We start from the raw sequence: 69,351 nt of genomic DNA, 5'->3' as shown, positions 1-69,351 counted from the left end.
AGCAATTATTTTTGCCCAGTAAACAGTCGATGCACAACTCACCAAAACGGTTTACTGCATCTATTCAAGTGCAGCCCCTGCACTCTTTCGCGTGCATCATTTCATTTTCAAGAAGCGAACGTGCAATAGCCAGCCGGCCACTTCTTTGTAAACGGTGACTCCAGTGTCCCCGAAGAAGAACATACCTGTCCGAAAATAAACCTGCCCCTCTCAGAAACCATAGCAGTCGCTGGATGCTTGGTCTGACATTAGAACATTTGCGGGAAAATGTTCACAGGGTCAAAGCCTTCTTTGTGGTTTCAAAAATGGATGTGCATCTGGATTATTTATGACCATATAGTTCGTTTCTCCTTCAGGGGCCGCCACAGCGAATCAGTGTGCTTCAGAGAGGTTTGATTGGCATGTTTGTTTTGGCCAAGCTTTTACGTCGGATGCCCTTCCTGACACACCCCTCTGTATTTATCCGGGCTTGGGACCAGCACAATAAGACACTGGCTTGTGTCCCCTTAAGGCTACAGAACAAGCAACTCTATGAGCTTAATAAAGATGAAGATGCTCGATAAAAAGGCAATGACAGCAAGGATAATAAAATATGCATAGCATTTTCGCATGCCTTTTTGATTTCTGAAATGCACATCTCTTTCCATTTGCTCTTCCCATTGAGTCATCATATAAAAACACAAATTATTATTAATAATAAATAATAATAGTTATACTAATAATAAGAAATAGTAATAATAATAGGTATTATTATAATACATAATATTATTAATAATAATAATAGTAATAATAATATTAATAATAATAATAATCGGTATAATAATAATAGTTATTGTTATATTATATAATAATATGAATAATGCTAATAATAATAATAATTATTATTAGTAGTAGTATCAATTAATATAATAATAACAGTAATAATAATAATTATTATTATTATTATTATTACAGATGGACAGTTGTCAATATTTTGATCAAATAAAAATTGTGATTTATTTTTCACAAATATACATAATGTACAAGTGTTTGTTTGACTATGCCGATGCCAAAGTCAATTCAGTGGGCATATTCTTACTGTATTAGAATGAGAAGTTGGCGGAGGGGGTGGTAGTGGTGAAGGAAGGGTTAGGTTTCGTCTCTTTAATTCCCATGTTGATTGGAACCTCAAGTGACAGAGGCAAACCTTGCGCTTTGTGTAATGAGTCCGTGTCTGGCACAAGGTCAGGGGGAGCTCATTAAGACCTAAATGCACACACCGTGACACGGACTTTAATCAAATTACCACCACGTGATGGCACATTTTAGCTAAAAATAACATCAGTCTTCATGTTAGAAGTCCTTAAATGCCACAACATAATCCCCACCTTTGCATGCAGTATTACTATTCCAATTTAAAAAAGTGAAATATTTTGTTATGTTGCATGTGAAACCGGTGCTAGCAGCTGCTTCCATAAAACATTTAATACTGTATGTTCTTTTTTATGTTAAATTGAGTTTGCTTCTCCCCAGAGTCTTGTATATGGTGTCTGAATCCGGCGCGTGCTTGAGTTGCGGCATGCCGCCTGCAATTTGAGCGATCACGTCTGCTTGACAGCAGAGGAGACTGTGAGACAAAGACACAGACTACTACTGCCAACTACACTATTGTTGCTTATCCACTCCACTTGATTCCAACGCACGTTTATTGTTTTCCACAATTTGTCCTGCACAGGTCATTTTGCAGCAGGTGTAACATCCCTTGTTTTGAACACTTGTAATGTCATGAGAGGCTAGCTCTCAGCGGGACAGGACAAGGAGCGCAATGGGCAACAGGTTTGAATACAAAGGTTTTAATAAAGGGTTTCAGGGGGAATTCACAAGTAACAAAGGCAAGAATAGTGTCTCTTCCAATATTTAAATCATAATAAAGTCTCTTCTGAGGTGAAACTGAAGACAGAGTTCTTTTCCATGAGTTTCTAGGCCTCACCCCTCTTGATGTCCTCCTCATGTAGCCTAGCCACCTTTAGCAAGGTCCGAATCCAGCGTCCTGTCATATGGTCCCAACTGGCAATGAGTTCCACGCAGCAATCAGTTTCTCCACAGAGCACAGCAACAGAGCTTGCCTCCCCGGGGCTCACACTCAGAGGCTCTCCGTCTTAAAAGCCTTGCCTGCCAATCAAGCCGTGATCAGCCACAGGTGTGGTGTTTGAATTGCTGCCTTCCACCACATGGGGCCAAAACTCTCTCTGGGTGAAGCCATCTTAAGGGGATGTATTTGCCCTCCAAAAGCCAGCCTCTCGTGACGTCACGCACTGCTTGGGATCTTTTTTAGTTCTAGTTACAGTTGATGAAGCTGTAATCGAGTAATTCAGAAAGCATTTAATTGTCCCACAAATGGGAAATTTGTACATTGGGTAGTAGCAAGTACTGTAGTCATGTTGTCTGCAATTGCAGAATGGATGATTACATGAGCATCTGAGAATTTTTTAATTAAACAACAACAACAATAATAAAAAGAGACTATGGGAATGATGCAAAATTCATTTCAAGAGCATTATCATTTCTGATATGCTGAATGAAACGAGCAAATACTCAAGGAAAACACATTGCAAATCAACCAATTAGGACAAAAAAAAACCATAAAAATGTAGTTATTACACACACACAAAAAAATGCAGTGTGTATATTTTCTTGGTCAATGTCAGGCCGCATAACTTCAGAAAGTTGCTGCTCTCCTGCTGTCTCGTCCTCCTTTGTCATGTTTCTACTTACGACACGAGGAGGCACTAATGAATCATCCAACTGAGAACCGCGGGAATGGTCATCCACTTGCATAATTGTGTGCATGAATGTGAAAGTTTATTCAAGTGTTTGGCTTTGAAACACAAATGCAAATCTTGCGGCCTTTCATCACAGAAAGCTTTTAGTTGTGTGTGTTTTTTCCACTACATAAACATATGATGATTCATGACAAAAGCAAAAACATGAAAGTTATTAGAAGAAATACAAAGTGTTTGAAAAAGACTTTTGGGTGTGTGTGTTTTGTACATTCTCGGTGAATCAAGAGATGCCACAATACATACACACACACACAAACACACACAAACACGTATACACCCATCGGCAGAATGTATTATTTTAAATAACTTTGTGATAATACTCACCAATAATATGAATAGTTTTCCTTTCCTCATGATTGGTAATGACATCCAGCCAGTCAGAATGAAAGTCAACTTGCCGAGTCCATGCGCAAAGTTACTGCTAGCTAGCCTGCATATTGCTCATTAGCTTGCTCGCTCGCTTTCTCTCACAGAAGTATATTGATGCTAACGTTAGCATGAGGCTTGTCAAAGTGCCACTGATATTCAACTCTTTCATTCATGGTATTGTTTCATTGCAAATTAGAATCACGGGAGAACCTTTTCTCTCCACGAAGGCGAATCCTTCGGTCAATTCAACCTGAAGTGTACGATACTCGTCTTTTTTTTTACTCGTCAGGCTTATTTAAAAGGGGGCGTTTACCTGTTTCGACATCAACGGCCATGGATCACCATTATCCAATCAAAATTGCGCTTTCCGCCAACTGCCGTTCAAAACGGAAATAAACAGTGAAAAAGCGAGAATCTGTATTTAGCTTTATCGGCGAGCCAGATGCAATCATCAAAAAAGCCATATATGGCTCGCGAGCCATAGGTTTCCGACCCCTGCTCTAGACTGACAATTTTTCTTAAATTGTGTTGCCAACTGTTTATTTCCTTTCGCATGACAAAGATTCTGCTTTCTGCTTTGCAATACGTCAAGAGAAAGGTGCAACTTTTGGAAGGAAAATACATTGATTAGTCATCAATGGCCAAGGCAGGCCAGTTGGGTGAAACTCCAATACTACTTCATTTAATCCTGTTAACCGTTTTCAATGTAAACAGAATGAGATTATTGCTATATATAAATGTAAATAAAGCCAGTTAAAACACTTCAGGATCAAAATGTTGAGTGTGTGGGAAGAAATTATGTGATACTGAGCATATCTGCTGTCGACCACAGTGGTAAGTGGTTTTCACTTCAAAGACGCCATTTTACTGTTGTGTTTTAAATGAGGAGGGTCGGATGACCCATGGGACTCTATCTGCCCTTGATAGCCATCTATGCCACGTGTACAAAACACCAACTGTGTCAACACCAGTAAAATACAATGCAATACATATTGGTTTATATAGCGCTTTAACAATAGCTAAAGCTCCACTAAAGCGCTTAACAAGGACAGGTATCATATACAGGATATAAAGCAGTCACAAAGTTAATACAAAGCACCAGGGACTGAAACCAAGATCAAGTTGGAATCATGCTCACTCGAATGCCTAAAAGTACAAGTGAGTTTTGATGAAATAAAGTGAAATGAACTTGCACTGACTTTGTGCCTCTATGTCTGCCAAAATGGTGGGATCTTTCCTCACAAGTCATTTTGCCATCACTTGAACAGGATGTAACGCAACTTTGCTTTAAGTAATCATCACTACGCAACACAGGGCGAGACAATCAGTCTTAACAGAAGTGTCATTTTCTTTTCTGATTCGTTTTCAGTGTGGTGACCAACATAATGATGATTTTATTTTGGAATGTAAGAGGAAGCTGGGAGTACCTGGAAAAACATTTGAAATGTTAGCACAGGAAGGCTGAAACTACCATATTTATTCGAGTATAACGCGCACATTTTCTACCAACAAAAGAACTCATAGTTTGGATGCACGTTATAAACTGGGGACAAAAATTCTCATATCAGAATCAGAATCATAATCATCTTTATTGCCAAGTATGTAGAACACACAAGGAATTTGTTTCCGGTAGAACAAGCTGCACTAGTATCGTCGTCAAAAAAAACTGCTAAGTGGCACTATACAGTTCCATTTTGGCTAATGTTGAAAGAGTTCAAAGAGTTCAAAGAGTTCAAAGAGTTAATGGCTTGGGGGAAGAAGCTGTTTAAATGTCTGCTGGATTTGGTGCGCATGGATCGGTAGCGCCTGCCTATATATTTAATGCTTTATTCCTTCCAGAATTTCCATGGCTATTCTCACCCTTCAGTTTCGATTCTTAGAAACGCGCATTCCTTTTTTTTTTTTTTGATTTGATGGGTTGATGCAATACAGCTACATATATCAATATGAATTGCTTGATACATGGATGGACCACTCCTGTACGACTGAGAGCTTACACAGACGTAAGAATTGGACAGATAGTCTGGTTCCTCCCACATTCCAAAAACTTGGCATGTGCATGGCAACCTAATGGAACACTCAAAATTAGGTATGATTGTGGATGGTTGTTCGTCTACGTGTTGACTGTGATTGACAGGTGACCAACTCAGGGTGTGACCTGGCTACCGATTAATTGTCGCTGGGATAGCCTCAAGCACACTTGCAATCGAGAAATTGTAGGGTGTAGTCTGCCTTCCACCCAAAGTTAATTGAAAATCATACTGTACTTGACTGACAGGTTAGCCTTTTTGCTGGTAGTCCGGTGGTCTGAATCTTTCCAACTTGGCCATGTATGTATTTATTGAAAACCTTTGGTGAAACACTTTTCTAGCTTCAATTTCCAGAAAACGCTGGCCCTTTTTTCAGTGTAGAAACGTTTCTCATTATTCTTTTGTTTGGCATTAAACATGAGAAGGTTCGTTGAGACGTTTTGTTATGGTCCAGGTTTCATCATGCTTTGTGGGTCACTAAAGTTGACCGACTGGTATGGCAGGCTAAAAATAACAAATGAGCTCTTTACGTAAGAATAAAAACAACCGAACATATTACAGTCACACCTTTTAAACACTATGTGACGTGAACAACAAATGAAAGACCCGCAATCCTCAAGGTTGTTTTGCTGATTGACGATTATGGCTACGGTGACTCCATATAATGCACTGGCGCTATCTAGTGGACATAAAGAATTCGAATACTGTGGTCCAAACTGCACATCTTCATTTACGGTAGTCGTCAGCCGAAACAAGCATTGAATGAGTCAACCACGACCCTAAACCAGCTGATATTTGCCGTAAAACGCGATACAAGTCACACACAAATTGGTATTTATCCATTTGATATTCAAACAAAAATGCCATTGCCATGTTACTGTTTTGCAATGTTTCTTAAAAATGTCTGTGTGTGTTAAAAGACTGACTGCATGAAGAAAAAAAAAAATCTAAAATTACACCTAACAACATGAGTTGCCAAGCTGTAATAAAAGATCAACGAAGGTAAAAACATTTCGTTTCCAGACCATGATGACTCACAGGTGTGATCTTTTATTTCAACAACCAGTATATACAGTCCAACCCATTCTTTTAAACCTTTCTTTGAGACACCACAATTTCAAACATTTACCAGGGCTATAATTACCTGTTTGTTTAATTACACCACCTGATTAAGTTGTAAGAAAACGTTCCCTCTCAATACATAGTCGATGGACTCCACCTATTGAATCAATGCCCGCTCCTTTTTCTGGTTTATGAATTAAATCATGTATGACGTCAAAGCTTGGCCAAAACAAACATGCATATCATACCTCTGAAGATGGAGGTTACTGATTCGCTGTGGCGACATCTTGAAGGGAAAAGCCGAAAGGAAAAGAAGAAGAAGAAGATGATACATTGGGTGTGACACACGCTCGCCCATTCTAAACTGCTTATCCTTTTTTCAGTTATAGGACAGATTAACCTGTGAATAGTGTGGTTAGTGGTTAGTAGAGATCAAGATCTGTTCCAGCCTCACTTTGTGGAATTTGTATGTTCTCCCCGGGTTTTCTCCGGGTCCTCTGGTTTCCTCCTACATTCCAAAAACCATGCATGGCAAGCTGATTGAACTCTCTAAATATCCCAAAGTAAGAGTGTGGGTGGTTGTTGGTGACTGTGTGAACTGAAGATGACTGAGACAGACTCAAGCTCCACATGTGGGGATAAAGTGGACTGGAAAACGAATGAATGAATGAATGAATGAATGAATGAATGAACGTAGGCATTACAATAGACTGGAATGAAGGGCAAGGTAGTGTCGATTTAGAACTCATAATATCATAATACCGTATCAGGAAGCCAATCGACTTCCTGATCTTACAGAGATGACCCAACGGCAAATGTTTTATATAACCATAATTGTTGTATTAGCTAGATATTCAAAGACAATTCAGTGTATTGGAATTGCATTTGGAAACAGTTCTCCGATAAAAATTCTGATATATATATTTTTTTTGCTTTTCAATCAACTATTCAGTGATGTGTGGTGTGACCAGCAGATAAGACATTTATTTGGTAGAAATGAAAAGTATGACTGAGCTGTCAGCGACCCGCAAAACAGAAGATGTGAATTACAAGTGATTTATCACCCACATCAAAAATGATAGCTGTTTCCATGATCAAATCAAATGTGCTTTATTTGCTTCAGTTGGAAATCAGATTAAATAATCGCTGATTTAAAATTTGTGTAGAATTGATCTTATTTTGAAAAATTGAAAGAGATCAAGGGGATGGTGTACATGCGTGATGTTAATGATGTCCACAAAATACTGGCCCGGCAATATTTTTGTAGATTACATTTGTTGTATTTAATACTCGAGCAATTCAATGTATTGGAATTTCATTTTGAGACATTACTTCCCATAAACATCACGAGAACCTTGGAAAGAAAAACTCAAATTTCGCTACTTTTTCTTTATGAGGCCAAAACGGTAGCACCCAGTTTAAGTATTCTTTTGAGAGACTTAGGTAGGAGCCTATCTCAGCCAAACATTCACTTTTGCGTCCAGTTCTGCAACTAATTAGACATACTTTTACAATTGTGGGCGGGAGGACTCTGTGGAGACTTGACAGGTCACAAGTTTGAGCCGGTTATTGAAAGGCGAAAAGGGACATCCAGTTGACACCATCGCAATGTCTTTGCATACACCCTAAGAATTTGTTGTTGCAGTGCATATTTTCAAGTGCAAACCAACCCGAAGACCAACCCTGCCCTGTGTTTTCTGCAGCGACACAGAAATAGCCGCATCACAATTGGAGCTTTTGCAGCAATCAGTGACCTACAAGGCAAATGAAGGACCTAATCCACTTCACATGCCCTCTGGGGTGTGGAAGTAAATAACTGTATGGGCGATCATAAACAGCCCAAAATGATGGGCCATTGGGGTCTATTCTTAGAACATGTTGCTATTTTCTATCCTTTTCTTTCCTCGGCCCAGTCACAAGGACAGATGACGTGTATGCTGAGAAGGGGAACTGAAGAGGAAAAAGAAAATTCCATGAACCAACAGCTCCACACCTTCCATTTTCTACAGTATTCCGTGGAAAAGATTTTCCTGTTTGCATTTGGTCAAGGCTGTGAATTGCAACTGTAAACCAGACGTACTTATGAAGTTATAGAATTTCTTCTTTTTTTATGGATTGATTTTCTTGACCCATAAAAGCACCACAACCAAAAGCCGACCAGTAACAAATGTAATTGATTATTATTTTTATTTATTAGCCTTTTTTTGTGTATGACAGGAAGTCTTGACCATATTTAAATGTTGAATATCTTTCTATGGTTTCACTTTTCTTGTTGAAGAGGCCACATCTGACTGTGCTGGCTTCAACCCTCCCCTATCCTATCCTAATGAACACAGCAGAAAGAGTCCTGATAACCAATCACATGCTGACACAGACAGATGGTACAATTATAGAGGCATAAAAGAGCGCGCACACTTCTGCAAACCAGTCTCACAGGAGACATTCTTATAGAATGCACTTGTGCACACATATACATTAAGAAACTTGATATATTCGTCTGCAATCGATCTGCCGCCATGTGCCTTTTAATTGTCCTGCTAATATGCTTCACAGGTGAGTATCATCCTCATTGATGTGAATGTTAAGCAGTTTCACGGGGAAAATATCTTTTGCAGAGCTAAAAAACGGGACTGTTTTTGTCTTTGATCTTTTATCCGGTATCTTTTACTTGGTTGACTCATTGGAATAATAATTTGACTTCATTGCACAAGCAGAATTGCACATAAAAGCCAAATTTCTCTTTGAACTAACATTTCAAGACTCGTTGCACTCGTGTAGCTAGTTTAATATATATTTTTTCCACACTGTGAATGTAACATAACTAGAAATGTTTGTGTCATTTAATATGAAGCTTGTGTCTGCTTTTTACATCAATTGTGTTTCTTCAAATGTGTTGTTTTTTTCCGGGGAGATTACATCCAAATCTTCAACAAAAAAAAAAAAAGATATTCTAGCGATATTGACTTGGAGTACAACATTCTTCTGATATGTGACCGTTAATATGTGGTGTAATTTTCATGTTAAATTATGCAGTTTGCGATATTGGTGCTTTAGGTCCAGTGTACCGTTTCACACTCATTCTTTTTCATCCTTATAATGAAACAATACTTATTTTGCCCACTTGCTCTTTAGTACAATTGATTAAGATTATGATAGGCATAATTTTAAAGATACCAAAGTCAAAACGGGCAAAAGTATTTTTTAATGATTGTTTTCAGAGCAATTATTTTTACAAATAAATAGTGAGGCAGATGCAGTCCAAAAATGGTCGCACCAAAACACAGGTAAAACAATTCTCCATGGGCCACTTTTTCAAAATATGTAATCTGCATCAAAATGGTCCGGATTTTTTCCTCTCTCTAACCATGATCGGGTACTGTCTTATTTTCATGCCATTTTGGTCATCTTAATATTGACTTGTATGCACCATTTTCAAGATTATCAAATCCGGGTTATCAAAATGATATTTGGAGCACGTCATAATGTGAGACACGAGCATCTCATGGGATCACTGAGCATTTTAAAATTAATTCAAAAATGTTTCTATGAACCACAAATAGAACTCATCTGCGCCACAACTAATAACAAATATGCAAAAGAAAACACAATGTAAGAAAATATGAAATAAATGTTATAAGGCTGAGGAAAAAAAGTCACATAGTTTGCAGTGAAGATTGAGAAAGAGGTTGAATAAATCATTTTCATTTAAATCTGTTTGCTAAGGTGTTCTTGAAATATTTCTCAATGGCGGGAATCTGGGTATTCCTGTTTTTCAGGTATCAAATTTATCCACATTTTACAATTTAAATCGAAAGTATGATGCAGACTAAAAATAGGATTGGACGATATGATCTCATGATGATACAGAATTCTTGTTTTCCGATTGAACAACCCATTTTCAAAATTTGAGCCAATGCGACTGGGAGAATGAAGTTTAATGCACCACACCAGTCTCAACATGGTATTCTGATTAATTTTGTGTTTCTGCAATATGAATTTAGCATCAATATATTTTTTGTACATCTCGAGTGGTGATCATTTTACCACTGTTGGTAATTTGATAATGACTTCACAGTTGTTTAGGGTTCAGGTAACAACTAATTATGGCTCAGCTTCTGAAAACAGATACACCTTGACTGGTCATTGCCTGAACACCTGTGAGGTAATTTTCTTTTGACAGAAGATGTCAAATGGCCGCCTCTCAGATTGACACAAATGGATGAATTTAGCTGCTTAACAAATGAAATATTATTCAGAACTCCTTTTCTGAATTGAAGAGCCAGCATTAAGCCTGCAAAATTCTGAGATCTACTTCCCCTTGCAGCGAACATCGTGTATTTTCCTCTAATTTAAAATCTGAAAATGATCATTTCACTGTATCCATTCCATCTATCAAGTTTTTTTCTTTTTTTTTAGGTTTTGCTTCCTGTGTTCAGTTTCTGGCGCCACTCAACATGGGAGGTGTCTTTGGTCAGGTTCAATTTGATTCTACATCCCAAATGGCCACTGTCAATATTACAGGTGCCGGATCGTGCAGTACAGTAAACCTTTCCCTCACAGAGTTCCCAGTCATGTATGGCCACTTTTCTGAGCCATGCTCGGTGGCAAACATTGGCTCGAGCGTTTTCACATTCACTGCTGATCCGACATCAAGCGCCAGCATCAATGTGTCGACTCTCTTTGAACAGCGCTCAAACCTGGACGATCTCTCGCTGACTCTACAGACTTGTAGCAACAGTCGTGTATGCACTGTCGTAAGTCGCAGTCAAACAGTTTTGACAAGTCAGGCGAGGTTCACCGGTGAGATCGCAGGCAATGTTTATATTCGCCGCGACATTGCACAGAACAACCCAAGGCTCCTACTTGATCTTGTTCAAATCGGTCAAGTAAATGCATCCTCGACCAGTGTGACAATCTTTGGCTCAGTCAGCTCGGCGACAAGCTGCAATGCGCTTCTTCTTAGTTTAGATGCCTCAGCTTTGACAAATCTGAGCGTGGTCAACGTTGGAACTCCTTTGCAACCTGAGAAATCTCGCCTGGACTTAAATACCTACGATGACAACACGGCCTTTCTCGTCCTCGGCCTAGGTTCAACTTTCATCTGTGCTCAAATCTATTCTGTGCCAGAGAAACGAGTGAGTGCTCAATTTGATATGAATGGGATTCATGGATCTATCGGCTTCCATCAGTCTTCCCCTTTCGATCGGACGGTGTTGAAGATCAACCTGCGTAACTTGCAGAGCAGGGTCGGAACTTTTCATGTCCATAATTTTCCTGTTCCGTCAGGCAGGTCATCTTCTTCCAACGTGTGCTCCAATGACAATTTGGGTGGTCATTGGAATCCATTTGGCATCAACACAAGCGCCCCAACATACCCCACTGGGCCTTCATCAACACATGACCTGTATGAGATTGGAGACCTCAGTTTAAAACATATGTCCCTCGCGAATAAAAATGACGTGGACATGACGTTTGAAGACTTCAATCTCCCTCTCTTTGGACAGAATAGCATTGTCGGTCGGTCTGTTGTGATTCACCAAACAGACGGTGCTAGGTATGTGTGCGCTAGCATCGGCTATCCTGGTGAGGTCATTGTAGCCAGAGCTAGGTTCAGGAGCCCAGTGGTTGGTGACATGTTGTTCACCCAGCTGAAAGACCACCCCCTGTCCGATGTATCAATCTTTGTGGATTTGGCATACGGAAATCCCACAGCAGCCTCAACCGCCAACCACAACTGGCATATCCATATGTATCCCATCAGCTCTGAGAGGGACGATGATGAGACGCGCTGTGGCACAACAGGAGGTCACTGGAACCCTTTTGGCATTGACGTACAAGATATCAGTTATGATCTCCACTGTCGCCCATCCAGTCCAGTAGCCTGTGAAGTCGGAGACCTTGCCAGTAAACACGAACTCCTCAACTTCAGTTCTGCAGTTGGTGGAGTCGAAGCAAAACATTTCTTCACTGATGTCACTTCCTGGTTGCAAGGGTCAGGCTTGATTAATCGTTCCATTGTCATACATCAAGCAGAAAGAGGGGGCCCGCGGATTGCATGTGCGAACATCACGATGGTGCGTGTACCCAAAGCCATGCTCGGATCTTGGTTTGGCCCCGGCGTGTCAACCGGACAAATTGAATTCTACCAGTCTGTCCCAAATGGCCCCACAAATATATCTGTGTCCTTGTCCAACTTGAATGCCATTACTGGTGGCTACCATGTTCACATTTTACCCATCAAACCCAGCAGCACAGAACCATGCTCTGCTGCAAACATCAGGGGACACTACAACCCACTCTCTGTCAACATAACACAGTCCCCCGCACCTGGAAATGGCACCGTTGACCAGTACGAGATAGGTGATATCAGTGGAAAATTTGGATTGTTGACTGGTCGTAATGAAGCACAGGAGTTGTATCTGGACAGCAACTTGCCGTTAACTGGGCCCCACAGCATCGTGGGAAGATCTGTTGTGATTCACCACAACAATGGTTCAAGGTAAGAAGACACGTTGAGATATTCACAATGAACAAAGAATGGAAAATGGCAAAACTGTGCTCCCAAAACAAATAGAATATCACTGTAACTCCTAAGTTTAGGATTTTCATGCATGCAAAAGCATTTACGGTGAAAAAAGGGCGTGTTGAATATTTTCCATTTCATGTAGGACGAATGATTATTTGGATCCAGATACAGTGAGACCTCAACTTACAAACTTTTTGTCTTACAAATGTCAAATTTATGAAAATTAAACCTTATAATAAGCACTATTTTCATAATACACACCCACCACGGCTGGCGGAGTAATCTTCGGCGGAAGCACACGACCGAACAGCACCAGAGGTTAAGTTACCAACAGTCCTTATGCAAGGTGTCTCTCCTTCCATAAGCCATCAACGGCCATCAAAAAGGTAAATAAAACTTTATTTTATAGCACAGTTTATTCCTTTAATTACAGTCGTCATGTAATGTGCCTCGCTTTGCAAACAGCAATTCCCTTTGACCTTCGACCTCCAACGCCATTCCATCAAGCCATAAATGACCATCACAAATGTAAATAAAGTGACTTTATGATACAATGCAGTGTATTTCTTTCATTACAATACAATAGCACATTTATTATACATAGAATAAGGTATATTGTGTGTAGTTTTAAGGCTTATTTAGTTGAAAAGTATATTTTATGGAAACCCGGGAACGGATTATTCCCATTTTAATGGTTTCCTATGGGAATTTTGTTTTGAGATGCACACTTTTCGCCTTACACACTCTGTCTGGCAACCAATTAAGTTCGTAAGTTGAGGTCTCACTGTACAATTTAAGTGGACTTCTACTCTAAATTAACCAATTAATTAATCCATTAATAACTGTATTTGGATCCCAATGCTTTAATTTTAGGCAAACACTAAAAACTATTGAGTACTTTCACTATGTACATGTGTTTCCTTTCTTTCGTTTTTAACAGTGTAATTATGGCTTTTGTTCAACTTGTAATGAGTTAACCACAGAGTCAAACCTGCTTTGAGAGAAATAAATATAACTTGCTTTTTGATATACGTGTATATGTTGTACTTTGTAACAGACCCCTTCCTTGTTTGAATACAATAATTTTCCATTCATTGAGTCACTCAAAATCTGTGTGAAAACACCTCGGCCTTTCCCATTCATTAATTTGCACGGACATATGTATGCCTTTTTCATAGGCTGCGATGTGCTGACATATCTGCTGAAAAAAATGCAGACGGGCAGTGGACCATTGCCAAAGCTGTGTTTAATGGCTCTATAAATGGAACCGTCAGAATGGTAAGCATTGCAATTCTTCAATGTCTACTCCAACAGGTTAGACCTCACTAGCTATGTCCAAAAAAACAACTTCTCAGTGCAAAAATGTGTACAATTCAATCCTCTTTGACAGCCACAATTTAAGTAACCCAACCAGCCACAAAAACATGAGAGTGAATTTGTTATGCCTGTGGTAAAATAGTTTGCATGATGGACGTAAAAAAAAAAGATCAGTAGTTGAACTAAGCATTCATTCACAAGCGGGGCGAAAAAAAAAAAAACTAAATGTCCCGTGACTGTGAACTATGAAGCTCGAAAGGAGAACAGCTGTGTCTGTCAGCTGTCCTGCAGAGGCACCTTGCTGAGCCCCACAGCATCTATGTAAAATCCTAAACAATAAAGTAGGATTGCATGGAAAAAAATGAACCCACTGAGTATGTTGTCAAATGACTGCACAAAATTAAATGTGGATCTATATACACTTTGCAAGGCGATTATACATCTCCAAAAAATGCACTTGGCTGCAGATATTATTTTGTGCTACCACTTGATGAAATAGAGTAAATTCAATGCTCTACCTATCCTCAGGACTGGATATCAGGTGAAGAACGATTGACCACAAACCGGCTTTTAGATGGATGCTTTGGCTTTCTGAAGTGTACAGAGCAGAGAAATGTCTTGTATTCATATTAGACAATTCATGCAAAGCAACTATGGATCTCTGATTGATCTTTTCTAGGTCCAGCAAATGTTTCCTGATGGAAGTAGCAGTGACACCACGGTGGAGGTGAATCTACAATCTGTAAATGTAAGTATTCCATACCTGTACAAATGTATTGCTTGTTTTATTGTCACTTATTTTCAGTACCGTGACTTGGCGCTTGGAAATTAAATGTATTATTATTATTATTATTATTATTATTAGTATTATTAGGTTGAATCTTATGTGATTCTTATAATTTGATAGAATGAGCAGGTTACTGGCGTGAATGGTATTTCAGAATCAGAATCATCTTTATTGCCAAGTATGTAGAACACACAAGGAATTTGTTTCCGGTAGAACACACTGCACTAGTATCAGTGTCAAAAAAACTGCTAAGTGGCACTATACAGTTCCATTTTGGCTACTGTTGAAAGAGTTCAAAGAGTTCAAAGAGTTAATGGCTTGGGGGAAGAAGAATTTCTCAACTTACTTTAAAAAAAATAGTAAAACCTTAGTCGTTCTGAGCTTTAGTGCCCCTCTAAGCATGATTATACATATAGATCTATACGTATACAGATTTATGTATAGATCTCTCTCTCTCTCTCTCTCTCTCTCTCTCTCTCTCTCTCTCTCTCTCTCTCTCTCTCTCTCTCTCTCTCTCTCTCTCTCTCTCTCTCTCTCTCTCTCTCTCTCTCTCTCTCTCTCTCTCTCTCTCTCTCTCTCTCTCTCTCTCTCTCTCTCTCTCTCTCTCTCTCTCTCTCTCTCTCTCTCTCTCTCTCTCTCTCTCTCTCTCTCTCTCTCTCTCTCTCTCTCTCTCTCTCTCTCTCTCTCTCTCTCTCTCTCTCTCTCTCTCTCTCTCTCTCTCTCTCTCTCTCTCTCTCTCTCTCTCTCTCTCTCTCTCTCTCTCTCTCTCTCTCTCTCTCTCTCTCTCTCTCTCTCTCTCTCTCTCTCTCTCTAGATAGAGAGAAAGATCGAGCTATTATAGGCAAATTAATCACCCCAATTGAATACAATGTTCATCTTTTGTGTTGCCTAACAATAGTGAAGGGAAAGCTCAAATAGCAAGTGATGACAAGACTTTTGATAGGAATCAAAAAGATCAGTGACTCACATCAAAGAAGGTGCATATAACGAGTGACGAGTCACATAAAGATTGATGGCTGTTTACATGAACGAGTCAAAGCTCCGTTTCTTTCCTCGGATTCGATATCGGATGAAATAAGGGCTGTTTTAAAAAAAAGCAAAGGGGATCGACACTGAACAAGTGGGTACACCAAATAAAGTTTAGTATATGTAGAGTATATTGAAAACAATATATACCCGGATCCAGATCATTTTAGTTTGCACAGCTGATTGATTAAATAATTATTATTTGAGGTTGTATGTCTTGGTGTATAGATGGAATTTGAGCAGTTTGAGGGAAAGTGGGCTTATATTTTTGGATGGAGAGATGGTCAGCATCAGAGTACTGCACCATGAAGAAAGAATGGATTTGTTAGTGGTTATCAGAAGAGGGCAAGGCATGATGTAGTTTGAAGTAGGAGAGTGGCATTCTAGTATTCTGCATGATTGGAATATTTTTGTACAAATTGCCATTCACAAAGAGAAATACAGTAAAGTCTCGTTATATCGATATCGGATATATCGATAGTCCCGGTTATATCGATACTATTTCTATGCACGTACGGAGAAAATTACATGCAAACAGGGTCGGATATATCGATAGTCCCTGTTATATCGATATTTTTTCGGACTCCCTTGAATGTCGATATAACGAGACTTTACTGTACAACTATAATCGATTGGAAATTTGATTGTTTAAAGACTTGAAAAAGAGCAAGATAACATGCTTGATTTTGCAATACTAGCATAGCCCGTATTACCACAGACAAATTCTTTTGTGTTTTATATACTAGTCAAATAAGGATAAAGATAAGCCATGGTATAAATGACTTGCGGAAAAAGCAGTGGCCTACATACCTGCCTGCCCTTACTGTAAATGAAGAGAACATGCCCTCAGATTAAAGGTCGAAGCCATTTGCATTACTAAAACCCCAGTAAAACAAACACACACTCCTATCATGTGGAGTGTGATTTGTGTGAATCAGGAAAAAAAAGTGTTGAATGTCAAATGCTTGGTTTAACAAGACAAAATGACAGAAATAAAAGAATTGCAGAGAATGTGGCGGCCTATTGTTTTTGTTTGCATGACTAAATCCTCAGTGAAATAAATATGCCCTTATAACTATGTATGAGAGTTATGCTAAAAAATAAAAAAAGTAATTCTTATTTTTCTTTTTGTTTTATTGTCTCCTTGCAGCTCACAGAGGCATCACTGTTCATATCTAATAACCCTATCGGCCCCAATAATAACAACCAGTGTAATTACGGGGGACCGTATAATCCTTTTAACATGACCTCACAGGTAGGAATCAACAGCCTGAAATGTGACGACGAAGCATCACACAAAAACTATGAAACACAAATCTACATTTATCCTCTTTTTAGAGTTCAAGCTGCTCTCTTGACTACCCACTAAGTTGTGTGGTTGGGGAGTTCTCTGCAGACACGGCACAGTCAGCCTGAGGGAGGAACAGCTCTTCACCGACGGTGTCATTCAGCTTTCTGGGGATCACACAGGTGACAATGAACACTTTTATGAGAGGCTCGCCGTGACGAGGCAACGGTATTGTGCAGAACAGAAACAATATAATGAGGCTATTCATCGGGCCTGCAGTCCCACACCCTGGTGCTATTACGTCATGGCTTTGAAACACCTGCCGATAATTAACTCTCATGTAAACCCAGAGTGTACATACAACGAACTAATTGAAAAGCTATCATGGGTCTCAGACAAGTTAAACGAGATGGATTTCATTCCATGTTTGTGTTCATATCGTTTTTACAATCTGTTTATATAAAATGTGCGTTAGAACTGTATCTTTATTCAATGAGATCAGCAAAAGTAGTTACGTACTTAAAAACAATATTTTCAGTGGTCTTCAGATCTTTGGTGCTGAAGGATGGTGAGGACATCATTGCATGCACTGACATAGTCCCAGAGTCTCCCTCTGCAGACCAAACCTTTCCCAGTGTTAGCAACTTCAGTAGGTAAGTATAAAAATATATTTTGAGAGGGTGCATTATTGTCGTGTATTAGATCTGCACATCCTGTATTTGCTACCATTTAAAATGGTACATTTTAAAGTGGTGTAAGATGGGTCGGTTGGATTTGAAGAATTTTTACAAAGGTAAATAAAACACACTCGTTCTTTTAATCATCTAGATACGAGTTCCGCAGTCGTGTTGCTAATGTCCTGAATATGGAATCAGCAAGAGTTACCCTTTTGGGCTCCTCTCCCACATCTGCTGTTGAAGGAAGATGCCAGCAAGTCAACTTCATGGTATCAGGTATGCAATGGCTTGTTACAAAAGAGACTTTCAAACATATAGTAACGTGTGTCCTCCCATTACAAAAAAAATATACAGTAAAGTCTCGTTATATCGATATCGGATATATCGATAGTCCCGGTTATATCGATACTATTTCTATGCACGCACGAAGAAAATTACATGCAAACAGGGTCGGATATATCGATAGTCCCGGTTATATCGATATTTTTTCGGACTCCCTTGAATATCGATATAACGAGACTTTACTGTATTAAAAAAAAACGCAAACTATTTGCATTGTAATCCTCACAAAGATCTATAACATAATACTGGACAGTATAATCAGTCAGGACAGTGTACAGCACTGATATCAAAGTAAAGGCCCGGTGGCCAAATCCGGCCCCCCACATCATTTTTTTTTTCGGCCCACGAAAGCAAATCAAACTTGTGAAATTCCATGATGCTTGCAAACATCCTAACCAAAATTTCATATTTTGGGATGTAAACCACAATAACAGTCATTATTCTTGAGCAGCTTTGAAAACTAGTTATTCATTAATTTGTTGTGCACTCTATATGTAATATGTGAAGGGGATTAAACATTCTAATGGCGTCCCCAAATTCACAACAGCCCTCGAGAGGAAACAATAACTACAATGTGGCCCGTGGCAAAAAAATGACTTTGACACCCCTGGTGCACAGGATGGGTCATTGAATATTGTGTTTTCTGCTAAGGGGAAGTCAGTGCGGATCTTCTGAGCTCCGTCCAAACGAGTGAACTGATGGGCCGCTTCAGAGAGTCAGACGAATGTAACCTCAGTAAGTATGCTTTATATCATAAAGTCGAAGTGTTACTCTGATGTTCAAAGTGAATATACACAATCCTGAATAGTCTGGGTGTCGACAAGTCGAAAAAAAAAAAAAAAACGTTCTCATTGTGACAAAGACGACTTGAATCACTAATGTCGGTCAGAGAGTATTTTATTTTAAGCAATACTTTGCAAAATGGTGGTGGACTCTAAAAGTGCAGGTAGGAGGCAGGAGCAGGGTGTATTTGACAAATTGTATTAAATAAAGTCAGCAGGAACCAAATAGCAAACAACAAAGTCAGCAGAACAGAAAGGTCCAAAGTAGCAAACAAAACCATGAGTTAAACAGGACGAGATGAAACAAACTGACTCAATGGTCATGCTTGGAGTCCTTTTAACTGCCATTGGTTAAAATGGCCAACAACTGAAACGTGACAGGCATGTTTGTAATAATAATAATAATAATAATAATAATAATAATAATAATATTGCTAATCTGGAAAAAAAATATGAAAAACCCTGATCTGATGTTTACAGGAAGTTCCGGTCGACTGCTGGCACCCGGAAGCCTTCTCATTGGTTTTATGTTTTTTGCTGAGCGTCAACTACATGCAGATTAAGTATCATTTATGCCAATGACAGACCAAGCATCGACCTCTGCTTCATCCACATTTGGTGGAACTGAATGTGTTCATAGGAATGAAATGCGGCACAACATAATATCCTCGTCTGACTTCTAAAAAAATGATGAAGATGCTGATTCAACACTCCATTTTCACCCTTACAGTATTTTCTGGTGTTCATTTTAACGGTCCTAGACTTCTGTCTTAATGTATGCACTAAATATTTTGTACAAATTTTATGTACAGTATTCTGAATAAAGCCAGTATTTGTATACAATGTGTCACTGATTTTTACGTACATGGTGCTTCTCAGTGCCTTGACAGGATACTGCAACAATGAGGCTAATGAGGCTAAATACTTTTTTTTTTTTTGCTATGAAACAGGCATCCTTGGCTAACCTGCCTCTATAAGCCATTCTACATTTAGTAGAAACTTAATTGCTAGCAATGAGACAAAAAATGATGTTAAAAACAATTGATTTAAAAGATGCAAGTGCCAAATAGAATCATTCCACTTTGAAATATATCAAATCGTCTTTTATGGGTACTGTATGTGAAGTCAATAATTGTGACATTGTCATGATGCCAAAAGAAATGTTAAATAATTTCATTTTTTTCTGGATTTTGGATGGGAGAAAGGTGCGCATTTCTCCCCATCCAAAACAGTGGTCGGTCGCTAACAAGTTGTGTCCGTAATTTGTAAAATGGCTTCAAATGACTTCTACTGAGCGTATTTTACAAAGATTCCACCACACACTGCTGTATTTTACGTTTTAAGACTCGCACTGAATATTCCGAAAGTCTTGTTTTTGAGTTGGTGACGAGTACTCACCCTACGTCACTGAAGGAATGCCCCTGACCGAGGAAGGACATACCTTGCATCACCTCAATGCATTTTGCGGTACTTTGCTTGGTCTGAAAAGTTCGTGTTGATCCGTGTTGATGATGAAATTAGAAGGAAAACACATAAATAAAGCAATGGTGAATCGTATGTTACACGAGACAACTACAGTAAAGTCTCGTTATATCGATATCGAATATATCGATAGTCCCGGTTATATCGATACTATTTCTATGCACGCACGGAGAAAATTACATGCAAACAGGGTCGGATATATCGATAGTCCCGGTTATATCGATATTTTTTCGGACTCCCTTGAATATCGATATAACGAGACTTTACTGTATTAGATATTCGCTGACAAAAATTCCAAGATGAAGAATCAACCAATTTCCAAAGGAGCTCTGGCGCCATCTTCTGCATTTTCTGATATGCTACACATCAGTCTTAATCACTCAAAATGACCCGGAAGACCTTCTTTAATCAATTGCAAACATTTATACTTAACTCTTCATAACTATTTGAATCATATTCATAACTGGATGCGTAACAAGAAAGCATATTTTCCGAATCTGAAGCCATGATCGAGCAAGGCAAGACGTCTTGGCGTGACATCACGAACTGGGGGCGGGACTTTCTGAAAATACCCAATTCACAGCTCATTTTTGCAGATTTTGGACACTTTAAGTCATTTTTTGGTGTTTTGCATTTGACTAAAAATATCAGCCTGCGTGTTTTGGGTATTATATATGCTATAAAACGTTTTTCTGATGTCAGTTAGGAAACAAAAAAGTGATGTCTGTTGTCCTTTTATACTACTGGGTTGTATATTTCATTCTAATCTAAAAACTTGTGAAATGGAGTGAATGGAATGCTTTGAAAGGCACAGTAGCTATACTGCTTGAAGCATGGTCCCATATGTCACTTCTTGACGCTAAAGAGACGCTTCCAGTGCCCAATTCATCACACACCGGCAAGAGAAGGAGTGATTGCGTAATAGAGAAACATATTTTCTAAATAGCAGAGCCCGTCAAAATGTTTGCCAAGTTCAAAAGAGTTTTCAATAAGTTGTCGGTCTCTGCTACTGCTATCATGAATACCGCACACAAGAACGATCTTATCGTGACGTCAGAATGAATAGTTCCACCTATCATGGAATGAAGCAAAGCAGCCTTGTCAAGAAGATGTTTCCAGGGGCGTCATGCAAATTTATACTAATAGGCTCTTCAACTTGACAACAGCAAATCATCTTATGGTACATGCCTCGAAACCACTTCAAAGACAGCAGACCATCATTCCAATGTCATCATGGCCTCCAAAAGGTTCCAGCCGGTGAGGGAGATAAGGACGAGGGCCTTTCATGGACATGAACAGTATTTTGAAAAAAAAACAGGTGGTGAGGATGATGATGATGATAACTTTGTCACCTCATAAGACATATATATCACACACATTTAACTCATTCACTGCCATTCACTCATATATTTGTGAATTGAAAATATGACGTAGAATGGCATTCCCAAATTCTTTCAGTTTTTCTTTTTTCATGCTTGGATGCCGCTAAAACGCTGGCCAGACATCTGTCAATGTTTTTCCCTTCCACAAGGAGGCAGAATTTCTCATTTTTTTCCCATGTTAGCACTTTGTTCCAGCTTCAACTGCTGTTAACGCTGCATTGAATGCCATTCCAATACTTTTGGAAAGGGTTGGAGCTCCTAAGTAGCCATAAGCAATGTATATTTGATTCAATACATACAAGCTGTTTGGTGAGTATAGTTTTGCTTTTTTGAATGTTGCTGTGCCGATGACCATTTTGTGTTTGGGAGCCTTTTACAGAGCATCTTCCTCTTTATTCTTTATTAAGTTCATAGAGTTGCTTGTTCTGTAGCCACAAGGGGACATAAGCCAGTGTCTTCTTGTGCCAGTCTCAAGCCCGGATAAATACAGAGGGTTGTGTCAGGAAGGGCATCCGACGTAAAAGCTTGGCCAAAACAAACATGCGGATCAAACCTCTGAAGATGGAGGACACTGATTTGCTGTGTCGACCCCTTGAAGGGAAAGGCCGAAAGGAAAAGAAGCATTGAATGTTTATGTGGTCCTAAAGTTCAATATTCTGTTTGTCGTGGAATTCTAGTGACAATGACAAAAAACAGTGAATGGGTTAATCTGGTTTCTTGTGTTGACGTGTGTTTACCATCAAGACCACACGTAAAAGATATATACACAGGTGCTAATGCACAATGCAAAGCTTTTTGGAAAAACGTAATTGCTCAATACGTAATGTACTGGGTGCGGAGATTATTATTATTATTATTATTATTATTATTATTATTATTATTATTATTATTATTATTATTATTATTATTATTATTATTATTATTTTATCTCCTTGCTCTTATGAGCATGTCAAAGAGTCCTTGAACAAAATAACAATCCCAACTTGTCCCCTTTTCTGCGTCGTCAGTACGTGAATTTGAAATCAACGTGAAGCGCTTTAGCGCTGTTATGATTATTGTTAATAGTAATGCAGAGCACATGGCATAATTTACAAAGTATATTCATAATAAATCTTAAAAACAAGGTTTATGAATGAAAAAAAAAAAACAAAAGAAGGCGAGGCAGATCTTTCCGCCGCTACTGGAACAAACAGTAGTCATGTGATAAATGACGTCACGAACGATATGGCTGCCTTCTGTTAGTAAACCAAACCCTTAAAGGTTTGTTCTTGAAATTTGTTTTTCCCTTAAACGCAGGACTCTGGTTCACAAGGCAAAAATACCGGGTGTGTATTCATTATTTTACCTACTGTATGTATTTCATCTGAAAGCTGATCAGGAGTTTGTATGATGGCCCACATCGAGTCATATGGCAGATGCGGTTTGTTTTCGAATGAACGACACGTTTGCTCATCTCCTGTCTTTTATTTCAGCTCATGCGGTTGTTCACTCTGAAAACGTAAAGCGAATTTTAGGTACTCTGTGTTCGGAGTTTGAAACGTCCAGATTGTGTTATTCTGTGGACCACAGTCAATTGAATAATGTTATTGTTGTTGGTGTTGTACTCGTGGCCTTGGAAGTACGTCACATTGCCAAATTCAATTACATTTTCAGAACAGGTAAAGCACCTGAACGTGTTAGTAGTATCGCGCAAGCAAGCAAAACAAGTGAGCAATAATTGAAGATCTGCACGTCAATTGCACGCGTTCCGCGTGCAATTGACGTGCAGATCAACCAATGGTAATGCTCATCGATGAAGTCTCCGAAAACGTGATTGGGTGACATTTGTCAGCTCTTCTGCATTCAACGAGCTTTCGTTATTGGGACTGAGCAGTGACTCGACTTCTTTACATTTGTACATTCACTCCTTTTTTTCTGTCCACAGCCTTAAGGCTGAGACTATTTTTATTGTTATTGCGATCATTGCATAAACAAAATGCTGTTTTTATTGATTGCGTAATTGCTGATGTACATGTGCATGTACGTGTGTTCATTAGGTATAAATAATAATAATAATAATAATAATAATAATAATAATAATAATAATACATTTAATTTACAAGCACCTTTCAGACCATCCAAAAAGACTTTACAATCAAAAAGAACAATAGTTAAGGTATAATCATTCCAGCGTACGCTGTTCAAGGTTATTACAGTGCAGTGAAACAGGCAAACACAAGGTTGAGTGTACAAGCAATAAAGCAAGTTCTTTAAATAGACGAGATGGATCAGTCATCGGGTCGATCGCCGGTTATTTTATTTTCTCGCTAATAACTGATTACCTCCAAAATCGTGATGATTTAAGGATGAGCTACAATCGGCTCCAACTCACCTGTGGCCCTAATGAAAACAAGTTGTATAAAAGATGGTTGGAAGTAATCTCGCAACACTATTATTTCACTCTTTTGCAAGAATATGTTGTGGAAAAGATCATCATAATAAGAAAGCTATTGGTTGAAAATGTTTTAAAAGACATTGAGATACTTTTCGAATCAGCTTTTATTGCCTGTATCGTAGAAAGAAATGCTACATTGTACTGACAAGATAATTCAAATGTATGTTTCTCGCCAAGAAAATAGTAATTGTATCATACCATGTCTCAGACTCCACCATACCATAACCTCGTGAATTATAGTCCCATCGAGTCAAACCAAATTATAAATGCATTGGTTTGTCTTTTGGTCAAAGATGCACCCCACCCCCTAATATTTATGTATATATTTATTATTAGTGGATAGAGTTTGCCCTGCATCATCGTAATTTGGATACCTACATTAGTAGTACAGTACTGTACATACCTCCAAAGTTCAAACCCAATACAATTCATCTTTATCCATATCACGCTCATTGTGGTCACTGGTAAGTGGACTTTATCTTAGTTAACTTTTGTTGAAAAGCTGGCTCCACCCTAGACTGGTCCGCAATCAGTCACATGACATGGATAGTCCAATGAGCATTCACACTCAAATGTCGAACTGAAGTACTAGAAGAAAGCCCACAAAAGGACAAGCATGCAAACTCCCTCAAGAGATGTTTAAATTGCGGGTCGGGTGGATGTCGGGAGAAATAAAATGGCCTATTAAATGAAAACAGAATTATTGTATTGGATCAAATCAGATTGTGGTGGAGATACGCAATAAGTATCAAGTCTGTGTACTTTTACCACTTCGAAGACACCTGTTGCTGAATCAGCATGTTACTCGGGTTAAAGATCAAAATATGATCTGTGAGCTCCACGTTAATAGACAGCCAGTTCGAGTGAGTCAGTCCTCCAGTCGTCTAAAGTCTTCCCAAATGTCTGGTAATGCCACTGCATGAGGTTTTAAATGAGAAAGACTTAATCATTGCGATTATTTTTGCTCGTCGTGTACTTTGCAAGACATCTACAGTTGATTCCTTGTTAATGATTTGTTGCTCTCTTCCAGCTGAATGAAGTAATATATTACTATATTATATTTTTTCTGCCATTATTGTCCATTCAGACAGAAACATGTCTCCGAAGATCACAGGAGAGCTGCTCAGGCAACTCCGCCAGGCGATGAAGAATTGTAAATATGTTTCAGAACCTCTCCAGGCTTACATTATCCCCTCTGGTGATGCCCACCAGGTAAATTATTTGTACTCCTTTTCCAGGTTTTTGTCTCCTTAAGTAGAAACTGGATGTATTAACTCACCGTACGTATGCTTGGGTGATTTTGCCCCCATTTTCTGCTTGTCTGATCTTTTAAAATGAATTATTTCTTCTAACCTTCACTTCTCCTTGTACAAGTCACGATGCGAGTAGGACAAATCGGCAAAGGTGGCACACAGGCTGAGGACCACTTTGCTCTGATTATTAATGATGTGTTCTACTCATGTATTGTTTGTATTGTCTCTGTGTCTTTAAGAGTGAATACATTGCACCATGTGACTGCAGGCGGGAGTTTATCTGTGGGTTCAACGGCTCAGCAGGTACCTGTTCTTGACGGTGTTTTTAATGTACCTTGCGCTTGTACATGCACTTTGTATGTAAAAACCTACAGGGACTCTGCCTTACAATGTTCAAATGCATTGCCTTGCAATTACTGGATATAAAATTAAACCTTCTGACACCATGAGGGTTAGGGTTAGGGTTAGGGTTAGGGTTATGACATGGTTATGATGAACACGTTCTACTGTATTTTAGTGTTGGTTATTTTCTTGGTACTTGGTCTTTGAGAATCACTGCTGTAGTGTCAACATTGAGCCCATGGTTGTAAATTTTCATTCAGAAAATGGGCGTTGTGATGTACAGGTACAGCAATCGTCACAGAGCAGTATGCCGCCATGTGGACCGATGGCCGTTATTTCCTTCAGGCCACCCAGCAGATGGACAACAACTGGACCCTCATGAAAATGGGTAATTTATAACTTTGTTTGCTTGCCAAAGAAAAGTTGCAGATCATTTGGAGGGACAGAAATTATTTATTCGCTATTTTAGGAGAGAAATGATTTGTAACAAGATTTGCGGTGACCAATATGATTCAAGGACTAAATTATTTAATTCATTAACTGCCATTTCCGAATGTATTCGGGAATAGAAAATATGACGTAGAGCGCCATTCCCAAATTTGTTCAGGTTTATCTTTGTCTTGCTGGGGTGCCTATAAAGCGCTGGCCCTACCTCCGGGAATGTTTTCTTCCCTTCCACAAGGGGGCAGCATTTCCATGTTTTTTCCATGTTAGCGCTTTGTTCCAGCTTCAGCTGTTGTTAAATATATAAACCAATATGTATTGTATTTTGGTCAGCCACCCTCATTTCTAGTTCATATAACTCCAGACCCATGTCATTTAGGAATTAAGTCTTTTTTCCGATGAAATAAGACATTCAAAGGTTTCTAACGCTGTATTGAATGTTTCTGTAGTCCTAAAACTCAATATTCTGTGGGTCGTGGAATTAAGAGTGACAATGACAAAAACCCAGGCACTGGAGTGGACAGATTTTTGCACGTCTGGCAGTGAATGAGTTAAAGACTTTGTTTTAATTCAACAACTAATAGCTGTCAGAGTTCGGTGGGTGCCGGACAGAAGTAGACTGACTCTACAAACACATAGTCAGCCAAAAAAAAGCTTGGAAAAAGCAAGGACAAATACAAAGGAAAATAGCTCGTGTCAAAAGGACAACCAAAACAATTCATAAAAAATACATGCTGAGAATAACTGACCAAAACCAAAAGGACTACTCATAGAAAACCGATAGCAAAATAAGTAATGTCAAGAAATTAGCCAAGAAGCAACGGCTTGAGAAAGGCGAATTATCTAGCATTCAGTTGTTGGCCATCGAGTCCCCATCTCATTTTATTGCAATGCATGACAGGTGCGCAGCCGAGCGGTAAATGCCGACCGCTCAGCTGGACCTCAAAACAAAAAACAGACAGATCATGATAATAGTACAATAAGCATTACATTAGAATGCTGTAAACACAATGAATGTTTTTTTTGTTTGTTTGTTTGTTTATTTTCAACTGCCATGCAGGACTGAAAGAGACACCCTCTCAGGAAGACTGGTTGATAAGTGTCCTACCAGAGAACTCGAAAGTGGGGGTCGATGCTCGCATCATTGCGGCAGGTATTTCAGAGTTGGATTTCATTTCAAAATTTCTTGGAGGCGATGCAACCCAGAGCACCGTGAATGCATGTCATCATACCAGCAACATCCATCCATCCATCCATCCATCCATCCATCCATCCATCCATCCATCCATCCATCCATCCATCCATCCATCCATCCATCCATCTTCTCATCTGTTTATCCTCACAAGGGTCACAAAGCGTGCTGGAGCCTATCCCTTCTGGACACCCAATACCGGTTGAAAACCAATCACAGGGCACACACAAACGAACAACCACCCACGCTCAGAATCACATCTAATGACAATTTATAGTTTTTCAGTCACGCATGTTTTTTGGAATGTGGGAGGGAAGATGATGCAACTTCAGTGAAAATGACAAAAACCCTGGCACTGGTGTGGACACATATTTGCACATCGTCTGGCAGTGAATGAGTTAAGAGCGTTACTTCTGGGGCATTTCAGGAAAGCATCGGGTGACTTATTTAAGTGCTGTTCTATGTATGTGGCCATTAACTGTTCCTCCCAAAAGCACCATGCACATTGCTTCTATTGTTGTTGGTATAAGGGCAGTACGCTGTTCGACTGGAAAGCACGTCGGCCTTACAGCACAGTTCGAAAGTTTGCATGTTCTCCCCAATGCATGCGTAGGTTTTTTTCCAGGTACTCCGGTTTCCTCCCACATTCCAAAAACATGCGTGACAGGTTACTGAAACACTATAAATTGTCACTAGATGTGAATGTGAGCGTGGGTGGTTGTTTGTCTCTGTGCGCCCTGCGATTGGCTTTCAACCGGTTCAGGGTATACAGCTGGCATAGGTGGGTTTTCTTCGGATCCTCCGGTTTCCTCCCATATTTCAAAAACATGTATGGTAGGCTGATTGAACATTCCAAATTGTCCCTCGGTGTGAGTGTGAGAGCAGATGGTTGTTTTTTTTCTGGGTGCCCTGTAATTGGCTCGCAACTCGTTCAGAGTGTCCCCCGCCTACTGCCTGAAGACAGCTGGGATAGGCTCCAGCACCCCCCAGGACCTTAGCACTTAGGAAAATGAATCAATGAATGAATGTATACATTAAATGTGTTATTTTTCTTTCTGTCTACGTTCCATGTCAGACCAGTGGAAAGCCATGTCCAAGGCGCTGACCAGTGCGGCGCACTCTCTCATACCAGTGCAGGAAAACCTCATTGATGTGGTGTGGGTTGACCGTCCACAAAGACCCAGCACGCAGCTTCGCACTTTGGGATCGGACTACACGGGTCTTTACAATGAATACACTCTTCTATTACCACTCAAAATTAGTCATTGATTAGCAAAATTGTTTCTCAAAGAAATAAAACCCAAAAAGAATAGTTTGTATGCCAAAGCACTCTCTGTATGAAAAGGCTCAACACTCAAAAAGTGGCCTTGAGAGCCTCGAAAGGCGCTTAAAATGTATTGTATTATTATTATTATTATTGTATTTTATTTATTATAGTACGTATGCTTGTCTGTAACTGTAATATCCTTGAAAGCTTTGAAAGGCGCTTAAAATATTATATTATAATAATATATTATTATTATTATTATTATTATTATTATTATTATTATTATTATCAAAACAAAATAAATACTTACTACAAATTCCAACACTATTATAATCTCAGCCCAAGCACGCAGAGGCATCCGCGAATTTTTTTTAATCAAATAAAGTATAGTTTCCAAAAGAAAATTTGGAATTTGTCATATAACACTACTGAATTATTATTATTATTATTATTATTATTATTATTATTATTATTATTATTATTATTATTATTATTATTATTATTTTTTATTTATTATAGTACTTATGCTTGTCTGTGACTGTAATGTCCTTGAAAGCTTTGAAAGGCGCTTAAAATGTAATGTATTATTATTATTATTATTATTATTATTATTATTATTATTATTATTATTATCAAAACAAAATAAATACTTACTACAAATTCCAACACTATTATAATCTCAGCCCAAGCACGCAGAGGCATCCGCGAATAGTTGATTTTTTTTTTATCAAATAAAGTATAGTTTCCAAAAGGAAATTTGGAATTTGTCATATAACACTACTGAATTATTATTATTATTATTATTATTATTATTATTATTATTATTATTATTATTATTATTATTATTATTGTATTTTATTTATTATAGTACTTATGCTTGTCTGTGACTGTAATGTCCTTGAAAGCTTTGAAAGGTGCTTAAAATATTATATTATAATAATATAATATTATTATTATTATTATCAAAACAAAATAAATACTTACTACAAATTCCAACACTATTATAATCTCAGCCCAAGCACGCAGAGGCATCCGCGAATACTTGATATTTTTTTTTATCAAATAAAGTATAGTTTCCAAAAGGAAATTAGGAATTTGTCATATAACACTACTGTATTCCATTTTTAATTTCACATTATCAGCCATAATTTTGTTGTGTTGTGCTCTTTCTTGGATTTGGATAAATAATAAGTGCAATAAGTGATTCCCGAGAGATGAGATGAAGGCCGTGGGATTAAATCATTGACATTATCTGTTTACTCTTTTAGGTATGTCGTGGCAAGACAAGGTCACAGTGCTCCGAGCAAAGATGACAGAACGAAAAATATCCTGGTTCATTGCCACAGCTCTGGATGAAATAGCATGTAAGTATTAATTTCAGGTAAATTAATCATATGCACCTTTAGGTAAATGGAAAAAAATACAAATATTAGACCGTGACTGAAAATAATCTGCCACAAAAGACAATTGTGATAAACTCTCGCCGATTTCTCACGTGTACAGCAGTGTCACATCTCTTGCATAAGTCAGCTTTGATACATGATCACGATCCAAGGACCCCGGGATGAACGGGCGTACCACTTCGTGTCTATTTGAGTGCCGTGTTGACCGAACATGAAGAGCTCTCGCTTCTGATTGCCTTCTTGCTGAATTTATGTTAATTACATTGATTGTGATTGTCATCAGCTTGTATTCGGACTAAATGGACATTTGGATTGAAGGGGGAATTGCTCAGGCATCTGCGGAGGATCATTGATTTAAAAAAAAAAAACAATACAATGTATAGGTGCATATGCTAGGCATCAGGATCAGAGAAAAAAAACTATATATATTTTTTTTTATTTCAGCAGTTCGAATCCAAAAGTGAAGTTGTATATCACAGACAGTATGCTCACTCATTGCTAGCTAGCTATATGAGTCAGGAAACATATTAGCTATCTAGCTAGCTAGCTATTAGCTATCTACTAGTTGGCTAGCTAGCTTTCTATCTTTTTGAGTTATTCCGGGTTGAGTGAACGCCTTTTGAAAGGCGCTTATAAATGAAATTTATTATTATTATTATTATTATTATTATTATTATTATTATTATTATTATTATTATTATTATTTGCCCATGCTTCATTAACTCATTCACTGCCATTCCCGAAATTTATTCACAAAAAAATCCTGTGACTGTAAAGTGTTCTTGAGAGTTTTGAAAGGCACTTAGAAATTAAATGCATTATTATTATTATTATTATTATTATTATTATTATTATTATTATTTATTGAATGACTTTTACTCTTTGAATTGAACGAGTGACGTAAAGGTACTTTTCAATAATATTTTAATCCACTGAATGAACATCCAGAAAATAGCAAACAAACCTTTCACTTTTTGGATAATTTATCAATAAAAATGCCAATAACTCACGTTTATGGTGGTTTTCCTCTTTTGTCTAGGGCTTTTCAACCTTCGGGGTGCAGATATTGAGTACAACCCTGTCTTCTTTGCGTATGCCATTGTGGGGATCGACACAATACGGTTGGAATACATTGATTTCATTCATTGAATTTCTTGCAAAGGGCAAAAGTTAGGCCATTGTTTTTTCCGAGGTTCATTCAATTGATTTGTTTATGATTACTGTGATTCTGAAAGTACAGTAAAGTCTCGTTATATCGATTATATCGATAGTACTGCTTATTACGATACTATTTCTATGAACGCAAAGAGAAAATTTACATGCCGCAGGATCGGATATATCGATAGTCCGGTTATATCGATATTTTTTCCGACTCCCGAGAATATCGATATAACGAGACTTTACTGTACTATGGCACATTCCTATGCACTTTCTTTTTATCTGAATCTTTCCGCAGACTTTTTGTGGACCTAAAGCGTCTAGCTGACCCGGCGTTGAGGGACCATCTGCAACTGGATATGCCCAGCAAGCCCGAGCTTCACATTCAGACGTTTCCATACGAATCGGTCTTCGCCGAGTTGCAAGCCATCTGCACCGCACTTGGCAACAAGGACAAAGTGTGGATCTGTGACAAGGCCAGTCGCGCTATCACACAGGTCATCCCCCAGGTGAGAGTATGCTTAAATTGTATGTGCATAGAGATAGATGGAATGTCTCGTTTTTTTTTTCTGTCGAAAAAAAAGATGCATGTTAGTTTGCATTGTGTTTTTAGTGGCATCAAAAAAAGGCTTTCATGTTACAGCTGTTAAAAGGCGTGTTTTAATTTGTTTCGTGGTGTGGGCTCAGATTACTATCATTCTCTCATAATGAGCTTTGTTAAGTTGGTTTGATATGTGAGAACATACGCATTCTCAGAGATCTCAGTTTCAGAGAACATACACTCGCTGTCTCCTGATCTTCTTGGTGTCATTTCATAAAAGTTAGTTTGGAGGTGAATGCAAACAATGTAGATTTTCAGTCATGTCATGCGTGACCAGAGAGTCAAAGTTGTTGGAAAACGTCTGCCTTTGCAAAATCAAACTTACATGATCATATTCATTTAACAACACCACGCGCATACATTAGTGCCAGCCCGAAATTATTTATTTGAAAATATAGTTTGATGAAAATGTGAATATTTTACCAAGCCACGTGTAAGGTGGGGCGATTGCTCCTCAGCTGTTAGAGCGATTCATCCATTGAGCAAAGGGTGAAGTTAAAAACAAAAGGCAAGCTAAACAAATTACAGCTCTAATTTTGAAGTTCTGCACCACTGCAAACTTCAAACACAATCCAAATTATATCCTTGGCTCTTTGGAAATGTCGTATCTGCCTCCACCCTGCTTGTATCCTTATTTGCCCCTATAACTTATTCATCACTAAAAAAACCCTCCTTTGACCACATCACTCCTGTCCTCCAGCAGTTCCACTGGCTCCCTGTTAATCTTCATATTGATTTCAAGATACAGTAAAGTCTCGTTATATCGATATCGGATATATCGATAGTCCCGGTTATATCGATACTATTTCTATGCACGCACGGAGAAAATTACATGCAAACAGGGTTGGATATATCGATAGTCCCGGTTATATCGATATTTTTTCGGACTCCCTTGAATATCGATATAACGAGACTTTACTGTACTTCTGTTTAGATTTAAAGCCATCCATAACCTTGCCTCCCCACCTATCTATCTGACCTACTTAAAATCTCTGTTCCCTCTCGGGCCCTCAGATCCTCTTCCTACCTCCACCCCTGTATGCCCTCTGCCCGTCTCACCACGATGGGGTGCAGAGCTTTCAGCCGCTCCGCTCTCAAACTCTGGAACTCACTTCCACCTAACATCCGTCACATTGACTCCCTTCCTACTTTTAAATCTCACCTCAAAACCCACCTGTTTAAACTTGCTTTCATGTTCTAGTTTTTAATCTGCTGTTTTATTATTTATTGTTTTATTCATGATTTTATTGTTTTATGAATTGTTTTTATTGTAAAGTGTCCTCGGGTGTTCAGAAAGGCGCTTGTAAATTAAATGTATTATTATTATTATTATTATTTATTATTTTTTTGTAATAATAATAATAATAATAATAATAGTAATCCATTTAATTTATAAGCGCCTTTCAAAACTTTCAAGGACACTATTCATTTTTTTGTGGTGATTCTTTTCAAACAGTGATCCGTTCCCTTTTGCCGCGTGTACAGGCCCACAGGTCTCCCATTCCCTATACCCCCCTTTGCCTGGCCAAGGCGGTGAAAAACACGACAGAGATTCAAGGCATGAAAAGAGCCCACGTAAGATTCACGAACGCTTTTGTAAAACTCATCTCAGGCTTTATTTGTGGATGGAAGGATAAAGTTTCTTTCATCTTCTTGGCAGATCAAGGATGCCGTTGCTCTTTGTGACCTCTTTGCTTGGTTGGAAAAAGAGGTAGGGAGAGTTTTATGTTGCGTGCATTTTGTAAAATATTTGCCCCTTGATGTATTCAGACGGAATTATCCACTCAAGGCTGACATTCAGCCTGCATCAGCTACTTTCATTTTGGTCATCGTGGCATTTTGTTTTGCACAGTTTAGTTATTCACATTAAAAATGTAAACACGCACATTTTTTGGATGATCTAATCAGTACCACTTTATCACTTTATTTGACTTTTTTCCCCATTTTTAACATGAAATGGCAACTGAATCAGCATTTTTCATGACGGTTATGTTTCACTCACGTGACTGCTTCTGACTACTTGTGAAAGAGGCCTTGACTCCACTTCACCCCTTTTAAGATCAAAATTTCTTCATTACTTTTATCTTGGTTTTATATTTAATTCTTAGAAATCTCTGGGTTTCCTGGGACTAATGACATCAATCAACTGATGTAATTGTGCTTGTGCCCTTTTAGATTTGGCTTGTATGTCTTATGCAATAGTTTGTGATGGATTTGGCCTCAGATTTCTAACCTTTTCCAGTTGGTTCGATCATAGTTGAAGTGAAATATAATACTTGCTCATGTTCATACTCCCTTCACTCCCTTTGCCCTGGGGAAACACATATTTTTAATTTAACTTGCTTTTATTTTGTCCTCTTAATCGTTTTTTAGATTCCAAAAGGGACTGTAACAGAAATCTCAGCTGCTGACAAGGCTGAGGAACTACGCAGGTGATGGCTGTTCTTGTGTGTTTTCAAACTACATTCAAGGTCATATGTTACTTTCCAAAACAGTCTCATGATAAGTTCTCTTGATTATAGCTCCCTCTACAGGATAAAAAAATACATTCATCCATCCATCTACCTGCCCATTCTTTGTACCGCATACCGCTGAACAGACCTATGGTCAATTTAATACTTTTATTGCTCGGTCAAGGTAGCTAATTTAAAAATAAAAAAGGTGAAAAAAATATTCAACCTAAGGCCACAATTGTAATCAGACTCTGCATAAGCAAAACCAATTAAAACCAGATCTGCGCAGTGAGCAATTTGATACAGATTGTATGAAAGCGAGTGTGATATTAAATGTTGATATTATGTTCATGTCAATTTTACCCGTACCCGTTTTTGTGTTGACTAAACCACTTGATATCCTTTCCTTTTCTGTTCTGCAAAACAGTTGTAAACTATCCCAGTGGGATAGGAAATATGTTGTACAGTGAGACCTCAACTTACAAACTTTTTGTCTTACAAACGTCAAATTTATGAAAATTAAACCTTATAATAAGCACTATTTTCATAATACACACCCACCACGGCTGGCGGAGTGATCTTCGGCGGAAGCACACAACCGAACAGCACCAGAGGTTAAGTTACTAACAGTCCTTATGGAAGGTGACTCTCCTTCCATAAGCCATCAACGACCAACAAAAAGGTCAATAAAACTTTATTTTACAGCACAGTTTATTTCTTTAATTACAGTCCTCGTGTAAAGCGCCTCTTTCCAAACAGCAATTCCCTTTGACCTTCGACCTCTAACACCATTCCATCAAGCCATAAATCACAAGTGACTTTATGATACAATGCAGTGTATTTTTTTCATTACAATACAATAGCACATTTATTATACATATAATAAGGTATGTTGTATGTAGTTTTAAGGAATATTTAGTTAAAGTATATTTTATGGAAACCCGGGAACGGATTATTGTCATTTTAATGGTTTCCTATGGGATTTTTTTATTTGAGATACACACTTTTCGCCTTACACACTCTGTCTGGGAACCAATTAAGTTCGTAAGTTGAGGTCTCACTGTATCTCTTTTCAAGTGTGTTTATAACATCTCAGAAACAGTTGTTGCTGATGTCACCTATTATTTGACTGTTTTGTGTAGATTTTTACATACGGGTAAAAATTACCCACATTTTTTTCAGCATAATTTGAGGGTTAAATACTTATTGAACATTTTGATTGGAAATATCTTTTTGGAAAGGTAACTGTCTTGATGTATATAATCCGTTCACCTTTTCATCCATCAATGTATATGGCTGTTTTGGAACAATGATGAATAGCGATACATACTTTCTTTGTTCGGGTACACAGCAAGCCTACATTTAAAATGTTGTGGTCTGAGAGGTCACTCATTGCTCGGTTTGAATTTCCGCTGCAGCTTTCCGGTGACCCTCATTAGAGACGTTTGGATTCAAAGAATTATTCGAAGCACCACCAACAAAAGCTAATTATAATTCTGATGTGTCTTTCACAGTCAACAGAAACATTTCGTTGGTCTGAGTTTTCCTACAATCTCCAGTGTTGGGCCCAATGCAGCAATCATTCATTACAGGTCAGAAAAGCAACAGATGCTTTTGGGTTTTTTTTTTTTTCTATTGTTTTTGTCACAATGTGTTTATAATTGAACTGACCTTTCTTTTTTTTGTAGGCCTCTGCCTGAGACGAACAGAACACTTACCGTAAATGAAGTTTACCTCATCGATTCTGGAGCCCAGTACATGTAAGCTAATTGTTCACACACAACAACTTAATTGGCATGTGGTTTGTTTGACTTGTCTACTTTTTGGCAGTGATGGAACCACAGACGTCACCCGCACCGTGCACTTTGGAACTCCATCTGCATATGAAAAGGTGCTGAACTTGATTTTAGCTTGAACGATCCAATAATTTTCGCAGTTTCTTGGCATTCTGCCTGAAATGACATCATTTCTTTGTATTCTTGAAGGAATGCTTTACTTATGTGCTAAAGGGACACATTGCCGTCAGTGCTGCCATTTTCCCCAATGGAACCAAAGGTACCATTTTAACATTAGTTTGCATGACAATTTGTCCAGAATGCACAAAGTAGTTCATTCCCAAACATATGGATAATCACACGACCGAGGAAATGTAATAATAATAATAATAATAGATTTAATTTCTAAGCGTCTTTCAAAACTCTCAAGGACACTTTACAGTCGCGGATTTTTTTTTTGTGCGGGTGAGCAGCGGCAGCCATTCGCGCCAGCGTTCACTCTACCAGTTAGTTGTTCCTCTGCGCCGCCTCTCTTTGAGAAAGAGCAAAGTGCAGTGATTTGCAGCATTAAATCATGGTGAACAAACTGTTTAATGTTTGACATTTAATCTTGTTAATCTTGATATTTCCATTCATTTTCATGAGGAAAGATGAAATATGAGCCTGGTCACAGACCAAAAAACTCAACTTGTATTTCAAAATACCACTGTATTTAATTCAACACAAACAAAGTTGAAAGGGCAACCGACGTCACTTTTTTGTTTCCTAACTGACATCAGAAAAACGTTTTTTAGTATCTAAAATACCTAAAACACGCAGTATAATATTTTTATTCAAATGCAAAACACCAATAAAAAATGAGTCCAAAATCTGCAAAAAATTGAGCTGCGAATTGGGCATTTTCAGAAAGTCCCGCCCGCAGTTCGTGACGTCACGCCAAGACGTCTTGCATTGCTCGAGAATCAAAACAATGACTTCGGATTCGGAGAATATTTTTTCTTGTTACACATCCAGTTATGAATATGATTCAAATAGTTCTGAAGAGGAAAGCATACATGTTTGCAATCGATTAAAGAATTTATTCCATGCCATTTTGAGGCAACATTGGGGGGAAATGGATCACCCAAAAAGAGGCAGAAAATGGCGTCCAAGCTTCTGTGAGGAATTAATCAGCCCGTTTCCACAGGCTGATAAATTCCTTCCATGGAGCTTGGCCGCCCTCTTCTGGCGGCTTTTTGGTGCAACACGAGGTTTTCAGACCAAACAAGTAGAACAAAATACATTGACGTGATAGAAGGACTGCTACAATGTGTCTTTTTTCGGCCAAGGGTGTTCCTTCAGTGACGTCACGTACGGACTCGTCACCAACTCAAAAACAAGACTTCCTGAATATTCAGCGTGAGTCTTAAAACGTAAAATATCGCTATATGCGGTGGAATCTTTGTAAAATGCGCTCAGTAGAAGTCATTTGAAGCCATTTTACAAATTATGGACACATCTTGTCCGGAGATGCCGGTTGTCCTAAAACACATAGATAATTTCCATCATATACATGGGCGTAATGACGATCTGCTGTATGCAAAACGGATTGAAATGCGATGAGAATAAACTGAGGCTCAAAGTACATGTGACTGCTGCATAATAAACTTCTTGTCCCTGTCCAGGCCACCTGCTAGATTCGTTTGCCCGAGCCGCCCTGTGGGAGTCGGGCCTCGACTACCTGCACGGCACAGGTCACGGCGTTGGCTGCTTTCTGAATGTTCATGAGGGGCCCTGCGGCATCAGCTACAAGACATTCGCTGATGAACCTCTTGAGGCTGGCATGATTGTCAGCGATGGTATGCATTGAAGACTGATATTACAAATCAATGATGCCTACTTCTTTCTGACATAGTCCTTATTTTACTTTTGCACTCATTCACTACCAGACATGTGCAAAAATGTCTACTCCAGTGCCAGTTTTTTTTGTCATTGTTACTCGAATTCCAGGACCGACACAATTTTGAGTTTTAGGACTAGATAAACATTCAACGCAGCGTAAAAAACTTTAGACTCCCTTCTTTCATCAGAAAAAAAACAAGTGAATGAGCTTGAAATGAGTGTGGCTGTCCAAAATACAATGCATTACACGCATTGGTTTATATAGCGCTTTAATAACAGGCAAAGCTGTAACAAAGCGCTAACATGGAAAAAAAAGGGAATTGCTGCCCCCTTGTGGAAAGAAAAAAACGTTGCCAGAGGCCACGGCCAGCGGTTTATCGATACCCAAAGAAGAAAAAATTCAGGAATGGCGCTCTACGTCATATTTTCAATTCTTGAATAAATTCGTAAATGGCAGTGAATGAGTTAATAGCAATGCTAATACCGTATATTATAATATGCTCTTTTTTTCCGTGTTCTTCTAATTTATAGAACCAGGATATTATGAAGATGGCGCCTTTGGCATCCGACTTGAAAATGTGGTTCTTGTTGTACCAGCTAAGCCCAAAGTAAGACTTTAAACTAAAGGAAAGCAGGTTCTTCAACAATGTGTATGTTTATTATTAAGTTGTGTTGAAACGATGAAACCGTTTTTTGGTTTCTTCTAGTACAATTACAGAAATCGAGGTAGCTTGACGTTTGAGCCCTTGACTCTGGTTCCCATTCAAGTCAAGATGATGAACACAGAACTGCTCACCCAGAAGGAGGTTAGCGTCGCCCACAATGCCCACAACACAATTTCAAAGCTATTTCCGTTTCACAAGTTGCAAATTGAAAGTGTCTAATTTTATCAAGGAGTCATTCCGACGTGGACCACATGAGCTAAGTCTGTTTGCGTGTCCGTGTGTTTAATAGCTGGACTGGGTAAACGACTACCACAGGACGTGCCGCGAGGTGGTGGGGGCGGAGCTGGAACGTCAAGGCAGAAAGGAGGCGTTGGAGTGGCTCATACGTGAGACCCAACCCATCGTGTGAGGGACCACCTTTGGCCCAGTGGACTGTGCCATCCAGTGTTGTGTGCAGTGATCCTTGTTTGTACATGTCTCATCTTCCATCATGTTGCTTCTTTTTTTTGTAACATTACATCCTATCAAGAGTTTTATTAAAGATCACCGAAAATCATTCAATCTTTTCATTGTCTTGCATAGTTCAACCCTCTCAGGGACAGCGGTTATGACAGTGGACAGCTTATGTTATCAAGTTAAAAGTTGTCATTATTGGTGCATGAAATTCTTAACTGTCAATTTCTTTGAGAGCTTAATATTACAAATGGATAATGCTGCTGAAACATTTACATCATATGCAAACTACAAACACAGAAGAATGAACAAGACAAAAATAAAACTACTATTCGTTTGAAGACGTGTGAGATGGTGTTTCGATACTTTCGTATATTGCTAGAAATTACAATCTATACAATATATATTGGTTTATTTAGCACTTTAACAACAGCTGAAACTGCACTAAAGCGCTTAACATGGGCAGGTATCATATACAGGAAATAAAGCAGTCACAAAGATGGTAGAAAGCACAAGGGAGTGAAACCATGCAGAGTCGAATGTCAAAGAGTACAAATGAGTTTTGAGGCGGGTTTTAAAGATGGGCAGCGAGGGGGATTGCCGAATACTCAGTGGAAGGTCATACAATAGGGGGTGACCAGCAACGGAAAAGGCTCAATTCCCACTGAGGCTCCGACTAATTTCTGGCATGTCTAATAATGTCTTGTCAGCAGACCAAATGGCTCATTTCTAGATGTGCTCCCCACAAAAATAAATAAATACAGTAAAGTCTCGTTATATCGATATCGGTTATATCGGTAGTACCGCTTATTACGATACTATTTCTATGAACGCAAGGAGAAAATTACATGCGCGCAGGGTCGGATATATCGATAGTCCCGGTTATATCGATATTTTTTCGGACTCCCGAGAATATCGATATAACGAGACTTTACTGTACATCTTTTAACTACCTCTCAGGCACGGTGGAGGAGTGTTTAGGACATTCTCCTATCCTCACAACACAGGGTCTGTATTGTCTCATCCAACATGTTATAAAACTATTTTGGATTGTACAGTACTGAGAAAAATGATAATGCATAACACATGGGATAATTGTATTCACATTAACCATATGTACAACCAAATCAGTGTCTCGCCTCAATGTCTGAATTGTGTTGGACCACCTCCAAAACGGAAAATGTATAGTTTCCAAGATGTATCATTTGTAAGTCAAGCGTTTTAAACTTCCTTCATTAAGGTTTAGAGCATGCGGGAACCTATGGCTCGCGAGCAATATATGGCGCTTTTGATGATTGTATCTTGCTCACCGATAAAATTGAATACATATTCTCGCTTTTTCGCTGTTCATATTCGGTTTGGGCGGCAGTTGGCAAAAAGCGCATTTTTGATTGGATGTGTGAAAGTGAAAAGTGTGTATCTCAAAAAAAAATCCCATAGGAAACCATTAAAATGGGAATAATTCGTTCCCGGGTTTCCATAAAATGTACTTTTCAACTAAATAAGCCTTAAAACTACACACAACATACTTTATTCTATGTATAATAAATGTGCTATTGTATTGCAATGAAAGAAATACACTGCATTGTATCATAAAGTCACTTTATTTGCATTTGTGATGGTCATTGATGGCTTGATGGAATGGCGTTGGAGGTCGAAGGTCAAAGGGAATTGCTGTTTGGAAAGAGAGGCACATTACATGACGACTGTAATTAAAGAAATAAACTGTGCTGTAAAATAAAGTTTTATTTACCTTTTTGATGGTTGTTGATGGCTTATGGAAGGAGAGTCACCTTCCATAAGGACTGTTGATAACTTAACCTCTGGTGCTGTTTCGTCTTGTGCTTCCGCCGAAGATCACTCCGCCAGCCGTGGTGGGTGTGTATTATGAAAATAGTGCTTATTGTAAGGTTTAATTTTCAGAAATTTGAAGTTTGTAAAACGAAAAGTTTGTAAGTTGAGGTGTTTGTAAGTTGAGGTCTCACTGTACCTTGCATCACCTCAATGCATTTTGCGGTACTTTGTTTGGTCTGAAAACTTCGTGTTGATCCATGTTGATGGCGAAATTTGAAGGTAGACACATAAATAACGCAATGGTGAATCATTGTATGTTACACCGAGACAACTCTTTGATATTCGTTGACAAAAATTCCAAGCTGAAAAATACAACTATTTCCAACGGAGCTCTGGCGCCATTTTCTGCATTTTCTGTGACGCAACACGTCAGTCTTGATCCCTCAAAATGACCCGGAAGACCTTCTTTAATCGATTGCAAACATTTATACTTTCCTCTTCAGAACTATTTGAATCATATTCATAACTGGATGTGTAACAAGAAAGCATATTCTCCGAATATGAAGCCATTGTTTTGATTCTCCAGCAAGGCAAGATATCTTGGCGTGACGTCACGAACTGGGGGCGGGACTTTCTGAAAATGCCCAATTCGCAGTTGAGTCATGCATTTTGAGTCATTTTATGAAAGCAGAATTTCTTCATACATTTGTACTGCATGCCCTTGTTGAACACACATACGAACAAAGAACCTGGGACACATTGTGGGGTCCCAGTCACTTAATTGTGTTATCTACAAGAGCCCATCAAACATCACTTTATCTTTGTACGTAGGACAGCAGACTGTGGGGAGTGTTAGTTAAACAATTGGAGGGGGTTCTTCTGTTGAAGCTTCTGTTGGCCATGAGAAGCCAACATTGGATTGCCTGAATAAAAGGACAGCCAAAGAGGTGGACATGAGGTGAATATTAACCACATGTCTAGAAAAGATAATTAGATTTGCGTTTGTGATGCAAATGTCAAAATTTGGATACAAGGGTTTGCCCGTCCCAACTCCCACCAAGTCTAACCTTTTTCATTACTTTTCCTCAAGTGATTTGTTTCTCTTTGTTGATGTGACTCACCGAACAATACACCAATGTCTGCGGTCCATCAAGTCACAGTATACTAACCGTGTTATGAGAACCAGAAGGCATCTTCGGAAAGGCTGAAGAGGACAACGTCAATTTAAAGGACAACCGACCTCACTTTTTTGTTTCCTAACAGACATCAGAAAAACTTTTATAGCGTCTAAAATAGCCAAAACACGCAGTATGATATTTTTAGTCAAATGCAAAACACCAATAAAAATAACTTAGTGTCCAAAAACTACTTCAAATTGAACCCGGAAGTGGCCAGTTTCAGAAGGTCCCGCCCCCTTGTTCGTAGTGTCACGCCAAGATGTCTTGCCTTGCTCGAGAATCAAAACAATGGCTTCAGATTCGGAAAAGATGCTTTCTTGTTACTCATCCAGTTATGAATAGTTCTGAAGAATATAGCTATATGCGGTGGAATCTTTGTAAAATACGCTCAGTAGAAGTCATTTGAACCGTTTTTACAAATTATGGACACAACTTGTCCGGAGATGACGGTTGTCCTTTAAGTTACATGCAGTATTTTTCGTACTCACATTAATGCCACAACTGGGTGAATTGGATGATGTCAACCTGTTAGGGCGGTTCTGTTTGTGACCACCAGGTGGCACTGTAGGGCTCCTTCTGCAGTGACACGGCTGTTGATCATTTTGTCATTAGTGTTTTGTTAAAAGGACTCACTGCCCGACCAGTCGTGTCGGGTCATTGTTTTTGTCTGCTTGTGTCTCATGCTTTGTGTTCAAATTCCAATACTATTATGCATTAACTTTAACTTTATATGTGTGTGCATGCTTGTGTGTGTGTGTGTGTGTGTGTGTGTGTGTGCGCGTGTGTGCGTGTGTGCGTGTGTGTGTGTGTGTGTGTGTGTGTGTGTGTGTGTGTGTGCGTGCGTGCGTGCGTGCGTGCGTGTGTGTGTGTGTGTGTGTGTGTGTGTGTGTGTGTGTGTGTGTGTGTGTGTGTGTGTGTGTGTGTCATTTTTCTTAATTTTCCTGCTGGGATTTACAAAGCATGTTCATTCATCCATCTTGCTGTCAACGCAGATTAGAAATACTATTTTTACAAGAAAGCATGGAAATCCAAATAAAGTAGTCGATTGGTAGGTAGGTGGGGGGGGGGGTGCCCTTCTGCACAACTGTGTTCGTCTCGTCAGGGTTCCACTCGATAAATTTGGGGAAGTTCCAGAATTTCCATTCATCAGAGATGGAATCTGGCTTTAAAATAGGGCTTACATTTCCTCAACTACCTGAATTCATTGCAAAAATTCCGTAATTTGTTGAAATTGTGTTACCTCATTTACAGGCACTCGAGGAATAAACGACTAACGTCACTTCAAGCTGACTGGGTATTGTTCTAAAGTGCCTGATCTGGATATTTGATATGCCATGCGTGCAAAACTATGTCCAGTTGTTTGTGCTTCATTATGTTGTCATGTTGAATATTGACAAAATAATGATAAAGCTCGACAATGCTGGTCAAGGGCTTAAACGTGAGGTTTGAATTGATTTCAATTGCTGAGTCTTCTGACATTTTTACTACACTTAGAATATCTAGGTTTTTTTTTATCCTTTTCACCTCCACAGCCCCATCCCCTTTCAAATTGCTGTGGACTGCAAATTTCACCATTGCGGGACGATTAAAGGTTTTCTGATTCTGATTCCGGATGCCCAAAAAAACAGCTGTGAATATGAAGTGTATTTTTGCAAATTTGTCAGTTCAACATGACATTTCATGACATCAGTAAGTTGCGTGTTGTATTACTCATGTTGAATCGCTGTTTTCTTTTTTTTTTTTTTTAACTGCCGCCTCTAAGAATCACTAGAAGAGGTCTTTTTGCCGTTGCCGTTGTCTCAGGTTGGTGTTCATTTCCATTTTAATTGTCCCCACTCAATGTATTCCAAGTCCAGTTATCTTGCAAATTCAAACTGGAAGAGCATGCCTGACTCAACCATAGAAAAAGCTTATACAGTAAAGTCTCGTTATATCGATATCGGATATATCGATAGTCCCGGTTATATCGATACTATTTCTATGCACGCACGGAGAAAATTACATGCAAACAGGGTCGGATATATCGATAGTCCTGGTTATATCGATATTTTTTCGGACTCCCTTGAATATCGATATAACGAGACTTTACTGTATATCTCTTATACCAAAGGGATAACCAGCCAAACAGAAAAATATATAATGCAACGTTGTCATTTGTTGTCGATGTGTGTGCGCGAGCCTAAATAAATAAACAAACAAACAAACTAACTAACAACCGCAATCTTGCTGGTACTTGGTCGAAGTTAAAAGACATGAAAACTTTAGAGAGTGCTTACGGCCAGGCTTCACTGCAGGAATCAACGTTAATAGCATCCCATCATTCAGCCATGACATTACAAACCACATTCTATATAAGTTGGGATGCAATGATTACAGAGAAAAAAAAGAAAACACTCTAAAACGATGTTCTCAATGGCGCTGGCTTTTATTCATATCAAATTGTTTCCATGTTGCTTTAAACTGTCAATCACTTGCGGCCTACTTATCTTAACCATCCTTACACGATTGAAGAGTCTAAAAAGGCTGAAAACAATTACATGAAAACAACAATCAGTTTATGATCCGTGAAAATGTGGGATTTTTTGGGGGGTATTTGTAAGTCATTCTAAACTTTTCTAGGGTTGAAATGAATGGATTCAATTTGTGAGTTAAAGTGATCATTTTTTGCTACTCATACCAACACAAAATCAAAACTGAAAAACATGTCGCACGACACATGTACATTATAGCGGGGGAAGTAGGAGGCGGATGGAGGGCTATTTGGATGACAGCGGTATCTAAAAAAATTATTGAGGGGGGGGGGAGTGTGTTGGCATCATTTCAGACTGTAACAATGACCTTGCTCTCCACCGGACACGCCCAGAATGAAACACGTGAGACTTTAGCAAGACAAGGTCAAAATAAAGGAGCTAAAAACCAGTATGTTTGTGTAAGCTCTCAGTCGTACAGGAGTGGTCCATCGATGAAAAGGTTTCTTCAGCCGTCATCTGTACTTCTTTCAAGGTGTTGGACGTTTTGCTTCTCATCCAAGAGGCTTCGTAAGCAAACAAAAAATTGCTGGTAGTTTCACCCTGTATAAATACCTACTGTCTCTGCTATGATAGCTCTCTGCCCTAAGGTTGAAGGGTAGCAAACGACTATTCCCCGAGGCTACACTGATTACTTCTATTGTCCTGACTGATTATTGGGTCTACGACTGGCCTGATTGCCCCATTTGCTCTGGTATCACCCCATGAGCATGACTAAGTTTACTTCTATTGTCCTGCCTGATTACTTCGATTGTCCTGACTGAATATGGGGTCTACGACCAGCAAATTTTTAATTCGCTGACAAAGCCTCTTGGATGAGAAGCGAAACGTCCGACACCTTCAAAGAAGTACAGATGACGGCTGAAGAAACCTTTTCAGCGATCAAATCAGTATGATTAACATTTAAGCACCTTTCTAATACAACCTCAAGGCTCTGACCAACATAAGCGGTGATTCATGATTGGGTAGCTAAGATCATAAATGGTTGCCGAATGCACATTTTGACATTGGGTATTAACTCATGCTTGGTTTCAGATAAATATTGCTGGTGGACGTTGGATATGAATTCCCAATTCCCAAAACCAGGCACATGGGCAGTCATAGATGGAAGAAAGAGGGGCCTTGGGGCCAAGATGAATATCTACATAGATCTCTGGGAAAAGCAGTCAACACACATTCTGTTTGTGTGTGTGTGTGTGTGTGTGCGTAAAAAGTGCACGAGACAGAAAGAGAGAGGAGCTGTAACTAAAATAAGACAAACTTTTCTGGAGATTGTTAAAGGAATGCAATCTCGAAGTTCTTGTCTTTTTTTTTAAACATACTATACAACGGTTTAGCCCGTCGGCCTTACGGTACAGATGTGCAGGGTTGAATTTCCGTTCTCTTGCCTGTGTGGCATAAATCAGGCATGGTCAGCTCGCGGGCCTTCCGTCTTGCCCTTTATCCAGCTCTGCCAGCTGCAAAACACAAGATTCAGGTGATCAGCTCATTTGCCTGCTCTCAGGCACCATAACAACCATCGTAATTATTTGAATAAGGTGTGTTGCACCTGGGAGAGCCTTAATGAGTGACTTGGGACACTCCCGCTCTCAACCGATATATATATATATATATATATATATATATATATATATATATATATATATATATATATATATATATATATATATATATATATATATATATATATATATATATATATATATATATATATACACACACACACACACACATACATATACATATATATACATATATATATATATATATATATATATATATATATATATATATATATATACACATATATATACATATATACATACATACATATATATATACACATATATATACATATACACACACACACACACACACACACACACACACACACACACACACACACACACACACACACACACACACACACACACACATTTTTTGTGACAATCCATCGTTCACTTGTTTATTTTTCATAAGAAAAGGACTTTAACAAGGCGACTTGCGTTTTACTGACAGTTTTATAGCCAACACATGTTCCACAACTTTTAGCATCCATTCCATTGTGAACAGGGTGTTCCGTATGATCATCGTCTGATCAATTGTGTTGGATGGTGTTACTTGTGTTTGAAAACAAAAAACGGTCATAACAATATTGCCATCTGTGTGGAGTCATAAGTTAGTGCTCACGCTTGTATTACAGACATATGAAGAATGTCACAATGACTGAGTAGTTATTTCGGTTTGTATTATGCAATGGAAAAATAATATTAATATTTCCAGTATGGGAAATTTTTTAGTTGTTTAGCTCGAAACTGTTTACCAGTGTCCTTAAACATATTATCCTCCACTGTAAATATCTTTTGTGCGTGTGTGTGTGTGAGTGTGAGTTTATTCAGGTTATTTTTTAAGGCGAAGACTTGGACATTTACAGTATTTGTAACTAATTTTCAGTTAAAGCACATTCAAATTTAATTGAGGATGCACTGAAATTATGTGTGTGTGTGTGTTAGCACCATATAAACAATGTTTAATTCTCTTCACATAATATTTTCTTCATGATTTTTGATTCAATGTTTATAACTGTTAGTTAACCTATATGACTTTTGATAAACCAACTTGATCATGCAAACAGCTCGCTTGACATCATTTAACATCTGTACAGCTGCAACATATTGCAAATATGTCGTGGATATTATTTCATCATGCTCATTGACTGAAGCAAAAAAGAATGTCTTCAGTATACAGTATTTGTCCTTTTTATTGAAATTTCTTTTTCAAATATACACAAAATCACGACATTTCAAGGTTGAAAACAAATGCAATAGACGTGTCAATCAGCAGCACATGGCACGACGGCACGGACATCACCATTAAATTAAGTACATTTAGCAAAAGGATGACATCTGAGTTAAAAAAGACCATTTCTTTCAAAACGAGTATCCTCCGAAAGTAATAAATCATACATATTTACATCAGGAGAATATAATCCAGTTTCTATTGCGGTTCTATAATTTAAAAAAACTCCTGCAAAATGGCAAAAATGAAAAGCAGACCCGTACAGTTCGCAAAGGGCTTATTTTATGAGGTGGAGACATGTTATTTATTTATTTGGTCGGCGTACTCATTACAATAAAATTTGCGACAAAATCAAAACCAACACGCTGAATTTAATCTGGATGCTCGACATCAAATGCGGGCACCGACTGTCTGTGTGATTACTATTTTTACTTAATTCATCATTTTTGTGATGATTTTGCTCGCAGCATCATTTCTTGCGCACTCCACATAAAATCAACAAGAAGAGAGGTGCCGCAGACAAATATGACCTAGCGCACTTTTGAAGATTTAGTATTCTAAGGCAAAGGTCAGACACGCACTTGTGAATTCCACGAGCCTCAGAATGAACTCGCCAAAATTTAAAATAATGACGAGCGCATGTGTAAAAGTGTGTCAAGCATAAACAAATGGTTGGGAAAAGATCGAGGGAGAGGGCGACCGGACCGCCGCGTGATTCATTGTGGCTCTGTGAGCGATCACGCGGAGCCTCACCTCTCCTCAATACAAAGAGGCCTACACAAGCAGGTTTGGGCAAACATAAAACAGAAATGACCCTCTGCCTTGGAAGCCCCCCCACCCCCACTCCCACTACATCTTTCAGACGGAGGTGTGGGATCACCCCACTCAACAGCACACTCACACTGGCAAAACAAGGACTCTCTTTGCGCCTGGTCACGGCGTGCAAGCAAAGGGCAAACTCTTAGCCTAAATATTTTCTCAGCGTGGAACTGACTGTTGGGATCAGCTAGTCAACATGAACTTTCCTGGCTTCTGTTAGTTTTACTGAACTTCCCCATCTGCTCGGGCGCTAAATCGGCCTCCAGTTTATTTTCGCTGAACTATGACATCTTTTCGGAATGAAACTATTTGAGATTGTGGAAAGCAAACTGACTGATCAATTACTTCCACATTCTTAAAAAAAAGAAGACACACTGGAAGACCCAGCGGGGGGGAAAAAAAATAAACAAATGGTGGCAGAATCCTTTTGTTGGAGAAAAAAGAAGCGAATCTCGAACTCAAGAATATTCCTCACTATAAAGGGACGCCTTCATGAATGTAATTTACAACCGGATCCTAACAAGCGGAACCATTCAAGTCAAGTAGACATCTAAAAAGCCTTCAAACGTACCAAAAATAATATTTGTTAGACGGAGAAAAGCAAAGCCAACTTGTAATGAAGGAGAAGAAAATAAAACAGCTTGTCATTCACATCATGCACCACGTCAATCGTCATGGAGGCAATGAGGTTGAGCACGCGGTTGTTCTTGAATTTGTTGGGAGACTTGAAAAATGAGGCACAGCATATGTCACCAAGTTTAATCTGCGCAAATGTCAGCTGGCTTGTGTCCACCAAGTATTGATTTCTTCTCGCTCCGTTGCCCTTAAAAAAAAATGTAATAACGACACAAAAATGGAAGCCAGCTGAGTTTACTACAAAGTTCACACTTAAAAGCGAACATAAAACTTTTGCTGCTAATACATTTAGCAGAGGTGATTATTGTCAAGGTGAAACTGTGATTGAATCATAACTCAGCAGAGGGAGAAAAAAAACATTTTGAGTGCTGAGATTATAATATATAGATCGTATTTTCCGGTGTATAAGGTGCACCCAAAAGCCTTCATTTTCTTCAAAAGATGACCCTAGTAATATTGAGCCACAACAGGTCTCGCAACTACGGTCAGCAGCCACCGACTCCATTTCCCCCTGTAGAAAGAATAGTGCATAACCCCAGCCTCTACTGCACAGGTGTCAAAGTCAAGGCCCGCGGGCCAAATCCGGACCACCACATCATTTTTTTCGGCCCACGAAAGCAAATCAAACTTGTGAAATTCCATGATGCTTGCTAAAATCCCAACCAAAATTTCATATTTTTGGATGTAAACCACAATAACAGTCATTATTCTTGACTTCAGATTTGAAAACTAGTTATTCATTAATTTTGTGTGTGCTCTATATGTAATATGTGGAGGGGATTAAACATTCTAATGGCTTCCCCAAATTCATAACGGCCCTTGAGAGGAAACCATAACTACAATGTGGCCCGCGGCAAAAAATGACTTTGACACCCCTGCTCTACTGTAACGCCTTGGTGTGCCTTATATTTGGAAAACCTTTACATATTTATACATTGTACTGTACTGTATTTGAAAACGCACACATGTTATTTAAAAGCTATATTCGGGTTGGCCCGGTAGTCAAGTTGTTAGTACGTCGGCTTCACAGTGCAGATTTACATCTTAAAACATACAGAAAATAATACATAAAGAGCTGTCAAACATTTGTTGGCACTTGGATTGACTTTGGGGTGTGCATCGGCGCCTCCAAAAATACACTAGACACTCCCACGCATGAATTATGTCTTCCTGGTGAAATCGGTCAGCGCGATTCACCGGACCCACAGGAAGTGAGACCTGAGCGAGCGCCTGTTGACTTGCCCATCCCAAAGGCGTTCTCTAGCCTTGAGGTCATTTTATTTTCTTCTTCAATCTGAATTCACCCAAACATGCTTTTATGGACCTTACTTTGCACGCTAGGGAACGGAATAGCAATCTGGATAAGGAATCACAAATTTGATTGATTAAGTGGTGTGCCTCAGTATTCTCTTGGGTGTAAGCGTCAAATCCCACTTTGTTGTTTCAATGACACATTATGACAACAATGCACTGATGAAAAAGAGTAAATTAGTTCGGACAGTGAGAAGAGCCTCGGGGCTTCTCTGATTGCTGTAGATAGAGTACCGCACACGTCCTGCTGTGGTAACGACACTAGATAAACTACGCTCGGTGTTTTCATACTTACAGCACTCTGCAGGAAACACACACATGAATGCTGATCACACGACACGGCTACACAAATAAAAGCAGTCTTCGAAGAGGCTGTGTGACCGCAGCCGTGAAATAAAACATTCAGTTAATCACAGCTGTCCCCGGGGTTTAATTTGGCAGAGTCAATAAATACCAGAAAAGGCTCAGTGGAGGACATACAGTATAGGGGCACTTGAATTCAATTCAAGGATATAATACAGTACAGTCTTCTATATTTATACACCCTTCACTGCAATAATATTCGTTTCACATGCGCAAGAAAATGACATCTCATGTAGGAGCTATATCATTATTGTACATATTTATCTTTTTATAACCCTTTGAGGGGCAGCGGTTATTACAGCAGACAACATATACCGTTATAACACAGGTGTCAAAGTCAAGGCCTGCGGGCCAAATCCGGCCCGCCACATCATTTTTTTCGGCCCGCAAAAGCAAATCAAACTTGTTAAATTCCATGATGATTGCTAAAATCTGAGCCAAAATGTCATATTTTTGGATGTCAACCACAATAAAAGTCATTATTCTTGACTTCAGATTTGAAAACGAGTTATTCATTAATTTGCTGTGTGCTCTATATGTAATATTTGAAGGGATTTAAACATTCTAATGGGTTCCCCAAATTCATAACGGCCCTCGAGAGGAAACCATAACTACAATGTGGCCCGCGGCAAAAAATGACTTTGACACCCCTGCGTTATAATGTTACAGGGTGCACGAAAGGGACAATTCATGAGACATAAATGAAAATAGGATTTTTTTTTTATGGAAGGTAGAAGAGAACCACCCCCAGAGGAAGCATTACTGTATTTGATTTTATGTTTCAAGTGAAATAACAATCTTACTCCACGAACCGTTTGAATTGCTTTTCTTAAGCAAAAGACAATAAAGAAAACAGACCAAAAAAAGATAGTTTAATATTTGTGTCTCTGGAATGATCATTTTAGGTGTAGCAGAGCGTCTCAGTGGTTGGTGTGTCAACCTCAAAATGCAGAGGTTGTGGGTTCGATTCCAGCTATGGCTTCCCTATATGGACATGGCATGTTCTCCCTGGGCCTGTGTGGGTTTTCTCCGGATACTCCGCTTTTCCAAACAAGCACGACATGCTGATTGAAGACTCAAAATTGGTGTGAGTGTGACCGCGGATGGTTGTATGTCTCTGTGTGCCCGACGACTGACTGCCAACCGGTTCAGGGAGTCCCCAGTCTACTGCGCGAAGACAGCTCCAGCAACCCCCCGTGACCTTTGTGAGGATAAAGCGCTGCAGAAAATGGATGGCGTGGTTAGCATGTCTGCCTCTTAATCAAGAGTTATTGAGTTTGAATCTAGGCGTGTAGATTTTGCAAGTTCTGTCGACGCTTCTCCGACATTCCAAAAACATGTTTGCCTGTTGTCTGTTTACACGTGATTCCTTACTGAAATGTGTCGAGGCATGCCATTAAATTCCTAAATGGATCCATGCGGATAACTTATTTGATTAACTCTGATCCCTCTACTCACTTTTAAAAGTTGACAAATGTATTTTAAAGGACACTGTCGAATATATATACATCCCCTTAAATCAAAACTCGCTTGCTTGGGGGGCCTATTTTAGTCTGACAATATTGAAATGTAATACTTTAAGCTTGTACTCCGTGGATGTTAGTTAATGTTTTTGGAAGACCCCCTTCAAGGTTAGGACTGGTTTCAATAAGATGTTTTTTTTTTCTCACTGCGTAAAAATTTCACCATTCAAGATGATGACATTCATAAAAAAATGTTAGCTAAGTACTACGGTGTGAAAGATGAAAATCTTTATGAGGCACTTTGTTCATTGTGTGCTGTACCAATATAGGTCAGTCTCTCATTTTTCACATTCCCATGAGTAACCTCTTCCCTCAGTGGTGATAGCACTTTACATCACCAGGCAAAGTGTCTTCCCAATGGGCGTCCATCTTCAAAAGCACTTGCACATGAGCAAGGTTTTAGTTCCGGTGGGAGACGATGAACATTCGGATTGGCTTGAGCAGCCGTTGTTGAGGTACCTCGCACGAGAGCTTTCCATTAAATCTGACCTCCAGCAATGAAAGTTTGACGGTACTTCCATTAGTCCTTCTGACCTCTGCTGTACGTGGGTCTACGAATGAGTGAATTGGAGTCAGTGAATACTCAAGATGATCAAAGGTCAGAGTAAAGAAATTAGAAGAACTTCGTTCACGAACATAGTTTCAGCCTATGTTTTCCTTCCTAAATGGAACAATCAAGTTTGTTTCTGTGTAGCAGGGTCCTTACTAGTTACGCTGTCCTCTAGAGAGCCGTTATGAATTTGGGGAAACCATTAGAATGTTTCATATCCTCCACATATTACATACAGAGCGTACAACAAATTAGTGAATAACTAGTTTTCAAATTTGAAGTCAAAAATAATGACTGTTATTGTGATTTACGTGGGACAATTAGAAATTTTGGTTTGGAGCAAGAATTCATGGCACTTGGCATGCTCGATTTGCTTTCACGGGCTGAATCAAATGATGTGCCAGATTTGGCTCCCGGGCCTTGACTTTGACACCTGTGACCGATAGAAAACTTTACAAAAGCACAAAAACTCATACCTGGAAAAGTGGTTACATATGGCCGTCACAAAAACCTCTGTTACATGGATATGAAAACACCAATGCATGGCTAAATTAACAGTTTTGAATAAGGCAATGTTGAACTGAAAGATTCCTTCACCTCAGAAGTAGAAAAATGAACCTATACAGTATAACGAATATGGTACACACTCACAAGAGAGCTTCATGAATGTAAACCAGAAGTTCCAAGCAGTGGAAACATCCCAAAACGGACTCGCATGTTCCGCAATGAGGCAATGAGATAAATACCGTATGGAGAAGGAATGAAAAGAAAGCACAAGATCTAAAGAAAATCACATCATGTGGGAACAGTAGGGAACAATGTTGAGCATGAAAAACCCTGTGAAACGAGGTGAGGTGAGACACGCTCTCAGGTGTTATTGGATTGTTTTTTTTATCTGGAAAACCGTAAGTGTCATCATAAAACGCACAGAGACACACATGCAATGATGTCTTCTTTCCCCCTTTAGTTATTTCACCGCTGTCTACCTGCTTCTGCTGACAGGTTCATGTGGATTTAACAGGACGATAAAGAGTCAATGGCTCGGTTTCCAGGAGGGAAACCCACATCAACACCACAGGACAAGTGATAAAACATCCCTCTTTGTCACTGACTGAAACGTATTTCGGGAGACCCTCTCCCTTGTCCAGCTGTTTCGGGGGGTGCCAGAAGAAAGCACGGTCACAAATGTGAATCTTTTCCAAATGTATCATTTGCTGGCCTTGAAAGGAAGTTCAATATGTTGGCTCTCCAACTGTGTTCTGAAGCCAAGTACATTTTGCAATACATAAATGGCAAAAGTCCCATATGGATTATGGTAGGTCCAATCCCGATTGTTGTTTTATGTTTCGGCTGAGGAGCAGTATGGATGATACTGCAACTTTGTTCAATATACATGTTTATAGTACATGCCTGTGTGGATCTACCTGTGGTTTAACAATCTTCCCAGTGGCTTAAAACAAGATATTTTGTCAATTTGAGTCTAGTTTCTCCAACTGTGTAGTGTATGGTGAAGTACAGTGTAAAGGATATTGGAGATACAAATACAGTGAGACCTCAACTTACGAACTTAATTGGTTCCGAGACAGAGTGTGTAAGGCAAAAAGTGTGTATCTCAAAAAAAAATCCCATAGGAAACCATTAAAATGGGAATAATCCGTTCCTGGGTTTCCATAAAATTTACTTTTCAACTAAATAAGCCTTAAAACTACACACAACATACCTTATTCTATGTATAATAAATGTGCTATTGTATTGCAATGAAAGAAATACACTGCATTGTATCATAAAGTCACTTTATTTACATTTGTGATGGTCATTTATGGCTTGATGGAATGGCGTTGGAGGTCGAAGATCAAAGGGAATTGCTGTTTGGAAAGAGAGGGGCATTACATGAGGACTGTAATTAAAGAAATCAACTGTGCTGTAAAATAAAGTTTTATTTACCTTTTTGATGGTCGTTGATGGCTTATGGAAGGAGAGTCACCTTCCATATGGACTGTTGGTGCTGTTCGGTCGTGTGCTTCCGCCGAAGATCACTCCGCCAGCCGTGGTGGGTGTGTATTATGAAAATAGTTCTTATTATAAGGTTTAATTTTCATAAATTTGACGTTTGTAAGACGAAAAGTTTGTAAGTTAAGGTGTTTGTAAGTTGAGGTCTCACTGTACATTGTAAATGTCGTTTTATTATTTTAATTTGAGCCACTTTGAACACTTTGTATATTTATGAAGATGAAGATGTTGAGGTTTTCTCTGGGAGTGCCCAGGTTGGATAGGATCAGGAATGAATATATCAGAGGGACAACTAATATAAGAGATGCTGGATGGATTCCTGATGGGGCAACAGCGTCCCTTAAACCTGGAGTAGCACGGTTACAAATGTGAATCTGCTGGTATAATGTACAGTGCATACTTTGCCTCTCGGCAAATCAGATGCGATTGGCTCAAGATTACCTGAGTGCTTACAAAAGTGGATGGATAGTGCCAGGGTTTTTGTCATTGCCACTCGAATTTCAGGATGCACAAAATATTGAGTTTTAAACATTCAGTGCAGCGTAAGTAACATTAGACGCTCTTCTTTTATCAGAAAAAGAGCGTAAATTCCTAAATTTTATGGGTCTGGAGTTATATGAGCTTGAAATGAGGGTGGCTGTACAAAAGAAATATTTATTTGTATTTAGTGCTGAACAACAGCTGAAGCTGCAATAAAGGGTTAACATGGAGTTAGTGCTTTCCCCTTGTGGAAAGGAAAAACATTGCAAGAGGCCAGTGCTTTATCGGCAGCCAAATAAGAAAAAACAAAACCTGAAAAAAATTCTAGAATGGCGCTCTACGTCACATTTTCAATTCCTGAATACATTTTTGAATAGCACTGAAAGAGTTAAAGTCCGTACATTGGAAAGCTCCAGTCATTTCATTCATTATTTTCTTGTATTTTATTTGCGGTGGTACTTTTTACTGGACATGTCTTAAATTCTTGCTTGATCATGGGGATGTTGTTTTTACCCTTACGTGTGTTACCATTTTGTAGATGATTTTAAAAACATTTCTACTCTGTAATCTTATCTCGTGTGAACCGCATGTGCACATATGGATGTGGGTGTGAAAAAAAACCCACGCTTGCCAATATAAGCACACATACCATCCAAACCAGCGCCGCTCATCGAGCTCCCGAGTCAAGCTTCATTGGACGTGAGTTGTTTTTTTTTTCCATCCTTGTGCCAATTGTTCGTGTGTATTTGGATTTATTTATTAAGTACATGCATGGCCTATTTAAAAATATATATCTGTATCATATAATTTTATTTTATTGAACCACGTGACAAAATAAAATTGAGAAAATGTTTTATTTTCACCATAGTCAAATAATCATTTGTGTGTGTACTGAAAAAAATATTTATATCTTAGACTTGCTTTTTTCCACTGTTAAAATGTTGAAGTAGTTAAAATACGCTGCCCGGTAGTCAGGTGGTTAGCACGCTGACTTCACAGTGAAGAGGTCATGAATTCAAGACCCGATCCGGCCTCCCTGTGTGGAGTTTGCAGGTTCTCCCCGGACCCGCGTGGGTTTTCTCCGAGTCCTTCGGTTTCCTCCCACATTCCAAAAACATGCATGGCAGGCTGATTGAACACTCCAAATTGTCCCTAGGTGTGAGTGTAAGCGCGGATGGTTGATGGATGATTTTTGTGTGGCCTGTGATTGGCTGGCAACCAATTCAGGGTGTCATGAGACTCTCATGAGTCTCTCGTGAGAATTAAACGGTCTGGAAAATGGATGGATGGATAGATAAAATACACGTAAGATGCTAATTAAAGCTTTCAGTATGGTAAAGTAAAGAATCAAAATTAAAAAAGAAATCAGAATGAAGTAATCCCCATGATCTAAATCCCTCACACACATTTCAATCACACAACAAAATATTTTCTATTTATCATTGTAGATTACTTTTATTGCATCATTCTTGTTTTTAAACATTATTTCTTGGAACACACAGACTTGCTTGTCTTTGCCTTCCCTACAATTTTAAAGCAATTTTTGGAAAAAAATCACAAACAGACGTCCCAATCTCATTTCAGCCAATGAAGCTCTGCTACATTGGCTATTTTGTTATAGATTCAAATGTGTGAGAGTTTTAAACTAGAAACAAACATGTGATAGAAATTATTGTTGATTCGGTTTGATTCCATAAAGGAGACATATGTTGCCTTTTTCACATAATCTAAAACTGAAAAAAAAAAGAAAAAAAAGAGGGCATGTTTAGGATATGCTTTTAAAAATCTTTGGATATGCTACTTATCAAAGTCCTTGAGTAGTGACACTAATTCAGTCTTTACACCGTAAAGACCCCGAATTACTGTCTTCTAAAACAGCGACGAATGCATGCTCTTTCTTCAAACCCACACAATACATGGTAAAGTCGGACGTTTCAGTGATTGCAGGACGTCCTGTCTGCTCTCACCTATCTGACAATCTGACGATAAGGTATGCACCCATTTCTGGCTGTAAACACATCACACCTCCTCCCCTCTGCCTTCCTGATACCATCCTTACTCACCTTCTCTGGAGCTCATTGGGTCCATGAAGAGAGGCGTTGATACCACTTGTTCTGGTTCACTTATGGCTTTAATTCCCTTTTTGGATCAACTAAAAAGGAAAATTTCACTGTCCTCCGAGACAGCTATTAGCATGTCTTTTTTTTTTTTTTGGTTTTGTTTTTAAAGGGATTGGTGGTTTAGTCAGAAAACAGTCACACCCGAAGGTGTCCTCTTACCTCAGCAGCTTCAGTCAAGGTTCAGGGCTTTCCGAGATGGTCTTTAACTGGAAGTTTACGGGCAAAGCGATCAGGCCCAAGATTATCAGAGGTTTACGGGGGTGGCCCATAAAAACTCTGCTGTGGTTTGGGTGATTTCAACCTCATCTCCTCTCACAGTCTGCATTTTTACTCTTCCTGTCCACACAGTGGAGAGAGGATCCCATAAACCTAGTGGTCTTGTTTTCCCCCTCGTCCATGTATGCATTCTTATGTCACCTTATCTGGGGCCAAGTTACATTTTTCAGCTTGATTATACAGTCTTCACGTGGTACGTACATCTCTGGCTTGTCTCACCACAAAAATGTCATTGTGGTTTAACTTAATGCACAAGTTTGTTTTCATATCCATTTTTAATGAGCAGGATGAGAAAATGACTCAATTTCTCACTTGTCTTATCTTTGTAGAAACCGGATGATATTATTTTTTGCCATGTGGAAGCACACATTGCCTTTTAACTAGCAAACTGTTGGTGTTAATTGTTTCACTCTGCTCTCAGGCTACCGGGCAGTTTAGCAATTGTCGCGAATGCAAATCAACAAGCTTCCATTCAAGCTTCCCTTGAGACTTTTCTGTTGGGAAATGATGTCTTGAAATTAATGCCATCTGGTTAAAGCAAAAAATGCAATTTCTTTCTTTCATAGTCTGTATGAAATGCATTGCACCTTGCGGTGCTATTTCATGCATTTTGCGAATTTGTACAGTTTTGAGGTAAAATTTCAAGGAGGATAAGCTTCCTGGCGGTCATATTGTCCGTCAAAGCAGATCACCTCTCCTGTTTTCTTATCTTTGCTGCCACAAATTGGAGGTGACAGGTTCAAATGTGGTCAGAGCTCTTCCTAAAAGCAGCGCTGGGGTCAGTGGCACAGGTTTACATTCCTAGTTCGGGTTCACGTGACAGATGGTAGAGTTGTAGCAAAATCAACAATTTTTCATCACTTAACACGGCAGAGAGGACAGGAAAATACAAACAGTTATTTGTCCCAAAAAGATTTGAGGTACAGAAAAAAAAACACACTATCTTCTTTTTGTTTCGACTTCATCAAATCAGTGTCAGCGTCAGAATTCGTGTCCTCCATCTTCAGAGGTTTGATTCGCATGTTTGTTTTGGCCAAGCTTTTACATCGGATACTCTTCCTGACACAACCCTCTGTATTTATCCGGGCTTGGGACCGGCACAAGAAGACTTATGTCCCTTTGTGGCTACAGTACAAGCATCTCGCTCAGTTAAAGGCTCGCAAACACAAAATGGTCATCGGCACAGCAAAAAAAACAGTATAATTTTGTAAATGGTGATTTTTTTTTATCTTGCATGAAAACCTAAAAGTGGAAGTCTAGTCAATTTTTACTTAAAAAAATACCCCACCGCTATCTCAATATGGTGTTTTGATTAATATTGTGTTTCTGCAATGTGAAATTCCAGGAGAGCGGCCGTTTTGATGTATTAGGTACTGAAAATGACATCACGGTGCCCAAGGCACTCAGGTAAAAAACAATTACGGCTCAGCTTGCGAATATCTGTTTGTTGTTCATGAAATTGCTCAAAGGGGCATTGTATTATACTGTATTTGATTCGAAGGACTGCAGCTACTGGGATGAAATAATGTCTTCCAAAAGTTAGTGTCTTTTGAAATTAAGATGATACACTGTAAAACTGATATTTGGGTGTTTCAAAGTATCGCCAGTTGCCAAAATAAATCTACACAGTGCAAGGCAAATTTTACGGCTGTTCAAATTTGTAAGGTAATTTATTGCATTAAAACTGCTCACCAACAATCTATGAAATGAGTCGAAAGCACTACGTAGACATATAAACAAATAATATTTCTTTCCAAAATGGCCAAACATTGCTAAAAACATGCATTGTGTGATGAACAAACGTGCCGCGGCTTGAGCTGCGACGTTTCGCCATCCACAATTGCAACTCAGGAGGTCAGTTGCAATTGTGGATGGTGAAACATCTTGACCAGCGCTGAAGTTGAAATGTTTTATCAAGCACCCACTGTTCGCCCAGCTGTAAAAATAAGAACATGCCTCCAATATGGGAACATTTATTTTGAAAAATATAGGTGTGACTTTCCTCCTGTAGGTGAGATGACTCACTAAGTATTCAATGTGCATTTAGTGTAAAACAACTCATTGGACACTGTCTGCATTAGCTTACGTCTTCCTGGGAGTGTGCTTAATGTCCATTTGTCTTCATGATTCATGTTGGGGAACTGAGTGATCTCTCTTCCTCTTGTGGGGTATGAGTTCTGGATGAAGCACCGACTAGCTAATGTAGGGTCCAAGCTTTAAATATGAACTCCTCTGCAGGTGAAGTTGCAACTCTGGCACTGCGTAAGAAGTTTCGTGTCCATCCATCCATTTTCTTCTGCTTATTCGTGTCCCATGCAGCAGTCTCAGATGAGATGAGGTGTTCCCCCTAACCAGCTGTGTTCATCCAACATCTCCAAGGTCCACTGCACTGCCTCTTCAACATGTTGGGAGCATTAAGCAGAATCAAGTAATATATAGATCCACCTCTCTGTCCTTTCAGAATGATGGATGTTCTCACACTAACTCTAGGGCTGAGCGTCAAGATCGTACAAGGGTGTCGATGTCTCAGACTAGGTAATGAGAAGAAGCCTGACGATGCTTAATCTGGTGAACAAGGAGGATTGGGTCCAACATCGGCAATGGTTTACGAACCTCCCTGAACCATACATCTATCTATTTCTCTCTCTTTCTTTCTCTCAAGGCATAGCAAGGAAGATACTCGTGATGTTGTCCAATCAGACCACATGTGCTTTGGGGATTGGGAAACAAAGTACATTTTCATATAATTCTACCACCGTTTCCAGGGCCACAAAATCTTTTGTTTTCCATTTTTACAAATCTGCATGATTACTGCTCATATCCCCTTTTAACTTTGAAAAACAGATGTGCAAAGTGTCTTTGTTCTCCAAAAGTAATCCAGTCAATCATTTAGTAAATCCATGATCAACACACGCTAAACCCATTATATCCATTTATCCAGTACTTGCGTCCTGCACGCTGACCCTTTGCACCCTGGGAGAGGACCATAACTCTTGTCCAAGAGTCACGTGGTGTGGTTTATAGCATGTTGAGTGGGATTCAGAAGATGGGGCTCTTGCCTAATTTAATCTGGCTAAAATACCGAAAGGAAGATTATCGAAAGGAAAAGACGACATTTAGAGACATCTATAAGGGCAGGAAATTAAGTCAATTTCTGTCCAACAAGGTCCAGTCGACGGTAAAGTAAGTGTGGAACTGGTTGTGATTTTTTGAGAGCCAAATGAATGAGCATAGGTAGGATCTGAAGCATTACAAATCAAAATAAAACTCACCAAATGTAAATTTTGAGGATATAATCAAGCCATTGCATCCCAAAAGTCATTTAGCAATGACTAAATCAATTTGTGAACTTTTCCAGCTCAATTATGAATCCTGTGAATGTCCCTCATTCAAACCCCTCATCCGGTACCTTTAACAAGGTTAAGAACCACTGAACTAGACTTTACACCGATCTGATCGAGTGCATCAAAATTGGTCGACATTTCATGCATCATCGCTGATCTGCTGAAATGTCACAATTTGCGCAATGTGGCACAAAAGGCAGATGAAAAAATCAACGGGAAATCAGCACCCTTGCTTTATAAACACAGCAAGGTTTCTTTGCCATTTAATGTAGTTTTTTTAGATGCTCTGTAACTCTTGGCAAAGTGACGAGGGAGGTAGTTTTCCCAATTGTTGTCTTGGAACTTCGTCTTTTATTGGAGAAGCTACCACAAAATGGCACCTGTGGATTGAAAACAGTTCCCTGGTGTGCTGATTGGCTTTTTTCTTGTCCGATTGGCATTTGTGTGGGTTGAAACTGAAAGAGGGCGCTGATCAAGAAAGAAGGGGAGGTAAGTTGTGGGGCTTTATCATTACGAGTGAATGCCTGCGGCCTTTGCACTTTGCCGCGACTCAGAACATCCTTAATGATGTCCATCGAAAGACTGAAGATCCCAAAAAGCTGCTTCACACCTCAGTGCTCAAAAATGACCATAACCTCTAAATGATGAAAACGGTGCCCCTTACAAAATGTCTTTGGTCTTTCATTGCAGCTTTGCCGCCTTTGTGGCTCATCGGCGAGGTCGAGGTGGGTGGCTGCTTGTTTGTGCAAAATAAAACTACGGCGTGAAAAGGAGGGCAAAGGAGAACTGTTGTTTGCGATTTGCTTGGAAACTTCACAAAACTAACATTCTATAGAGTGCTTTCTATAGATGCCAAAATTTTTTTGTGTGTGAAAGCCTTGGGGTTAATGCGATCCTCAATGAACCTGGGTTCCACTCGCTGGCTCTGTGTAGTGAAGTGGTCCTTGTTGACTCTTCTTGTGTGGGTTTGTGCGCAAGTGTGTCATTGCACTCTCCCACTGTGGAGACACTGAGGCAACAAGAAGTAACCAGGAGCTTAACCAACCAACCAACTAATTAACTAACTAGCAAACTAACTAACCAACTAACTAACTAATCAATTAACCATTTAACCAATTAACTAACCAACCAAGTAACAATCCAACCAACCAAGTAACTAACTAACTAACTAAACGACTGACTGACTCACCGACTGACTGACTCACCGACTGACCGACCGAGCGACCGACCAACGGACCGACGGACCGACTAACTAACTAACTAAGTAACTAACTAACTAACTAAACGACTGACTGACTCACCGACTGACTGACTCACCGACTGACCGACCGAGCGACCGACCAACGGACCGACGGACTGACTAACTAACTAACTAACTAACTAACTAACTAACTAACTAACTAACTAACTAACTAACTAACTAACTAACTAACTAACTAACTAACTAACCAAACAAGTAACTAACCAACCAACCAAGTAACTAACTAACTGACTGACAGACCGACTGGCTGACTGACTGACTCACCGACCGACGGATCGACTAACTAACTAATCAATTAACCATTTAACCAATTAACTAACCAACCAAGTAACAATCCAACCAACCAAGTAACTAACTAACTAACTAACCACTGACTGTAACAATCCAGCCAACCAAGTAACTAACTAAGTAACTAAACGACTGACTGACTGACTCACCGACTGACTAACCAAGTAACTAACCAACCAACCAAGTAACTAACTAACTGACCAGACCGAGCGACCGACCAACGGACCGACGGATCGACTAACTAACTAACTAACTAACTAACTAACTAACTAACTAACTAACTAACTAACTAACTAACTAACTAACTAACTAACTAAATAACTAACTAACTAACTAACTAAGTAACCAACCAACCAAGTAACTAACCAACCAACCAAGTAACTAACTAACTGACTGACAGACCGACTGGCTGACTGACTGACTCACCGACTGACCGACCGACGGATCGACTAACTAACTCACCAATTAATTCTGCTACTAACCAACTAGTTAACTAGCTAACTAAGCAGCTAACCAACTAACTAACATATTTATTTGAGTATAACGCGCACAATTTTCGACCTAAAAATAACTCAAAGTTTGGATGCGCGTTATAAACGAGGCCTGGGAAAATAATCTCATTTATATTTAATGCTTTATCCTATCCAGGAGGGGGCAGCATTACCATGGCTATTCTCCCCCTTCAGTTTCGATTCTTGGAAAGACCCGGATCACGCGCATTCACACGAGCCAAGAAAAAGTGAAACAAAAGTGTATATTGATTTTCAATAGAAAATTAGGGGTGCGCATTATACACGTGTGAACGTTAGAATAAATATGATAACTAACTAACTAACTAACTAACTAACTAACTAACTAACTAACTAACTAACTACCAAACTAAACAAATTAATCACAAATAAGCCTAAGCATAATTTTGTTTCTGTGAAATGTATGCACAGCTGTGCACCGTTACCACAAAGGATGTACTGTATTGTACATTTTTCCAGATGTATATTTTTTTTTTAAGCATGACAAAATTATATTAGTTGATTTTTGGGTTAATAAAAAAAAAAACATATACATATTTACATATTGGCGGCCCGGTAGTCAAATGGTTAGCACGGCGGCTTCACGGGGCAGAGGTCGCCGGTTCATTTTTCATTTTTTTGCAAATTTCCCCATTGTGGGACGATTAAAGGTTTTCTGATTCTGATTTAATAAATAGATCAAGTCAGCTGAGAAAAAAAAAATGTCATTCATGTATTTCTAGCTGTGTTATTTTGCAATTGCCTGTTCTTGTTTAGAGACTGGCTATGGAAATTGTCCGACTGCTAATGGCCAAAGAAGGAAAAATGACACATAGCATATTTCGCCCCTTTGAGGACAAATTTCCTGTGACTGCTGATAACACACACTCATGTTACACTCACATAATGACAACATTTCCTGTCAGGGCATACTTAAGAAAGAGTAAGACCTGCGTTGAAATGCACAAGACCACAGTGGGACACCAAACACCAACAGCTGCAATGCCTCCATGTAGGGGCGTTGGTGGCCAGGGCTATAGGGAGTATCCCCCCCCCCAACCCCCGTTTTCTGAATCTGCCCCCTTTCTATGAACCACTTTTTTGATCACCATCCAAGCAATCCAATATTTTGTAATGTGTAATGTTTGTTTTCGAAATGCCCTTAAACTCACTATATAGTTGATACACAGATGACAGAAAAAAAAAATGTTGATGGTAAAGCGATCTTTCCTTCCACCCATTTTCTGAACCGCTTTATCCTCCTGGAGCCAATGCCTATCTTCAGGCAGGAGCCAGGGGACACCCTGAACCGGTTGTTCAATCAGCCTGCCATGCGTATTTTTGGAATATGGGAGAGAACCGGAGTACCCTAGAGTGGCGAAAGTGCGAATTGGTCCTCATTTGGTTCATGGGTAATGTGATGGCGATTCTCGCCATTATTTTAGTTGTTTTGATTCAAGTGAATTTTGCTTTGTCAAGTATTTTTGGGGGGTCGTTTTGTGTTGATTTTTTTTCTTGCATCTTGATCGTCAGGTTTTTATTTCCACCAGGAAAATTGAGTCGGATTGTTATTGTCAAGACTTTTGGCTTGTCTCACCAGAAGTCGCTCCAGCAAATCACTTCCATGATCTGATTGGCATCACCAAGCACAAAGCAGAACCTCAAAGGGGATCGAGTCTTTTCTTTTGCCGGTCCTTCCCCCCGCAATGACCTTCTGTTAAATGTTAGGCAAGACCCCACCCAATCTAGTTTTAAAATTCAACACATCTTTTTTCTTTTTCTTTAGGGCAGTTCTATTGTTCTATTGGATTTTGAAGTTTGTATCATTACTTTGTGTTTTAATATACTGTTTCCTCTTTCTTGTGAGTTGTTTTATTTTTATTTATATTAAAAGTTGTTATTATAGCCTCAATGTTGCTATGTAAATAATGTTGTACTGTTATATATTGCAGAGGATTAGTATTGAGGCACTGGACAGTACTCAGAGCTCATAATCATATTTCATTCACGATTTTTACAATACTTTTTGTCACCGAATAACAGATTCATCCAGCATGCCCAAACAGTTGCAACATTCACACAAACACACTTGACTACAATTGCGCTGTCACAAAAATGTAATTATGGCTAATTTTTCCCCAAGTATAAATATGAAGAAAAATACGACAGGAATTTTTATCAAGATGCTCGTCTTTCTGCCTATTAAAGGAATATCTTCCTTATAAGTCTCAGTAAATGTTCTCAACCAGCATATATCAGAATCAGAATCATCTTTATTGCCAAGTATGTCGAACACACAAGGAATTTGTTTCCGGTCGAACACGCTGCACTAGTATCACCATCAAAAAATTGGGCACTATATAGTTCAATTTGGGCTACTGTTCAAAGAGTTAATGGCTTGGGGGAAGAAGCTGTTTAAATGTCTGCTGGATTTGGTGCGCATGGATCGGTAGCGCATGCCTGAGAGGAGTAGCTGGAAAAGGTGGTGGGCAGGGTGGGGAGGGTCCAGTATGATTTTCCGTGCCCTAGTTTGGATTCTTGCAGTGTGCAAGTCCTCGAGAGTGGGTAGGGCGGTGCCAATGATTTTTTTACACCGTCCTAACTGTCCGTTGAAGTCGGATTTTGTCCATTTTTGTTGTGGCCCCGAACCAAACGGTGATGGAAGAACACAGAATGGATTCGATGACAGCCGTGTAGAAATGTTGCAGCACCTCCTGTGGCAGGCCATGCTTCTTTAGCAGCCTCAGGAAGTACATTCTCACCACTGCGTTACCTTTCTACAACCTTGTGTTAATAGTCATCATGTGTTATGAGTAACATTTGAGTAACAATTTTGATGGCAATCGTTTTCCATAAAGGTTGCCAAAATTATGGCAGTATAGAAGCAGTTGTAGATATCTGAGAAGCTGCCTTTGGGATGAATTTCGTTTCCTGGTAGACTGGGCTGAAAATAATAAGGGCAACTATGGAAGCACTATAGGGGTACAGAGTCTGGATGCCAACAACCCCCTTAATCCTCAGAGATGGAGGCATGACCAGACTCCCAACAGTCTTGAGTCTAAACTCAAACAGTTTGACATGTCAATTGAGATGTGTAGATGAGGCGTTTGTTTGGGGGGCTCTTCTTTCCCCCAGTCTGAACGCCTTAAGATATGTGCAATGCCAATTTTATGTTTAAGTGTGACTCATATGTCTGCTGGAGTTTTCACAAGCAATTCTGAGATTATTTACAAAACAACGGATATTTTTTCTTGATATTATGAATGTTGGGATGTAGATCTTAAGACCTTTGCTATCGTCTTTGTTTTCACATACATCGTTTTGATGTGAAATCTACTAGGTTGGTATTGTGATATCTATGTTGGGAAAACAATCTCCACATTTCATTGTGTCAAAGAAATCATCCAGGTGAGCGTCATTGTGTTTTAGTTGTATCACAGACAAATAATTCCCACCAAGATGATTTCATAGACTGTTTTGGTCAAACATGAAATCACAATGATCATACATGGCTCAAAGGGGGGGAAAAAGAAATTTCTGAAGAATGTTACAATGGAATCACATCACGAGAGTGTGTTTGCATTTTGTGTCCCAAACTCTTCTTTCGATGATTACCCCAAAATAAAATAAAAAAATAGAGAGAAAGAAAAAGATAAATTTCTGATTGTGGTAACTATGGTGGATTAGTAGCCTTACGAAAACAGCCCTGTCACAACTTGACCATCAGCGAAAACGAGCAGGCTTTTTTTCCCCTACTTTTTTCCCCTGATGACTTTCAGATGAAAGAGGATCTCAAGAGGAAGTGATGGAGGAGAGATTGGTGTTAGTGGATTGACCCCAGCCATCACGATTAAGCTCAGAACGGCTGTTCTTCTCACATCTTAAACAAGAGGTGGATTGGAGGCTGTAAACGTTTATAATAAAACAGTTCTGCAGATTAACTGACATAGACGTTCAAGTCAACACCGTTCACCATTCCACACGCTTGAGTTTACCCAGCGGGAAATTGACGAGCCTGTGCGCCATCATGTCCTGATGCTGTGTCTTTGTTGGAAGTGTAAAAAGGTGTTAGAACGTGCTGACAGAAAAATGAACAGACTCTTTGGGGAGACAAAACAGCAAGTACAAGAATAGTGATGATAAACTGACTTTTTGGGAGGGGAGGGGGGCATTGTAATTTCCATCTGTTAAAACACAATTAATTGTTAGATCCGTGTCAACCTTTGATTAATTTATTTTTTGACTGTACAATTCATTTTTCAGACCGGAGATGAATCTGTTAGGGTCAAACAGTCAACATCCAGCCTGGAGAGAGCCTACTCACAACTCACAAAAGAAAAAAATGTCCATGTGTGTTTTCATGTTACTTATACAGTATTTTCCAGACCATAAGGCGCACTAAAAAAAACTTCAATTTTTTTCTAAAACTTAACATGCACTTTATAATCCAGTGTACCTTATATATGGAAAATGTCATTCATTCAAACAGCGACTATAGTGTGGAAAATACAGTAGTTTGTGTTGAACTCAAGTACTCACTACACGGACTCAGTACTGTACATGCTACTTCAAAAGCCGTTTCAGAGTTGTATTTTTTTCTATTGCTGCATAGAATGATGTGTTTTGTCGAAGAGTGCTTTATTTTTTTTCATGACAGTTGTCTTCATTCTCAGCTACGTATATCAATATACCTTTTCTTGATACTTTCACTATATATGTACAGTTTTTTATGAAACAGTTTTGCACATTCACAGTATACAATCTCAGTCTGCTGACATTTTTACTATGCTTAGAATATCTTGTTTTTTTATCCTTTCACCCCCTTCCCCTTTCAAATTGCTGCTGTGGACTGAAAATGTCCCCATTGTGGGACAATTAAAGGTTTTCTGATTCTGATACAGTATGTCACATTTTGTTTTCACTTCCTGATGTTTTCTCCTGACTTTGTGACTGCTTATTTCCTGTATATCACAGGTGTCAAAGTCAAGGCCCGCGGGCCAAATCCGGTCAGCCACATCATTTTTTTTCAGCCCGCGAAAGCAAATCAAACTTGTTAAATTCCATGATGATTGCTAAAATCTGAGCCAAAATTTCATATTTTTGGATGTCAACCACAATAAAAGTCATTATTCTTGACTTCAGATTTGAAAACGAGTTATTCATTAATATGCTGTGTGCTCTATATGTAATATTTGAAGGGATTTAAACATTCTAATGGGTTCCCCAAATTCATAACGGCCCTCGAGAGGAAACCATAACTACAATGTGGCCCGCGGCAAAAAATGACTTTGACACCCTTGCTGTATATGATACCTGTCCATATTAAGCGCTTTGTTGCAGCTTCAGCTGTTGTCAAAGCGCTAGATAAATCCATATGTATTGTATTGTATTGTATTGTATTGTATTGTATTGTATTCCAAAATTCATTAGTCTTACAGCAAGTTGTAATGTAAGTGCAGCATTGTACGTGCGTAATAAAACTAAAATGAAATGAACGCGTATATACATTTAGAGATGTAAAAACGCAGGTCAAATTATATAATGACAATTATGCGAATTGATAACCTGTTGTTGTCAAAACCGCAGCGTGGATTAAATAATCGATCATTTATGTTGGTTTTGCTGAGTTGATGCAAATCTGAGGCAAAATCTAAAGTCCCATTTTAGGTGACAACCAGACAGGATGTGAGGACAGAATAATGAGAACCAATGCGTCATGTTCGAATCACATGTGAGCCTTCGGGAAGGGTTGATTAAAGCTTCATCAGTACACACACACACGCACACACAATCACGCATGCACACACACGCGCACACATACCAGCTCACCTTGTAGTCATTCATTCGTCATCGTGGTAATCTTAGTTTTTTTGCACTGAAATGCTTTGAGGTCATATGTCATATGATAATGTCAAAGAGAGATCATGTGTGTTTGAACGTGAGTTTTCATGCATGTGTGTGTGTGTGTGTGTGTGTGTGTGTGTGTGTGTGTGTGTGTGTGTGTGTGTGTGTGTGTCCTCCCTAGCAAGCAGAGGTCTTACTTACATAAATATTTGGTCCCCTGAAGGCAGTTAACACTGACATATGAATCATAAAGCTTGTTAAACGGGAGAGTAAATAAACAGTAAAATGAGTCGCGGAGGCCCATCGGGCTTCCACTCCCGCCATAAGTCAGTCTGAGCCCCGCCCACCCCCAAAACATATTCTCACATCTCCACCTGACTTGCTAACCTGTTCATTTTGGCAGTGGCGGATTGGAAACTTTGTTGCTTTGGCGTAAAGTCATCGAATGCCTAGATTGTTTTGTGAACGATCATACTCTGAGTCTTCCTTGCTTTTATGGGGTTTG

The 69,351-nt window shown here is 39.1% G+C and overlaps 2 protein-coding genes across 3 annotated transcripts; both read left to right on the top strand.

Annotated features, from left to right (window-relative positions):
* Positions 1–8,714: 8,714 nt before the first annotated feature.
* Positions 8,715–19,861, top strand: cusr (Copper-only SOD repeat protein). The gene is given in 11 exon segments (XM_089007040.1): positions 8,715–8,836; positions 10,700–12,782; positions 13,988–14,087; positions 14,806–14,874; positions 17,090–17,194; positions 17,278–17,329; positions 17,332–17,409; positions 17,766–17,880; positions 18,056–18,180; positions 18,898–18,981; positions 19,509–19,861. Coding segments are annotated over 11 exon segments (2,931 nt in total). The 5' UTR covers positions 8,715–8,799; the 3' UTR covers positions 19,592–19,861.
* Positions 19,862–23,198: 3,337 nt separating this feature from the next.
* Positions 23,199–39,316, top strand: xpnpep1 (X-prolyl aminopeptidase (aminopeptidase P) 1, soluble). 2 transcript variants are annotated; one of them, XM_089006746.1, is made up of 20 exons: positions 23,199–23,217; positions 25,414–25,538; positions 25,819–25,882; positions 26,205–26,309; positions 27,426–27,518; positions 28,633–28,776; positions 30,093–30,188; positions 31,267–31,348; positions 31,684–31,894; positions 33,472–33,561; positions 33,647–33,697; positions 34,360–34,418; positions 35,954–36,031; positions 36,128–36,199; positions 36,270–36,330; positions 36,425–36,494; positions 37,879–38,052; positions 38,627–38,703; positions 38,803–38,901; positions 39,050–39,316. In XM_089006746.1, exons 2-20 carry the CDS (start codon positions 25,422–25,424, stop codon positions 39,167–39,169), a joined length of 1,863 nt encoding a protein of 620 aa, XP_088862872.1. In that variant the 5' UTR covers positions 23,199–23,217; positions 25,414–25,421; the 3' UTR covers positions 39,170–39,316. The 2 variants fall into 2 exon arrangements, with proteins under 2 accessions (XP_088862872.1, XP_088862873.1); XM_089006747.1 differs by lacking the exon at positions 23,199–23,217 and adding an exon at positions 25,186–25,232.
* Positions 39,317–69,351: the final 30,035 nt, after the last annotated feature.

Source organism: Hippocampus bargibanti, linkage group LG10 (assembly GCF_051943395.1).
Source record: "Hippocampus bargibanti isolate YZ-2025 linkage group LG10, ASM5194339v1, whole genome shotgun sequence".
Classification (NCBI taxonomy): domain Eukaryota; kingdom Metazoa; phylum Chordata; class Actinopteri; order Syngnathiformes; family Syngnathidae; genus Hippocampus; species Hippocampus bargibanti.
This window is presented reverse-complemented; position numbering and strand designations above follow the sequence as displayed.

Excerpts from the sequence above, each read along its gene's own strand:
- xpnpep1 (XM_089006747.1), top strand. Across the intron at positions 26,310-27,425 it reads CTGGACCCTCATGAAAATGG|GACTGAAAGAGACACCCTCT; the intron begins GTAATTTATAAC and ends ACTGCCATGCAG. Across the intron at positions 31,349-31,683 it reads GTGGGGATCGACACAATACG|ACTTTTTGTGGACCTAAAGC; the intron begins GTTGGAATACAT and ends ATCTTTCCGCAG.